The sequence below is a fragment of the Rutidosis leptorrhynchoides genome, chromosome 6 (assembly GCF_046630445.1).
Source record: "Rutidosis leptorrhynchoides isolate AG116_Rl617_1_P2 chromosome 6, CSIRO_AGI_Rlap_v1, whole genome shotgun sequence".
NCBI classification, from domain to species: Eukaryota; Viridiplantae; Streptophyta; class Magnoliopsida; order Asterales; family Asteraceae; genus Rutidosis; species Rutidosis leptorrhynchoides.
Window position 1 is genome coordinate 230,445,843 of NC_092338.1, and position 72,089 is coordinate 230,517,931.

Below are 72,089 nucleotides of genomic sequence, written 5' to 3' on the forward strand. Positions count from 1 at the left end.
CTCATAAAATTACAAAAATATGAGTAATCATTCATGACTTATTTACATGAAAACAAAATTTCATATCCTTTATATCTAATCCATACACCAACAACCAAAAACACCAACAAACACTTTCATTCTTCAATTTTATTCATCTAATTGATCTCTCTCAAGTTCTATCTTCAAGTTCTAAGTGTTCTTCATAAATTTTAAAAGTTCTAGTTTCATAAAATCAAGAATACTTCCAAGATTGCAAGTTTACTTCCAAGTTTTCTAAATCCATTCCAAGTAATCATCCAAGATCAAGAAACCTTTGTTACTTACAGTAGGTTATCTTTCTAATACAAGGTAATAATCATATTCAAACTTTAATTCAATTTCTATAACTATAACAATCTTATTTCGAGTGGAAATCTTACTTGAAATTGTTTTCTTGTCATGATTCTGCTTCAAGAACTTTCAAGCCATCCAAGGATCCTTTGAAGCTAGATCTATTTTTCTCATTTCCAGTAGGTTTATCCAAGGAACTTGAGGTAGTAATGATGTTCATAACATCATTCGATTCATACATATAAAGCTATCTTATTCGAAGGTTTAAACTTGTAATCACTAGAACATAGTTTAGTTAATTCTAAACTTGTTCGCAAATAAAAGTTAATCCTTCTAACTTGACTTTTAAAATCAAATAAACACGTGTTCTATATCTATATGATATGCTAACTTAATAATTTAAAACCTGGAAAAACGAAAAACACCGTAAAACCGGATTTACGCCGTCGTAGTAACACCGCGGGCTGTTTTGGGTTAGTTAATTAAAAACTATGATAAACTTTGATTTAAAAGTTGTTATTCTGGGAAAATGATTTTTATTATGAACATGAAACTATATCCAAAAATTATGGTTAAACTCAAAGTGGAAGTATGTTTTCTAAAATGGTCATCTAGAAGTCGTTCTTTCGACTGAAATGACTACCTTTACAAAAACGACTTGTAACTTATTTTTCCGACTATAAACCTATACTTTTTCTGTTTAGATTCATAAAATAGAGTTCAATATGAAACCATAGCAATTTGATTCACTCAAAACGGATTTAAAATGAAGAAGTTATGGGTAAAACAAGATTGGATAATTTTTCTCATTTTAGCTACGTGAAAATTGGTAACAAATCTATTCCAACCATAACTTAATCAACTTGTATTGTATATTATGTAATCTTGAGATACCATAGACACGTATACAATGTTTCGACCTATCATGTCGACACATCTATATATATATTTCGAAACAACCATAGACACTCTATATGTGAATGTTGGAGTTAGCTATACAGGGTTGAGGTTGATTCCAAAATATATATAGTTTGAGTTGTGATCAATACTGAGATACGTATACACTGGGTCGTGGATTGATTCAAGATAATATTTATCGATTTATTTCTGTACATCTAATTGTGGATAACTAGTTGTAGGTTACTAACGAGGACAGCTGACTTAATAAACTTAAAACATCAAAATATATTAAAAGTGTTGTAAATATATTTTGAACATACTTTGATATATATGTATATATTGTTATAGGTTCGTGAATTAATCAGTGGCCAAGTCTTACTTCCCGACGAAGTAAAAATCTGTGAAAGTGAGTTATAGTCCCACTTTTAAAATCTAATATTTTTGGGATGAGAATACATACAGGTTTTATAAATGATTTACAAAATAGACACAAGTACGTGAAACTACATTCTATGGTTGAATTATCGAAATCGAATATGCCCCTTTTTATTAAGTCTGGTAATCTAAGAATTAGGGAACAAATACCTTAATTGACGCGAATCATAAAGATAGATCTATTGGGCCTAACAAACCCCATCCAAAGTACCGGATGCTTTAGTACTTTGAAATTTATATCATATCCGAAGGGTGTCCCGGAATGATGGGGATATTCTTATATATGCATCTTGTTAATGTCGATTACCAGGTGTTCACCATATGAATAATTTTTATCTCTATGTATGGGATATGTATTGAAATATGAAATCTTGTGGTCTATTGTTACGATTTGATATATATAGGTTAAACCTATAACTCACCAATATTTTTGTTGACGTTTAAAGGATGTTTATTCTCAGGTGAATACTAAGAGCTTCCGCTGTTGCATACTAAAATAAGGACAAGATTTGGAGTCCATGTTTGTATGATATTGTGTAAAAACTGCATTCAAGAAACTGATTTCGATGTAACATATTTGTATTGTAAACCATTATGTAATGGTCGTGAGTAAACAGGATATTTTAGATTATCATTATTTGATAATCTACGTAAAGCTTTTTAAACTTTTATTTATGAAATAAAGGTTATGGTTTGTTTTAAAAATGAATGCAGTCTTTGAAAAACGTCTCATATAGAGGTCAAAACCTCGCAACGAAATCAATTAATATGGAACATTTTTAATCAATAAGAACGGGACATTTCAGGTGGAGTTCTTATTTCATTTTTTGTACTACTTCTACTTGCATCCTCTCATTTCCAAACACATACTTCATTTCATACTTCCAACCTTCTCTCTTTTTCTTTCAAATTTGTAAGTAACAAGCTTAATGTTCTTCCTTTTCTTGACTTCAAAACCGAAACCCAACACACATGAATCATCATCATCTTTGTTCTTTGATATTGTATTATTACTTGATACTTGTTAGTTGTTGTTGTTACTTTGTTACTAGTAGTTGTTTGTTACTTACTTACTTGGTTTCAAGAATCAAACTTACTAGTTTCATTCTTCTTTTATCTTGTTTTTACAAGAACACTCAAGAACATAAACTTACTAGTTTATGTTCTACACTTATTGTTTCAAAAGATTTAAGGTTCATGTGTTGTAAATCATACTTGTAATTCATGTTAGTAAACTTTAAAGTTTACATTCTTAAAGATCAAACTTTGGTTTGAATCTTTAAAGTATGAACAACCCATGAATTATTTACTTGATTACTTAGTTTATTTCTTCATATTATGCACTTTAATTTTATGTTTGTTGGTTGTTATTGGTCAAGTGTTACTAGTTAACCTTGATCTCATTAATCTTGAACTAAAATTTACTTTAAAATGTTCAAGAACATGTAAGTAAGTTTCTTTAATTATAACTTGGTACACTTATGCTAGATCTATACTTTTGAGTCTTGGATCTTCAAGATCAAACTAAAGAACTATGTTCTACAACTCAAGATCTTAATTTCACGAGTTTACTTTCAAGTTTGTAACTTATTATTAGTTTTAAAGTTCATGTATGTGTTAGATCTAAGACTTTGATGTAACTTTGGTTCATCAAACTTCATACAACTCTTAAGTGAGTTGTGCTACATGTCTTAGACCTACACTTGTGTCATAATAGTCAAAACTTGGTTAATATTACTTTTACATTTCATGTATGTGTTGAATCTAAGACTTTGATGTAACTTTGGTTCATCAAAACACTTGCAACACTTAAGTGAGTTGTCCTTCATGTCTTAGACTTACACTTGGGTTATGATGGTCAAACCTTGGTGAAAATGATTCAAACACATTAAAGAGTTGTACACTTGAAGCTATATGCATCAAGGATGAGAACCGTGATAAGCATCGAGCACCAAGACCACCGGAACCCACTATTTTTCTGTTTTCTGTCTTCTGCCTACTGTTTTCTTGTTTCTATAACAGTCCATTACACCTGGGCTACTGTAACCTTGATTTTCAGATAGATCTTTTCGAGTAGATAATTTTTCATATAGGACTCATCTTAATCCGAGTTACAGTTTAGGATTTATGGTCCTCCGATCGTCAGTATGTCCTTTTAACGTTGTGCAGAAATTTCTGACCTACTCGCACTTAGACCGTCGCCACGGTCAAACGAAGACGAGTTTGCTTATGTATATTTTACCACACTTAAAGGACTCATATACGGAGCCATGGCCACTGGTCTTACCTTAATTCAGTAAGGGTAGAGGCCGTGGTGACTGATCGAAGCCATGGCCACTGGTCTCACCTTACTTTACGCCTTTTGTTTGATGATGAATGATGATGACCCTTAAGACCTTATTTACATACTTTTAAACCTATTCGGACGATTTACTAACTTAGTACTATTTGACTTAGGTTGAGGACCCGTTTGGACAACCTTCATTACTTGCTTACTTTCCGAGTCATACTTTACCGCTACTTTATCATTGTGAGTTATAGCATTCCCTTTTTACTTTAACTTATTTTGGGAACTGAGAATACATGCGGATTTTATGTTTTACATACAAGGCACGAGTACTTAAACTTATATATGTGTGGGTTATATAACGGCAGAAACATTCCCTTTAGCTCGGTAACGTTTAGTCATTGGTTTTTGAACCGGTGAACGCGAATCTTAGATATGGATCCATAGGGTTTGACATCCCCACTCGGGCTAGTAGCGCTAGCATTTAATGAGTGTTTAATACTTCGTAAACATACGCACTTGCCAAGTGTACTTTCAGGGGGTATAAACGTTAATTTAGTTACCAAGTGCCCACGGTTAACATATACTTTATCATACTGTATTGAAACGCTCTTTGTAGCACTGAAATCTCGTGGCCTACCTTACTTACTGTTATACTTAAACTATAGCTCACTAACCTTTGTTTTGACATTTTTATGCATGTTTTTCTCAGGTGCTTAAGGTTATTTGCTTCCGCTGTCGTGCTAGTCTTGCCGTAGACACCCGCTGCTCTAGTGTTATCACCGCATGAACTGTTTATCTTGCATTCAAACTTTAATACATTTGAAACTATGTTTTGTAACGACCTAAGGGTCACATACATTTATTCATGCTTGCTATTCGTAGAAGCATACTGTTGGTGTAAAACATTTGATGTCGATTATGACGTCACCTTTTTATCGTGAATGCAACTTCTTTTATTACAGCATATAGTACTTAACCTTGTAATGATCCTGTTGTTGATGATTCGTACACGATGGTTTTGTACGGGGTATCACATTTGGTATCAGAGCATTGGTTGTAGGGAATTAGGTTGCATTAGTGAGTCTAAGACCGACCCGATTAGGATTCACTAATAGGACTAATCTACAACTTGCTAGTTTACTTGTTTTCGCTGAACTTACTGCATGCTGCTGCTTACTTTTACTGCTATATGCCGTATGCTATTACATGATTTCACTATTGCATGATATTACTTGCTTTCGATTGCATGCTACTTCTGCACGATTCGTTATTATGGCCATGCTACTTATTGTTATACATGATTTAAACTGTTGGCCTAATACGTGCTTGCTTTATGACTTATTGACATGGAAAAATTTATTTTTCCTTGTTCAGATGTTGGATATTCCACCTGCTATCGTTTTGGGCAGTTCAGACTCGTCAGCCACCCCACCTGCTACTGCTGCCAACACACCGATCCCGCTACCCACGAGTGACCCCGGCGCTTCATCTTCCGGGACTAGTAGCCAGGCGCCTGCACCATTGGTTACATCTAGCGGAGCCCAGGACCCTACAGAGATTCCAACTCTGTCTGCTCACGGACCCTCGGAGCCACAGCCTGCATAGGTGGTGTTGTGATTTCCGCGGAGTTCGGGGAAGGGCCATTCCGTAACCACATGCGCATGTCGTGCCGACGCGCTCCTAATGGACGTTTAGTGCCAATTCCGCCAGGCAGATACAGACAGATGATGGCCGCCCATGGACTGCCAGTTCAGCCACCCGTACAGCCACCACATGATTCGGACGACCCGTCATCCATTGATGCTTCATCCGACAACACCTCCTCAGAGGACTCCAGTGATGGTGAGGACCCTGCTGATGTACCTTTTCAGCCACCCACCACCCCGCCGAAGAAACGGTATCACTTCGACAGTACCATTGATCATATACATAGCATTGTATATGTATATTTTATTGGCTAAAGGCCAAAGGCTGAACTGCGCGAATTATAAGGCAAAGCTATGCAATATTCGCTGAAAATAAGCACAGCGGTCATGTTTTCGCATTGATATAAAGACTGCGGTTTAATCCGCTGAGTTTCCGCGGATAGTTAAGGTACTCGCGGATCGCGGATATCTCGAAACCTATAAATAGAGAGCTTGGCCTCTCATTTAGAGGTTGTTGATTCTCTGCCATTTGCCTAAGCCTTTGTAGATTTCACTTGTGACTTTGCCCAAGGACTTCTTACATTGAGTTAAGGTGAATCATGTTAATTGATAACGAAGACTGGGTCGGGGTGGTTGATCACTTGATAGTTAAAGTGAAAAATGATCATCGGGGCCCAAAATAATCATCGAACATCCCATCTTCCATTATAATCTTATTGCACTCAATCCGTAATTAAGCAACATCATTAATTAAGGATTGATCAATTGGCGCCATCCGTGGGACACGTTTTACGAATTAAACTAAAAATTTTTGTTTTACGCTGTTAAACAATTAATTAGGCGGTTTAATTTCAATCGTGTTTTTGTTGCGATGATTTGCAGGTGCGTGTTTTCAAATTGGCAGTAAATAATGAATAACATTGGCGATAATAGTGATAACATGGCCACTATGTGAATGAATGTCCAAAAAAGAGGAAAGAAGCGAAAATCTGCCAAAATGTATCATAATTGGCAATCAGCGCCAATTAGCTTTCCAACAATGCAGAGCGACGATTTTTCTGAAATGCCGATAATAGTATCGTGTAAAATTGCGGATGCTAATATCACAGTGATGAAAGTTCATGTTGATAATGGTAGTAGCGTTGATATTATTTACGAACAATGTTTCGCTCAGTTGCCAGAGGATATTAAAGCAAATCTGCAAACGACTGCGGTTTCGCTAACCGGTTTTGCAGGAGAATTTTCGCTACCAATCGGTGTCTTGTCGCTGAACATCGAGCTAGCCGATGTAAATAATAATGCTTTAGCGTGACAAGCACGGCTAGATTTCTATGTTATGCGAGCTTCTTCTCGCTATAACATGTTGCTAGGAAGGACCGCTATAAGAAAATTTGGAATTGTACCATCCACAATTCATGGCATGATTAAATTTCCAACATATAAAGGAATCGCCGCAATATGTTCAGCGAGCATAGTGCCTATTTGCGCGGCTGTCAATGTAAAAACCGCAGGTCAGAAACCTGAGGATACTGCGGATAAGGAGGATAGCATGGAAATAGTTAATCCTGCATATCCAGAACAGAAAATCAAAGTAGGTCGCAATCTTAGTGCGGATACTCGAAAGCAAATTGTGCAATTACTTGATGAATATATGGATGTTTTTGCCTGGTGCGAAAACGATATGACCGGTGTTCCGCGTCACATTGTGGAACACAAGCTAAATGTAAATCCAGCTATAAAACCAGTAGTGCAAAAGCGAAGGGGTATGGCCCCAGATCGCGTCAAATGGTTGTGCGAAGAAGTCACAAAATTAGTCCGAGCTGGAATTTTGCGCGAAGTACAATATCAGTCATGGATCGCGAATCCAGTATTGGTGAAAAAACCAGATAATTCCTGGCGAATGTGTATTGACTACAAAGATCTGAATAAAGCGTGCACCAAAGATAATTATCCGCTGCCAGAAATTGATTTAAAGGTGGAATCTTTGCATGCATTTCCATATAAATGTTTTCTGGATGCGGCAAAAGGTTATCATCAAATCCCTATGGCGCAAGAGGACGCAGATAAAACCGCGTTTGACACAGGCAAAGGCATATATTGTTATATAATGATGCCTTTTGGACTAATCAATGCGGGTGCGACATATCAGCGCTTGATTGACACCGCGTTTGATAAGCAAATAGGGCGTAATCTTGAGGCCTATGTCGATGATTTAGTCATCAAAAGTACAACGCAAGAGCGAATCGTAGAAGATATGCGCGAAACATTTAATAAACTGCGTGAGATAAACATGAAGCTCAATCCGCTGAAATGCAGTTTTGGCAAAACTGAAGGAAAGTTTTTAGGATATCTTATTACGGAACAAGGTATTCAAGCTAATCCAAAAAAGATCGCGGCTATCGAAAATATGACCGCGCCAAAGACGGTTAAGGAAGTGCAATGTTTAACAGGAAAATTGGCCGCCCTAACGCGTTTTTTGTCTAAAGCTGCTGAGCGACAATTGCCATTTTTCAAAACTTTAAAAGGTTGCTTGAAGCAGAAGAATTTTGTTTGGACCGCTGAAGCAGATTCTGCGTTTTAAGAGATGAAAAACCTGTTGAAAACTTTGCCTACACTAACAGCGCCAATTCATGGCAAAATTCTCTATCTACATATTTCAGTAGCAAATGAAGCGTTTGGCTCAGTCTTGATAGCGGAAAGAAACAAAATACAAAAGCCAGTGTATTTTGTTAGCAAAGCTCTTACGGGAAGCGAAATAAACTATGCGCCGATTGAAAAGTTTGTATATGCGCTCATTTTAACAACACGAAGGCTACGTAGATATTTTCAGGGGCATCCAGTGCATGTGCTAACCAATCTGCCAATCAGGCAAGTCTTAACAAAACCGGAGATTTCCGGTAGACTCGCATTATGGGCAGTGGAGTTGGGTGCCTATCAAATATCCTACTTTCCGCGAAGTGCAGAAAAAGGTCAAGTTATGGCAGATTATCTCGCAGAGCTGTCTGGAGAGTTGGAAGTAATTAATGATCGAACCGCGCTGAAACCAGCAGTTAATGAAACTTGGGAGTTATATACTGATGGTGCTTCTTGTGCGGAAGGTGCAGGTGCGGGTTTAGTTTTGGTAAGTTCTAACGGCGAAGAGCACACTTACGCACTGCGGTTTAATTTTGATGTGACAAACAATGAGGCAGAATATGAAGTATTGCTTGCAGGCTTAAATATCGCGCAAAAAATGAATATTGTTAAGTTGCATGCATTTACAGATTCGCAACTAGTAGCGAATCAGTTTAGCGGATCTTTTGAAGCGCATGATCCTTCTATGCAGAAGTACTTGCAACTGCTAAAAGAAACTACTGCGCGGTTCGAATACTTTGAACTCGCGTAAGTGCCTAGAAGTCAAAACAAAAAGGCAGATACTTTGAGCAAATTAGCCGCTCTAACATTTTTTCATTTTCAAAAAGAAGTATGGGTTGAGGAATTGCCAAGTAAGTCAATTGATAGTGATTTAATGGTAGCATCTGTTACAGAGGAGCAGCCAAATTGGATGGAACCAATCCTGCAATATATTTGCAATGATATTTTGCCAGAGGATAGTCGCGAAGCTTGTTTAGTGCGAGAGTGAACGCCGATGTATCTCATACAAGATGATGTCTTATATCGCAAATCGTACTGCGGACCGATGATGCGGTGTGTTGGACCAATTGAGGCGGAAATGCTTGTTGAAGAAGTGCATAATGGTACTTGTGCGCTACATTCAGGATACAAGACTATTGCTGCGAAAATTATGCGGATGGGATACTTTTGGATGTCCCTATACCGCGATGTGGCAAAAATTGTTAAATGCTGTAAAAGTTGCCAAAGGCATGCTCCGCAGAATCGAATGCCGCGACATGATATGATCCCTGTTAATTCGCCATGGCCGTTTAGTAAATGGGCCATTGACATTGTGGGGCCATTTCCTGCAGGACCTGGCAATGTTAAATTCTTAATCGTTGCAATTGATTATTTTACTAAATGGGTTGAAGCGAAAGCGGTTCGCACAATCACTGGTGTGCAGGTGTGAAATTTTGTGTGGGAATACATTGTGTGCAGATTTGGTATTCCGCGAGAATTGGTTAGCGATAATGGCGCACAAATAGCAAAAGATCCATTTAAGACGTGGTGCACTGACTTAAACATAATACAAAATTTCACGTCAGTAGCGCACCCGCAAGCTAATGGTTTATGCGAGGTAACAAATCGCGATATTGTAAGCGGAATAAAAAAGAGGTTGTGCGAAAGGCGAACTGGTTGGGTAGATGAATTACCCAATGTCTTATGGGCACATCGTACAACTTTCAGAAAGAGTACAGGTGAAACACCATTTAGCCTGGTTTATGGCTCTGAGGCAGTAATCCCCGCTGAAATTTTAGTACCAACGCATCGAATCGCTAACTTTGATGAAGAAGCAAATGATGCTGCGTTGTGCGAAAATCTCAATTTTATAGAAGAGCGGAGATTAATAGCTGCTATCAGAGAAGCAAATAATAAACAGCAAATTGATAAGTATTATAATAAAAGAGTGCGAGCTTTATCATTCGCTATAAGTGAATGGGTGTTGCGTAATAATGAGGCAAGCAGAGCAGAAAAGCTAGGCAAATTGGGTCCTAATTGGGAAGGCCCTTATTAAATTGTGGCAATTAATGCGGCAGACTCATATAAGCTCGCGGACGTGGAAGGGCGAACTTTGCCTAATGCATGGCATGCTGTCCTTTTAAAGCGATATTATGCATAGTTTTGAGGAATTTAACAATTGTATATGTAAAAAATCGCGAAAATTATATTCAATACACATGGCTGAAATACTTATTAAGTGTCCTTGTTTTTAATTTTTTGCAAGTCTTGATCACGCTTGTTAAAATTTTAAGAATACTCACTTGTAAAAGTATGCAAAAGTTCTAATGCGAATAAATATGATATGTTTTGCAGTTACTTTCATATTTTTATATTCCGCATTGTTTATATAGCAAAGTGATGAAATTGCCCACTTTTGCACGCGAATTATTGCGAAAGGAATATTATCTCCTAAATATTTGATCTTGCCAATATTTAGATGCTTCGTAATGCCGATTACATACCTAAGGATCGTTTCGGCAGACTTAGAAGATTCATAACGTATAAGCATATACGCATACAGATTGTTTCGCAAAAGTACGCATTTATTATGTGCACAATAATATATGTTGGAAATTGCAAAGGACAAGTTTGTGTTATGAATATTGACAATGAAAGCGCTATAAAAATAGAAGTACTTGCAAAAATATGAAAAAGCGAAATTTTATTAATAAAATCGCAGAAGCAGCTGCGTGCTGATTATACAAAGTGAGTATTAATCATGGGTTAAGTCAAGCTTGATGATGTCATCTGCAGTGGCATCTTCTTGCTCACTTATCGCGGTTATCTTGGGGAGGGGAATTTCGGCTATGCCCTGTTGAGCGACCGCATATGCTGACTTCGCATCTTCCAGTGAGCAAAGGCGATCTGCTTGTAGTGACCCGAACTTTTCCATGTTTATATATATATTAATTGAGATTGATATTTACATGATTAAATTTTTCCAACATGTTAAGCAATCAAACTTGTTAAGACTTGACTAATTGAAATAGGTTTCATATAGACAATTGACCAACCAAGTTGACCGGTGATTCACGAACGTTAAAACTTGTAAAAACTATATGATGACATATATATGGATATATATATAGTTATCATGATATTATGATAAGTAAACATATCATTAAGTATATTAACAATGAACTACATATGTAAAAACAAGACTATTAACTTAATGATTTTTAAACGAGACATATATGTAACGATTATCGTTGTAAAGACATTTAATGTATATATATATCATATTAAGAGATATTCATACATGATAATATCATGATAATATAATAATTTAAAATCTCATTTGATATTATAAACATTGGGTTAACAACATTTAACAAGATCGTTAACCTAAAGGTTTCAAAACAACACTTACATGTAACGACTAACGATGACTTAACGACTCAGTTAAAATGTATATACATGTAGTGTTTTAATATGTATTTATACACTTTTGAAAGACTTCAATACACTTATCAAAATACTTCTACTTAACAAAAATGCTTACAATTACATCCTCGTTCAGTTTCATCAACAATTCTACTCGTATGCACCCGTATTCGTACTCGTACAATACACAGCTTTTAGATGTATGTACTATTGGTCTATACACTCCAATGATCAGCTCTTAGCAGCCCATGTGAGTCACCTAACACATGTGGGAACCATCATTTGGCAACTAGCATGAAATATCTCATAAAATTACAAAAATATGAGTAATCATTCATGACTTATTTACATGAAAACAAAATTACATATCGTTTATATCTAATCCATACACCAATGACCAAAAACACCTACAAACACTTTCATTCTTCAATTTTCTTCATCTAATTGATCTCTCTCAAGTTCTATCTTCAAGTTCTAAGTGTTCTTCATATATTCTACAAGTTCTAGTTACATAAACTCAAGAATACTTTCAAGTTTGCTAGCTCACTTCCAATCTTGTAAGGTGATCATCCAACCTCAAGAAATCTTTGTTTCTTACAGTAGGTTATCATTCTAATACAAGGTAATAATCATATTCAAACTTTGGTTCAATTTCTATAAATATAACAATCTTATTTCAAGTGATGATCTTACTTGAACTTGTTTTCGTGTCATGATTTTGCTTCAAGAACTTCGAGCCATCCAAGGATCCATTGAAGCTAGATCCATTTTTCTACTTTCCAGTAGGTTTATCCAAGGAACTTAAGGTAGTAATGATGTTCATAACATCATTCGATTCATACATATAAAGCTATCTTATTCAAAGATTTAAACTTGTAATCACTAGAACATAGTTTAGTTAATTCTAAACTTGTTCGCAAACAAAAGTTAATCCTTCTAACTTGACTTTTAAAATCAACTAAACACATGTTCTATATCTATATGATATGCTAACTTAATGATTTAAAACCTGGAAACACGAAAAACACCGTAAAACCGGATTTACGCCGTCGTAGTAACACCGCGGGCTGTTTTGGGTTAGTTAATTAAAAATTATGATAAACTTTGATTTAAAAGTTGTTATTCTGAGAAAATGATTTTTATTATGAACATGAAACTATATCCAAAAATTATGGTTAAACTCAAAGTGGAAGTATGTTTTCTAAAATGGTCATCTAGACGTCGTTCTTTCGACTGAAATGACTACCTTTACAAAAATGACTTGTAACTTATTTTTCCGACTATAAACCTATACTTTTCTGTTTAGAATCATAAATTAGAGTTCAATATGAAACCATAGCAATTTGATTCACTCAAAATGGATTTAAAATGAAGAAGTTATGGGTAAAACAAGATTGGATAATTTTTCTCATTTTAGCTACGTGAAAATTGGTAACAAATCTATTTCAATCACAACTTAATCAACTTGTATTGTATATTATGTAATCTTGAGATACCATAGACACGTATACAATGTTTCGACCTATCATGTCGACACATCTATATATATTTCGGAACAACCATAGACACTCTATATGTGAATGTTGGAGTTAGCTATACAGGGTTGAGGTTGATTCCAAAATATATATAGTTTGAGTTGTGATCAATACTGAGATACGTATACACTGGGTCATGGATTGATTCAAGATAATATTTATCGATTTATTTCTGTACATCTAACTGTGGACAACTAGTTGTAGGTTACTAACGAGGACAGCTGACTTAATAAACTTAAAACATCAAAATATATTAAAAGTGTTGTAAATATATTTTGTACATACTTTGATATATATGTATATATTGTTATAGGTTCGTGAATCAACCAGTGGCCAAGTCTTACTTCCCGACGAAGTAAAAATCTGTGAAAGTGAGTTATAGTCCCACTTTTAAAATCTAATATTTTTGGGATGAGAATACATGCAGGTTTTATAAATGATTTACAAAATAGACACAAGTATGTGAAACTACATTCTATGGTTGAATTATCGAAATCGAATATGCCCCTTTTTATTAAGTCTGGTAATCTAAGAATTAGGGAACAGACACCCTAATTGACGAGAATCCTAAAGATAGATCTATCGGGCCCAACAAGCCCCATCCAAAGTACCGGATGCTTTAGTACTTCGAAATTTATATCATATCCGAAGGGTGTCCCGGAATGATGGGGATATTCTTATATATGCATCTTGTTAATGTCGGTTACCAGGTGTTCACCATATGAATGATTTTTATCTCTATGTATGGGATGTGTATTGAAATATGAAATCTTGTGGTCTATTATTATTATGATTTGATATATATAGGTTAAACCTATAACTCACCAACATTTTTGTTGACGTTTTAAGCATGTTTATTCTCAGGTGATTATTAAGAGCTTCCGCTGTCGCATACTTAAATAAGGACGAGATTTGGAGTCCATGCTTGTATGATATTGTGTAAAAACTGCATTCAAGAAACTTATTTTGTTGTAACATATTTGTATTGTAAACCATTATGTAATGGTCGTGTGTAAACAGGATATTTTAGATTATCATTATTTGATAATGTACGTAAAGCTTTTTAATACCTTTATCTATGAAATAAAGGTTATGGTTTGTTTTAAAAATGAATGCAGTCTTTGAAAAACGTCTCATATAGAGGTCAAAACCTCGCAACGAAATCAATTAATATGGAACGTTTTTAATCAATAAGAACGGGACATTTCACTGCTAATGCAGCTGGTAGTGGGTCTGGCAGTGGGCAGTGAATATAAATCTCATCCATAAATTCAACCCTCTCACGTAGCCTTAATGCGGAGGCAAATATTGAAAAAATTACAGAAACAGGCTTGGAATTAAGGATCTTTCTAGCCAGTTCAGGGAGATGTTGGCGGACCTTGGTGAACTCAAGTTCCGCAGAGGCTTTAGCAGTAAGAGCATTGTCTCGCTCTGTCGTTAGCTTCGTCACATTCTCTGACAGTGTTTTAATAGTGTCCTGCAGTTGCTTTTCTTTCTCATTCGCATCAGTAACCTGTTGTTTCAAGTCATCAACGGTGGTTTTTGCTGCGGTTAACTCATAGGAGAGATCAATACAACGTTTTTCGCTGTTTTCATCTTTGATCTTTTCCGCATTATACTTTAGTTGTTCAGCTTCCAGAACATTGAAAAATTGTTCTTGACGGCATATAACATCATATGCTGAATTAAAGCACATGTAGAAATTTTGAACAAAACTATTATGCGCGTCCAGCGCAGAGAGTTTAGAGAACTCGCGATGAAGCTCGCCGGGGATTGCTAACTTCATCTGTTGGCGCTGATCCAGAGCAGTGGCAGCTGAAGCGTAAGTATATCCTTCTAAACCATCAATTCGCACTCCATAAGAGTCAGGTGGAGTGCGGAACAATTTGGTGATTTGATCAAGAGTGTTCGAACTTGCAAAGATAGGATCACCAGAAGAATCGCCTGCAAAATAACGTCGTTTGTTAGTCGGCGAAATAAAAATAATATATATTTTACATGTTCAATGGCAATTCGCAATATACCAGTTTGCTGTTCCCCTTTGTGTTCCGGTATAAATGGATCGTCGTGAGGAATGGTTTCCTGTTGTTTATATTTTTTGCTTTGCGAAGATGGCGGTGTTTGTACCGGTCGTTTGGTAGTACTCGGCTTTGAATAAGGAGATTTAGAGGTTAAATCAACGATTGGAATGGGCTGCTTTTCTTTCAATGATGATGATTTAACCTCCGGGCTCGTTAATAGTTTAGTAATCAGAGTTTTTGGATCAGCTTTCCTATCTAACTCGTTAATCTTCATTGAAAATTAAAAGAGTGCTGTAAAAAATGATTAAAATGATAACGATTGATTGATGAATTGGGTAATTCTTTGATATTTTGGAAAAATGAGTAGTGAATTTGTGATTTCAGATCACAATATATATAGGCGACGGAGTTAATTGTGATAATAATCTATTAAGATAATTCAAACGGTAACATTGACTGTTATAACGGTAACTAGGTTAATGAGAAATTCCTCAAGGTGAATATTGACTGCGATAACTGCGAATTTTTAGAGTTTATCATGATACATTTGTTTCGCAATATGTATCATAATAAACTGGGGGGACTTGATCATATACATAGCATTGTATATGTATATTTTATTGGCTAAAGGCCAAAGGCTGAGCTGCGCGAATTATAAGGCAAAGCTATGCAATATTCGCTGAAAATAAGCACAGCGGTCATGTTTTCGCATTGATATAAAGACTGCGGTTTAATCCGCTGAATTTTCGTGGATAGTTAAGGTACTCGCGGATCGCGGATATCTCGAAACCTATAAATAGAGAGCTTGGCCTCTCATTTAGAGGTTGTTGATTCTCTGCCATTTGCCTAAGCCTTTGTAGATTTCACTTGTGACTTTGCCCAAGGACTTCTTACATTGAGTTAAGGTGAATCATGTTAATCGATAACGAAGACCGGGTCGGGGTGGTTGATCACTTGATAGTTAAAGTGAAAAACGATCATCGGGGCCCAAAATAATCATCGAACATCCCATCTTCCATTATAATCTTATTGCACTCAATCCGTAATTAAGCAACATCATTAATTAAGGATTGATCAACCATCATTTCGGGGATCAACGGAGGACGAGCCTTCACTGACGCGTTTGGTCGACGTCGTAGGGTTACTGCTCGTATGCGGCTTGTGCCGTACCCTGCCGACCCACAAGTGCGTAAGACACCCCGTTACGTACTGACTATTTCTGGAGCCGGAACGTCTGCACCTTGTTTCGTGCGGTCTGCACCACCGGCACCACCAGCACCACCGGCACCGCCTGCCCTACCATCTCCCACAGTCGAGGAATTGGCAAGGGAGGTGGAGACCCTCCGAGCTCAAGTTGCTGAGCTAGAGGACCAGATGGCCCATGTTATGGACATCCTTCACCCACCTTCACCGTAGGGCTTTTGTATTTAGATTTCATTATATAATCTAGTAGTAGTTTTATGTTTCACTTATGTATTGTACGAACTTATTTAGATGTATGAAACTTATTATTATTAATGAATGGAACTTTGCGTTATTTAAATTCTTGCACGACGTTCTATTTACATTACTGTACGATGATTCTGTGGTATTTGTACCTAGATGCTTTATTTAATAACATGTGATGTTTTGATTCCATGTTGGTTACTATATACGGTATTATTACTATTGAATGCTGGATTTTGACTTGAGTCAAAATTTTTGTTTAGAACACCATGGCTAACAGTCGATCCACACCTACTGCTGCTCAAATTGAAGAGATGATCCAAGAACGTGTAGCCGCAGCCATTACGGAAATGCAACCCCATGCTCCACCGCCACCGCCACCACCACCGGTTATTCAACCCGTTCGAAATGGGTGTACTTACAAGGAATTCCAGAGCTGTAAACCACACAACTTAAGTGCAACCGAGGGACCGGTTGGTCTCACCAGATGGTTCAAGAAACTTGAATCAGTATTCCGAGTTAGCAACTGTTCGGAGGACAACAAAACCAAATTTGCTTCTTGCACGCTGTCTGACGGTGCGCTCACGTGGTGGAACACAATGGCACAGGCACAAGGCATTGATGAGGCGTATGCTACGCCATGGGAAGAATTTAAATGTGCCATGATTGAAGAGTATTGTCCGAGAACCGAAATCCAAAAGATGGAAATGGAATTCATGCAGGTAAAGGCCGTTGGGAACGACCTTGATGGTTACAACAGGAGGTTTCTTGAGTTAGCTCTTATGTGTTCGACAATGGTCACCCCGAAATTCAAGCCTATGGAGAGGTACTTCTGGGGACTTCCTAAGAGCATTAAGGGAAACGTCACCTTGTCCAAGCCACCGAATGTTCCCGAGGCGATGCGCATGGCGCACACTTTAATGAATCAAATAACCATCGATGAACCGGAGAAAACTAAGACTGAAGCGGGTACTAGTGAGAAGCGCAAATGGGATAACCACAAAAACAACAATAGGGGAAGGAACTATGATCAAAACCCGGCGAAACGACATGAGGGTTTCAGAGGAAACAACAACGGTGGAAACCCCAATCCGAACACAAACTCAAACCCGAACTACAAGGGAACCCTACCTCAATGCAAGAGGTGTTACAAACACCACACTGGGTATTGCAATGTTTTCTGCGAGAAGTGCCAACGGTCTGGGCATGTTGGAAAAGACTGCAAGGTCACCACTTTGAATGGGAAGCCGAACCCCACAGGGCCAAGGATGTAGTGACCCGAACTTTTCCATGTTTATATATATTAATTGAGATTGATATTTACATGATTAAATGTTTCCAACATGTTAAGCAATCAAACTTGTTAAGACTTGATTAATTGAAATATGTTTCATATAGACAATTGACCACCCAAGTTGACCGGCGATTCACGAACGTTAAAACTTGTAAAAACGACTTGACGATATATATATGGATATACATATGGTTAACATGAGATTATGATAAGTAAGTATCTCCATAAGTATATTAACAATGAGTTATATACATATAAACAAGACTACTAACTTAAGGATTTCGAAACGAGACATATATGTAACGATTATCGTTGTAACGACATTTAAATGTATATATATCATATTAAGATATATTAATATATCATAATATCATGATAATATAATAATTTAACATCTCATTAGATATAATAAACAATGGGTTAACAACATTAATTGAGATCGTTAACTTAAAGGTTTCAAAACAACACTTACATGTAACGATTAACGATGACTTAACGACTCCGTTAAAATGTATATACATGTAGTATATTTAGATGTATTAAAATACTTCTGGAAGACTTCAAGACATATATCAAAACACTCATACTTAATGAAAATGGTTACAGTTACTTTCCCATTCTTTTCTTTCATCAAGAATTCTAGTCGTATTCTTACCCGTATTATACACAGCTTCAAAACGTACTTACTATGGGTATATACCAATAGGAACTAGCATGGGATTCCACTCTTGATTATGTCATGTATGACTAATCAATTTTAACTTCTACCATGAGCTAGTCAACTAACTAGAACTCCTTTTAACCCCACTCACCACTCACCAATTAACACTCATCATTCACTCCATTTCACTTCCAAATCTCTTTCTAATTCTCTCTCAACACACCCACACTATTATGAACGTATTTTTCCAGTAGTTAATCATCATCTTCATCAAAAATCACTTCAAGAATCAAGCTATAATCATCATAGGAAGAACACTTCAAGAATACTTCAAAAATCCCTTCAAGTTTACTAATTTACTTCCAAGCTTTCTAATCCATTCCAAGTAATCATCTAAGATCAAGAAACCTTTGTTATATACAGTAGGTTATCTTTCTTATTCAAGGTAATATTCATATTCAAACTTTGATTCAATTTCTATAACTATAAACTATCTTAATTCGAGCAAAAATCTTACTTGAACTTGTTTTTGTGTCATGATCCTACTTCAAGAACTTTCAAGCCATCCAAGATCCTTTGAAGCTAGATCATTTCTTGTCACTTCCAGTAGGTTTACCTACTAAACTTGAGGTAGTAATGATGTTCATAACATCATTCGATTCATATATATAAAACTATCTTATTCGAAGGTTTAAACTCGTAATCACTAGAACATAGTTTAGTTAATTCTAAACTTGTTCGCAAACAAAAGTTAATCCTTCTAACTTGACTTTTAAAATTAACTAAACACATGTTCTATATCTATATGATATTCTAACTTAATGATTTAAAACCTGGAAACACGAAAAACACCGTAAAACCGGATTTACGCCGTCGTAGTAACACCGCGGGCTGTTTTGGGTTAGTTAATTAAAAACTATGATAAACTTTGATTTAAAAGTTGTTATTCTGAGAAAATGATTTTTATTATGAACATGAAACTATATCCAAAAATTATGGTTAAACTCAAAGTGGAAGTATGTTTTCTAAAATGGTCATCTAGACGTCGTTCTTTCGACTGAAATGACTACCTTTACAAAAACGACTTGTAACTTATTTTTCCGACTATAAACCTATACTTTTTCTGTTTAGATTCATAAAATACAGTTCAATATGAAACCATAGCAATTTGATTCATTCAAAACGGATTTAAAATGAAGAAGTTATGGGTAAAACAAGATTGGATAATTTTTCTCATTTTAGCTACGTGAAAATTGGTAACAAATCTATTCCAACCATAACTTAATCAACTTGTATTGTATATTATGTAATCTTGAGATACTATAGACACGTATACAATGTTTCGACCTATCATGTCGACACATCTATATATATTTCGGAACAACCATAGACACTCTATATGTGAATGTTGGAGTTAGCTATACAGGGTTGAGGTTGATTCCAAAATATATATAGTTTGAGTTGTGATCAATACTGAGATACGTATACACTGGGTCGTGGATTGATTCAAGATAATATTTATTAATTTATTTCTGTACATCTAACTGTGGACAACTAGTTGTAGGTTACTAACGAGGACAGCTGACTTAATAAACTTAAAACATCAAAATATATTAAAAGTGTTGTAAATATATTTTGAACATACTTTAATATATATGTATATATTGTTATAGGTTCGTGAATCAACAGTGGCCAAGTCTTACTTCTCGATGAAGTAAAAATCTGTGAAAGTGAGTTATAGTCCCACTTTTAAAATCTAATATTTTTGGGATGAGAATACATGCAGGTTTTATAAATGATTTACAAAATAGACACAAGTACGTGAAACTACATTCTATGGTTGAATTATCGAAATCGAATATGCCCCTTTTTATTAAGTCTGGTAATCTAAGAATTAGGGAACAGACACCCTAATTGACGCGAATCCTAAAGATAGATCTATTGGGCCTAACAAACCCCATCCAAAGTACCGGATGTTTTAGTACTTCGAAATTTATATCATATCCGAAGGGTGTCCCGGAATGATGGGGATATTCTTATATATGCATCTTGTTAATGTCGGTTACCAGGTGTTCACCATATGAATGATTTTTATCTCTATGTATGGGATGTGTATTGAAATATGAAATCTTGTGGTCTATTGTTACGATTTGATATATATAGGTTAAACCTATAACTCACCAACATTTTTGTTGACGTTTAAAGCATGTTTATTCTCAGGTGAATATTAAGAGCTTCCGCTGTTGCATACTAAAATAAGGACAAGATTTAGAGTCCATGTTTGTATGATATTGTGTAAAAACTGCATTCAAGAAACTGATTTCGATGTAACATATTTGTATTGTAAACCATTATGTAATGGTCGTGTGTAAACAGGATATTTTAGATTATCATTATTTGATAATCTACGTAAAGCTTTTTAAACCTTTATTTATGAAATAAAGGTTATGGTTTGTTTTAAAAATGAATGCAGTCTTTGAAAAATGTCTCATATAGAGGTCAAAACCTCGCAACGAAATCAATTAATATGGAACGTTTTTAATCAATAAGAACGAGACATTTCAGTTGGTATCAGAGCGTTGGTCTTAGAGAACCAGAATTTTGCATTAGTGTGTCTTATGTAGTTTGTTAGGATGCATTAGTGAGTCTGGACTTCGACCGTGTTTACTTGAAAAATGATTGCTTAACAAATTTTGTTGGAAACTATATATTTTTAACATGTGAATATTATGTGATATATTAATCTCTTAACGCGTTTGATATTATGTGATAGATGTCTACCTCTAGAACAAGTCCCATTGACTCACCTAATAATAATGAAGAGTCAAATGTAAATTGGAATGATTCGTGGACTGATTCACAAGTTCCTGAAGAGGAACCGGAAGAAGAGTCGGAACCGGAAGAAGAATCGGAACCGGAAGAAGAATCGGAACCGGATGAAGAAATAGAACCGGTGGGGGAAATAATAAAACGGTTAAGTAAAAGAAAATCCTCAACCAACCGACCAAGGTTAATTATGGTCAATGGTGTTTCCGCTAAGGAAGCAAAATATTGGGAGGATTACCAATTCTCCGATGAATCGGATTCCGACGAGAATTCCGATGATGTTATAGAAATTACCCCAACTGAATTTAAAAAGGCAAAAGAAAATAATAAGGGAAAGGGCATAAAAATAGAGAAATCTAATTCCAACCCCGATGAACTTTATATGTATCGTCAACCCCCGAAGTCCTTAAGTTGTAACAATGACCCGGGAACCTCTAAACCACCAGGTTTTTCTAAACCAATGTGGAAAATAACGGTTCGTATTAGAGGAACATCATATATCCCTAGAAACTTGGCAAAACGAACCAAAACCGAAGAAGAAGAAACGAGCGAGTCGGAATAAGATAGTTGTATTCGTGTGGTGTAATATATGTAATATAATGTTCTTATGCTTTATGATATATGTAAAAATTGCTTGTATTAATAAGTATTTTTTTATGAATCTAACTCTTGTCTATTTTACAGTTTAAAAACACAAAATGGATAGACAACCCAATATTTTAAGAGACCTACCCGGAGACATGATTGATGAAATCTTGTCTAGAGTCGGCCAGAATTCCTCGGCACAACTATTTAAGGCGAGATCAGTTTGTAAGACATTCGAAGAACGTTCCAAGAATGTCTTGGTTTATAAGAGACTTTCGTTTGAAAGATGGGGGATATCACATTGGGAAACCCATAAGTTACGATGTGTTTACTTTGACGCATATATTGCGGGGAACCCAAATGCTATTTTACGCAACGGGTTAAGAAATTATTTTGACTCAGTATATCCAAATATAGGACTTCGTGATTTAGAAAAAGCGGCTAACATGCAACATAAAGAAGCATGTTATGCTTACGGGTTAGTAATGTTCGCTTCTCACCAAAGTGAGAACAAGAACATCGGGCTACAACTATTAAACAAAACGTTCCCTCAAGTGACGGAGTCGGTAATTGGGGTAAGAAATGAGGTTTTTAGGTTATTACGAGACTGTTGGTCATTACGTAACCCTCGTCCCTTTGACGACGTTACAACACGCTGTCTTATCAACGGCCATAACGGTTATGTTGCACAAGACCAAGGATGGGAAGTAGTCCTAGTAAAACCAGAATGCATGACTTGTTTCTGGACGTATGAATTACGTGTCTTTATTGCCTTTGCTGAACGACTTATGTACTAGCTAGAATTATCTTCACAACTATCTTGTATCAAAGTTATTGTGTGCTATATTTCATGCTTTATGTAAAATAAGTGGTATTGTAAGTTTGTAAAATATTGTGTAAAAGTTTGAACGCGAAATATTATTACAATCTGTTTTTCATATAGAATTGTAGTAGTTGAATTGTATATTAGCTACTAAGTATGAACTTAACGGGTAGGTACTACCCGAATTTAAACTTATAAAACGCTAATATGAAGAAAAAGCTTTTATAAATGAGTTCATATTATGCTACGAAATACTATTAACTACTCTTAATATTCTGTATGATTAACTTGTTCCATTTAACTATTTTGAAGTAAATGGCACCGACTACTCGACACACCGTGAATATGAATGAAGAGGAATTCCGTACTTTTCTAGCTTCAAACATAGCTGCAGTACAGGCTGCGCTATATACCAACAATAACCTTGGATCTGGCAGTACAGGAAATCGTGTAGGATGCACCTACAAAGAATTCACTGCCTGCAAACCTTTGGAATTTGATGGAACCGAAGGACCGATCGGATTGAAACGGTGGACCGAGAAGGTCGAATCGGTGTTTGCCATAAGTAAGTGTACTGAAGAGGACAAAGTAAAGTACGCTACGCATACCTTCACAGGTTCTGCGTTAACATGGTGGAATACCTATCTGGAGCAAGTGGGACAAGACGATGCGTACGCACTACCGTGGTCAGCATTCAAGCACTTGATGAACGAGAAGTACCGTCCCAGAACCGAGGTCAATAAGCTCAAGACAGAACTTAGAGGGTTACGAACCCAAGGATTTGATATTACCACGTACGAAAGACGATTCACAGAATTGTGCCTATTGTGTCCGGGAGCATTCGAAGATGAGGAAGAGAAGATCGACGCGTTTGTGAAAGGATTACCGGAAAGAATCCAAGAAGATATAAGTTCACACGAGCCCACCTCCATACAACAGGCATGTAGAATGGCTCACAAACTAGTGAACCAGATTGAAGAAAGAATTAAAGAACAGACTGCTGAAGAGGCCAATGTGAAGCAAGTCAAAAGAAAGTGGGAGGAAAATGGTGATAAGAATCACCAATACAACAACAACAGCAATTACAACAATAATCGCAACAATTATCCCAACAATCGCAACATCAATCGCAACTACAACAAACGGCCCAACAACAACAACAACAACAACAACAGCAACTACAACAATCATCCCAACAACAATAATAACCGCAACAACAACAACAATCAGAAGCAGCTATGCCAAAGGTGTGAAAAGAATCACTCGGGGTTCTGCACCAAATTTTGCAACAAGTGTAAAAGAAATGGTCATAGCACGGCGAAGTGTGAGGTCTACGGACTAGGGGTTAATAGAACGAAAGGAACAAATGGTGTCGGAACGAGTAATGGCGGAGCAAGTAGTGTCGGAGCAAGTTATGCCAATGTAGTTTGTTATAAATGTGGAAAACCGGGCCACATTATTAGAAATTGCCCGAACCAGGAGAACACGAATGGACAAGGCCGTGGAAGAGTTTTCAATATTAATGCGGCAGAGGCACAGGAAGACCCGGAGCTTGTTACGGGTACGTTTCTTATTGACAATAAATCTGCTTACGTTTTATTTGATTCGGGTGCGGATAGAAGTTATATGAGTAGAGATTTTTGTGCTAAATTAAGTTGTCCATTGACGCCTTTGGATAGTAAATTTTTACTCGAATTAGCAAATGGTAAATTAATTTCAGCAGATAATATATGTCGAAATCGAGAAATTAAACTGGTTAGCGAAACATTTAAGATTGATTTGATACCAGTAGAGTTAGGGAGTTTTGATGTGATAATCGGTATGGACTGGTTGAAAGAAGTGAAAGCGGAGATCGTTTGTTACAAAAATGCAATTCGCATTATACGAGAAAAAGGAAAACCCTTAATGGTGTACGGAGAAAAGGGCAACACGAAGCTACATCTTATTAGTAATTTGAAGGCACAAAAACTAATAAGAAAAGGTTGCTATGCTGTTCTAGCACATGTCGAGAAAGTACAAACTGAAGAAAAGAGCATCAATGATGTTCCCGTCGCAAAAGAATTTCCCGATGTATTTCCGAAAGAATTACCGGGATTACCCCCACATCGATCCGTTGAATTTCAAATAGATCTTGTACCAGGAGCTGCACCAATAGCTCGTGCTCCTTACAGACTCGCACCCAACGAGATGAAAGAACTACAAAGCCAATTACAAGAACTTTTAGAGCGTGGTTTCATTCGACCAAGCACATCACCGTGGGGAGCTCCTGTTTTGTTTGTCAAGAAGAAAGATGGTACATTCAGGTTGTGTATCGACTACCGAGAGTTGAACAAACTTACCATCAAGAACCGCTACCCACTACCGAGAATCGACGACTTATTTGATCAACTACAAGGCTCGTCTGTTTATTCAAAGATTGACTTACGTTCCGGGTATCATCAAATGCGGGTGAAAGAAGATGATATTCCAAAGACTGCTTTCAGAACACGTTACGGTCATTACGAGTTTATGGTCATGCCGTTTGGTTTAACTAATGCACCAGCTGTGTTCATGGACCTTATGAACCGAGTGTGTGGACCATACCTTGACAAGTTTGTCATTGTTTTCATTGATGACATACTTATTTACTCAAAGAATGACCAAGAACACGGTGAACATTTGAGAAAGGTGTTAGAAGTATTGAGGAAGGAAGAATTGTACGCTAAGTTTTCAAAGTGTGCATTTTGGTTGGAAGAAGTTCAATTCCTCGGTCACATAGTGAACAAAGAAGGTATTAAGGTGGATCCGGCAAAGATAGAAACTGTTGAAAAGTGGGAAACCCCGAAAACTCCGAAACACATACGCCAGTTTTTAGGACTAGCTGGTTACTACAGAAGGTTCATCCAAGAATTTTCCAGAATAGCAAAACCCTTGACTGCATTAACGCATAAAGGGAAGAAATTTGAATGGAATGATGAACAAGAGAAAGCGTTTCAGTTATTGAAGAAAAAGCTAACTACGGCACCTATATTGTCATTGCCTGAAGGGAATGATGATTTTGTGATTTATTGTGATGCATCAAAGCAAGGTCTCGGTTGTGTATTAATGTAACGAACGAAGGTGATTGCTTATGCGTCTAGACAATTGAAGATTCACGAACAAAATTATACGACGCATGATTTGGAATTAGGCGCGGTTGTTTTTGCATTAAAGACTTGGAGGCACTACTTATATGGGGTCAAAAGTATTATATATACCGACCACAAAAGTCTTCAACACATATTTAATCAGAAACAACTGAATATGAGGCAGCGTAGGTGGATTGAATTATTGAATGATTACGACTTTGAGATTCGTTACCACCCGGGGAAGGCAAATGTTGTAGCCGATGCCTTGAGCAGGAAGGACAGAGAACCCATTCGAGTAAAATCTATGAATATAATGATTCATAATAACATTACTACTCAAATAAAGGAGGCGCAACAAGGAGTTTTAAAAGAGGGAAATTTAAAGGATGAAATACCCAAAGGATCGGAGAAGCATCTTAATATTCGGGAAGACGGAACCCGGTATAGGGCTGAAAGGATTTGGGTACCAAAATTTGGAGATATGAGAGAAATGGTACTTAGAGAAGCTCATAAAACCAGATACTCAATACATCCTGGAACGGGGAAGATGTACAAGGATCTCAAGAAACATTTTTGGTGGCCGGGTATGAAAGTCGATGTTGCTAAATACGTAGGAGAATGTTTGACGTGTTCTAAGGTCAAAGCTGAGCATCAGAAACCATCAGGTCTACTTCAACAACCCGAAATCCCGGAATGGAAATGGGAAAACATTACCATGGATTTCATCACTAAATTGCCAAGGACTGCAAGTGGTTTTGATACTATTTGGGTAATAGTTGATCGTCTCACCAAATCAGCACACTTCCTGCCAATAAGAGAAGATGACAAGATGGAGAAGTTAGCACGACTGTATTTGAAGGAAGTCGTCTCCAGACATGGAATACCAATCTCTATTATCTCTGATAGGGATGGTAGATTTATTTCAAGATTCTGGCAGACATTACAGCAAGCATTAGGAACTCGTCTAGACATGAGTACTGCCTATCATCCACAAACTGATGGGCAGAGCGAAAGGACGATACAAACGCTTGAAGACATGCTACGAGCATGTGTTATTGATTTCGGAAACAGTTGGGATCGACATCTACCGTTAGCAGAATTTTCCTACAACAACAGCTACCATTCAAGCATTGAAATGGCTCCGTTTGAAGCACTTTATGGTAGAAAGTGCAGGTCTCCGATTTGTTGGAGTGAAGTGGGGGATAGACAGATTACGGGTCCGGAGATTATACAAGAAACTACCGAGAAGATCATCCAAATTCAACAACGGTTAAAAACCGCCCAAAGTCGACAAAAGAGCTACGCTGACATTAAAAGAAAAGATATAGAATTTGAAATTGGAGAGATGGTCATGCTTAAAGTTGCACCTTGGAAAGGCGTTGTTCGATTTGGTAAACGAGGAAAATTAAATCCAAGGTATATTGGACCATTCAAGATTATTGATCGTGTCGGACCAGTAGCTTACCGACTTGAGTTACCTCAACAACTCGCGGCTGTACATAACACTTTCCACGTCTCGAATTTGAAGAAATGTTTTGCTAAAGAAGATCTCACTATTCCGTTAGATGAAATCCAAATCAATGAAAAACTCCAATTCATCGAAGAACCCGTCGAAATAATGGATCGTGAGGTTAAAAGACTTAAGCAAAACAAGATATCAATTGTTAAGGTTCGATGGAATGCTCGTAGAGGACCCGAGTTCACCTGGGAGCGTGAAGATCAGATGAAGAAGAAATACCCGCATCTATTTCCAGAAGATTCGTCAACACCTTCAACAGCTTAAAATTTCGGGACGAAATTTATTTAACGGGTAGGTACTGTAGTGACCCGAACTTTTCCATGTTTATATATATTAATTGAGATTGATATTTACATGATTAAATGTTTCCAACATGTTAAGCAATCAAACTTGTTAAGACTTGATTAATTGAAATATGTTTCATATAGACAATTGACCACCCAAGTTGACCGGCGATTCACGAACGTTAAAACTTGTAAAAACGACTTGATGATATATATATGGATATACATATGGTTAACATGAGATTATGATAAGTAAGTATCTCCATAAGTATATTAACAATGAGTTATATACATATAAACAAGACTACTAACTTAAGGATTTCGAAACGAGACATATATGTAACGATTATCGTTGTAACGACATTTAAATGTATATATATCATATTAAGATATATTAATATATCATAATATCATGATAATATAATAATTTAACATCTCATTAGATATAATAAACAATGGGTTAACAACATTAATTGAGATCGTTAACTTAAAGGTTTCAAAACAACACTTACATGTAACGACTAACGATGACTTAACGACTCCGTTAAAATGTATATACATCTAGTATATTTAGATGTATTAAAATACTTCTGGAAGACTTCAAGACATATATCAAAACACTCATACTTAACGAAAATGGTTACAGTTACTTTCCCATTCTTTTCTTTCATCAAGAATTCTAGTCGTATTCTTACCCGTATTATACACAGCTTCAAAACGTACTTACTATGGGAATATACCAATAGGAACTAGCATGGGATTCCACTCTTGATTATGTCATGTATGACTAATCAATTTTAACTTCTACCATGAGCTAGTCAACTAACTAGAACTCCTTTTAACCCCACTCACCACTCACCAATTAACACTCATCATTCACTCCATTTCACTTCCAAATCTCTTTCTAATTCTCTCTCAACACACCCACACTATTATGAACGTATTTTTCCAGTAGTTAATCATCATCTTCATCAAAAATCACTTCAAGAATCAAGCTATAATCATCATAGGAAGAACACTTCAAGAATACTTCAAAAATCCCTTCAAGTTTACTAATTTACTTCCAAGCTTTCTAATCCATTCCAAGTAATCATCTAAGATCAAGAAACCTTTGTTATATACAGTAGGTTATCTTTCTTATTCAAGGTAATATTCATATTCAAACTTTGATTCAATTTCTATAACTATAAACTATCTTAATTCGAGCAAAAATCTTACTTGAACTTGTTTTTGTGTCATGATCCTACTTCAAGAACTTTCAAGCCATCCAAGATCCTTTGAAGCTAGATCATTTCTTGTCACTTCCAGTAGGTTTACCTACTAAACTTGAGGTAGTAATGATGTTCATAACATCATTCGATTCATATATATAAAACTATCTTATTCGAAGGTTTAAACTCGTAATCACTAGAACATAGTTTAGTTAATTCTAAACTTGTTCGCAAACAAAAGTTAATCCTTCTAACTTGACTTTTAAAATTAACTAAACACATGTTCTATATCTATATGATATGCTAACTTAATGATTTAAAACCTGAAAACACGAAAAACACCGTAAAACCGGATTTACGCCGTCGTAGTAACACCGCGGGCTGTTTTGGGTTAGTTAATTAAAAACTATGATAAACTTTGATTTAAAAGTTGTTATTCTGAGAAAATGATTTTTATTATGAACATGAAACTATATCCAAAAATTATGGTTAAACTCAAAGTGGAAGTATGTTTTCTAAAATGGTCATCTAGACGTCGTTCTTTCGACTGAAATGACTACCTTTACAAAAATGACTTGTAACTTATTTTTCCGACTATAAACCTATACTTTTTCTGTTTAGATTCATAAAATACAGTTCAATATGAAACCATAGCAATTTGATTCATTCAAAACGGATTTAAAATGAAGAAGTTATGGGTAAAACAAGATTGGATAATTTTTCTCATTTTAGCTACGTGAAAATTGGTAACAAATCTATTCCAACCATAACTTAATCAACTTGTATTGTATATTATGTAATCTTGAGATACCATAGACACGTATACAATGTTTCGACCTATCATGTCGACACATCTATATATATTTCGGAACAACCATAGACACTCTATATGTGAATGTTGGAGTTAGCTATACAGGGTTGAGGTTGATTCCAAAATATATATAGTTTGAGTTGTGATCAATACTGAGATACGTATACACTGGGTCGTGGATTGATTCAAGATAATATTTATTGATTTATTTCTGTACATCTAACTGTGGACAACTAGTTGTAGGTTACTAACGAGGACAGCTGACTTAATAAACTTAAAACATCAAAATATATTAAAAGTGTTGTAAATATATTTTGAACATACTTTAATATATATGTATATATTGTTATAGGTTCGTGAATCAACAGTGGCCAAGTCTTACTTCTCGACGAAGTAAAAATCTGTGAAAGTGAGTTATAGTCCCACTTTTAAAATCTAATATTTTTGGGATGAGAATACATGCAGGTTTTATAAATGATTTACAAAATAGACACAAGTACGTGAAACTACATTCTATGGTTGAATTATCGAAATCGAATATGCCCCTTTTTATTAAGTCTGGTAATCTAAGAATTAGGGAACAGACACCCTAATTGACGCGAATCCTAAAGATAGATCTATTGGGCCTAACAAACCCCATCCAAAGTACCGGATGTTTTAGTACTTCGAAATTTATATCATATCCGAAGGGTGTCCCGGAATGATGGGGATATTCTTATATATGCATCTTGTTAATGTCGGTTACCAGGTGTTCACCATATGAATGATTTTTATCTCTATGTATGGGATGTGTATTGAAATATGAAATCTTGTGGTCTATTGTTACGATTTGATATATATAGGTTAAACCTATAACTCACCAACATTTTTGTTGACGTTTAAAGCATGTTTATTCTCAGGTGAATATTAAGAGCTTCCGCTGTTGCATACTAAAATAAGGACAAGATTTAGAGTCCATGTTTGTATGATATTGTGTAAAAACTGCATTCAAGAAACTGATTTCGATGTAACATATTTGTATTGTAAACCATTATGTAATGGTCGTGTGTAAACAGGATATTTTAGATTATCATTATTTGATAATCTACGTAAAGCTTTTTAAACCTTTATTTATGAAATAAAGGTTATGGTTTGTTTTAAAAATGAATGCAGTCTTTGAAAAATGTCTCATATAGAGGTCAAAACCTCGCAACGAAATCAATTAATATGGAACGTTTTTAATCAATAAGAACGGGACATTTCAAAGGAAGTGTTACGAATGCGGGCAGACAGGCCATTTCAGAAATGCGTGTCCAAATAAGCGAAAAGATGGCGGACCACCGCGCGCTAGAGCTTTCAATGTTAATGCAAGGGACGCACGCGAAAACCCCGACTTGGTGACAGGTATATTCAAAATCAACAATCTTTTAGCTTCTGTCTTGTTTGATACTGGTGCGGATAGAAGTTATGTATGTAGACATTTTTGCGATAAGATTAAATTGGTCGTTAGTCCCGTTAAAAGAGAGTATGCTCGTCGAGGTCGCCAACGGTAAACTTGAAAAGGTTGACCATATTAGTCGTGGAGCTATTATCAACATAGCTGGTGCAGATTTCGAAATTGATTTGATACCCATCAAATTGGGAAGTTTTGACGTGATCGTCGGTATGGATTGGTTGAGTAAGATAAGGGCCGATATTATGTGTGGAGATAAAGCACTTCGTATACCACAAGGAGACGGTGAACCACTGATCATCTGCAGAGAGAGATGTACCTCGAAGCTGAACATCATTAGTTGCGTGAAAGCGTAAAAGATTATGAAGAAGGGACGTCTTGCTGTCCTAGCGCATGTGAAAACGGTAGAAACTGAGGTGAACGATGTTCAAATTGTGAACGAATTTTCCGATGTCTTCCCTGAAGAATTGCCTGGATTACCGCCGCCGAGATCCGTAGAGTTTCAGATCAACTTAGTGCTAGGAGCTGCACCTGTAGCTCGCACACCTTATAGACTCGCACCTTCCGAGATGCAAGAATTACAGAGCCAACTACAAGAACTACTTGACCGAGGGTTTATCCAACCAAGTTTCTCGCCTTGGGGCGCACCTGTTCTGTTTGTGAAGAAGAAGGATGGATCCTTCCGTATGTGTATCGACTACCATGAACTCAACAAATTGACTATCAAGAATCGGTATCCTCTTCCACGAATTGATGATCTTTTTGATCAACTACAAGGATCGAGCGTTTACTCAAAGATCGATTTACGATCCGGTTATCACCAGTTGAGGGTGAAGGAAAGTGACGGGATGAAAACCGCATTCAGGACTCGTTATGGTCATTATGAGTTTCTCGTGATGCCATTCGGTTTAACAAATGCACCTGCCGTGTTCATGGACCTCATGAATCGTGTCTGCAAGCCGTACTTGGATAAGTTTGTTATCGTCTTCTTAGATGATATCCTCATCTACTCTAAGAGCGAAGAAGAGCATGAGCAACACCTCCGACTAGTACTTGAACTCTTGAGACAAGAGCAACTTTACGCCAAATTCTCCAAGTGTTAATTTTGGTTGAAGGAAGTACAATTTCTGGGTCATGTTGTGAGTGACCAGGGTATCAAAGTTGATCCCACCAAGATTGAAGCTATCAGCAAGTGGGAGACCCCCACTACTCCGACTCATATTCGCCAATTCCTAGGTCTCGCCGGTTACTACCGAAGGTTCATTGAAGGATTTTCTCTGATTGCGCGTCCTTTGACCGCGCTAACTCACAAGGGCAAGAAGTTCATTTGGGAACCCGTACACGAATCAGCATTTCAAACTTTGAAGAAGAAGTTAACCACCGCACCTATCCTATCACTTCCTGAGGGCAGTGACGACTTTGTTGTTTATTGCGATGCTTCGAAGAGTGGCTTTGGTTGTGTACTGATGCAAAGATCAAAGGTTATCGCTTATGCCTCCCGACAATTGAAGATTCACGAGCGGAACTATACTACTCACGATCTTGAACTTGGAGCCATTGTCTTTGCGCTCAAATTGTGGAGACACTATTTGTATGGAACTAAGAGTACTATCTTCACCGACCACAAAAGCCTCCAACACATCTTCGATCAGAAGCAACTAAATATGAGACAGCGTCGATGGATCGAGATGCTCAACGACTACGATTGTGAACTTCGTTATCATCCTGGCAAGGCCAATGTTGTAGCTGATGCTTTAAGCCAAAAGGAGAGGACATCACCTCTTCGTGTTAGGGCTCTGAACATCACCATCCATTCGAACCTCAACAGCCAGATCAGAGTAGCCCAAGATGAGGCTCTCAAGGAGGAGAATATATCTCATGAACATTTGAACATACTTGTCTCTCGATTCGAGGTTAGGGAGTCTGGACTCTGATGTTATGCCGGAAGAATTTGGGTACCTCTTTATGGAGATCTACGGAACCTTATACTTGATGAAGCACACAAATCGAGATATTCGATTCATCCTGGAGCGGGCAAGAGGTACCATGATCTTAAAGAACAGTATTGGTGGCCGAATCTTAAGAAGGACATTGCAACTTATGTTGGGAAGTGTTTAACTTGTTCGAAAGTTAAGACCAAACATCAGAGACCTTCTGGGTTACTTCAACAGCCGGAAATCCTGTAATGGAAGTGGGAAAGGATCACAATGGATTTCATTACTAAGCTACCGAAGACGGTGGGCGGATACGATACTATTTGGGTTATTGTTGACCGCCTTACTAAATCAGCACATTTCTTAGCGATGAAAGAAATAGATACGATGGAGAGACTTGCTCAACTTTACATTAAAGAGGTTTTATCTCGTCATGGTGTACCTTTATCGATCATCTCCGATCGTGACACCCGTTTTGCTTCTAGATTTTGGCGTTCTTTGCAAGAAACCATGGGAACTCGTCTTGACATGAGTACTGCTTATCACCCTCAGACTGACGGTCAAAGTGAACGAACGATTCAGACCTTGGAGGACATGCTGCGTGCATGTTTCATTGATTTCGGAAAGGCCTGGGAAAGGCATTTGCCGTTAGCCGAATTCTCGTATAACAACAGTTATCACTCGAGCATTAATGCTGCACCTTTTGAAGCATTGTATGGCCGCAAGTGCCGATCTCCTATTTGTTGGGCCGAAGTAGGCGAAAAGCAAATCACCGGACCCGAGATAGTCCATGAAACAACGGAGAAGATTGCTCAGATTCAAGCTAGACTTAAGACTGCCCGTGATCGTCAAAAGAGTTATGCCGATCTTAAACGTAAGGACTTTGAATTCAACGTTGGTGATCGTGTAATGTTGAAGGTTGCACCTTGGAAAGGTGTGATTCGTTTTGGAAAACGTGGAAAGTTGAACCCACGATACATTGGTCCTTTTGAAATCTTGGAACGTGTTGGACCCGTTGCTTACCGTTTGGATCTACCAGCACAATTGAGCTCAGTTCATCCTACCTTCCACGTGTCAAACTTGAAGAAGTGTCTTGCTACACCTGAACTTATCATACCACTTGAGGAGCTTACGATTGACTACAAACTCCACTTTGTGGAGGAACCTGTTGAAATTATGGATCGTGAGATCAAAACTTTGAAACGCAACAAGATTCCGATCGTCCGAGTACGATGGAATGCCAAATGAGGACCTGAGTTTACTTGGGAGCGAGAGGATCAAATGATGCGGAAGTATCCTCACCTTTTCCCGACCCCTCCATCTACCTCAGCTTAAAATTTTGGGATGAAATTTTCTTTAACAGGTGGGTAATGTAACGACCTTGGATTTTCCAACGATTATTTATTAATAATTGTTATTAATACTTGTGATAAAACTAATGTATGTTATTACATTTACATGTTGCCATGATTGCCCGTACTTGACTTTAATTGCCCGAAACGTCTTTGTGACACACGAAATTTTCACGAATAATATTTTTAGATATTATTTGCATTCATGATTAGTTTTATTAATCATTTTAATTAACTAAGGTTATTGGTTAATTACTTGGGCTTTAATTGGATTATTATTTATTTGGACTTGGGCTTATTCATTTAACTTGTTACTTACATGCATACTTGGGCTTATAAGCCCACCCTACTCCCTAAATGGATTACTTAGCCCATTCTTTCATGTAAGTAGCATCATTAAGTTACAACTAGTTAGTTTAGAGTATTTGGAATATTGTTACATGATACTTACAGCTTCTCCCCATGCATGCACCCATTTTAACCAACTTTTGTACCATAATCATACAAGTATCTAGTGGTTTCTTGCCTCCCCCTTTGATGAGCTGCAGGTCGTGGCCTTAGTAGGCCTTGGTGGAGTTTTTATTTCATTTTTTGTACTACTTCTACTTGCATCCTCTCATTTCCAAACACATAATTCATTTCATACTTCCAACCTTCTCTCTTTTTCTCTCAAATTTGTAAGTAACAAGCTTAATGTTCTTCATTTTCTTAACTTCAAAACTGAAACCCAACACACATGAATCATCATCATCTTTGTTCTTTGATATTGTATTATTACTTGATACTTGTTAGTTGTTGTTGTTACTTTGTTACTAGTAGTTGTTTGTTACTTACTTACTTGGTTTCAAGAATCAAACTTACTAGTTTCATTCTTCTTTTATCTTGTTTTTACAAGAACACTCAAGAACATAAACTTACTAGTTTATGTTCTACACTTATTGTTTCAAAATATTTAAGGTTCATGTGTTGTAAATCATACTTGTAATTCATGTTAGTAAACTTTAAAGTTTACTTTCTTAAAGATCAAACTTTGGTTTGAATCTTTAAAGTATGAACAACCCATGAATTATTTACTTGTTTACTTAGTTTATTTCTTCATATTATGCACTTTAATTTTATGTTTGTTGGTTGTTATTGGTCAAGTGTAACTAGTTAACCTTGATCTCATTAATCTTGAACTAAAATTTACTTTAAAAGTTCAAGAACATGTAAGTAAGTTTCTTTAATTATAACTTGGTACACTTATGCTAGATCTAGACTTTTGAGTCTTGGATCTTCAAGATCAAACTAAAGAACTATGTTCTACAACTCAAGATCTTGATTTCATGAGTTTACTTTCAAGTTTGTAACTTATTATTAGTTTTAAAGTTCATGTATGTGTTAGATCTAAGACTTTGATGTAACTTTGGTTCATCAAACTTCATACAACTCTTAAGTGAGTTGTGCTACATGTCTTAGACCTACACTTGTGTCATAATAGTCAAAACTTCGTTAATATTACTTTTACATTTCATGTATGTAATGAATCTAAGACTTTGATGTAACTTTGGTTCATCAAAACACTTGCAACACTTAAGTGAGTTGTGCTTCATGTCTTAGACTTATACTTGGGTTATGATGGTCAAACCTTGGTGAAAATGATGCAAACACATCAACGAGTTGTACACTTGAAGCTATATGCATCAAGGATGAGAACCGTGATAAGCATCGAGCACCAAGACCACCGGAACCCACTATTTTTCTGTTTTCTGTCTTCCGCCTACTGTTTTATGGTTTCTGTAACAGACCAATACACCTGGGATACTGTAACCTTCATTTTCAGATAGATCTTTTCTAGTAGATAATTTTTCATATAGGACTCGTCTTAATCTGAGTTACGGTTTAGGATTTATGGCCCTCCGATCGTCACTATGTCCTTTTAACGTTGTGCAGAAATTTCTGACCTACTCGCACTTAGACCGTCGCCATGGTCAAACGAAGACGAGTTTGCTTCTGTAAATTTACCACACTTAAAGGACTCATATACGGAGCCATGGACACTGGTCTCACCTTAATTCAGTAAGGGTAGAGGCCGTGGTGACTGATCGAATTCAGCCTTTGTTTTATACTACTTTCATGAACGAAATTTACTTTACGCCTTTTGTTTGATGATGAATGATGATGACCCTTAAGACCTTATTTACATACTTTTAAACCTATTCGGACAATTTACCGACTTAGTACTATTTGACTTAGGTTGAGGACCCGTTTGGACAACCTTCATTACTTGCTTACTTTCCGAGTCATACTTTACCGCTACTTTATCATTGTGAGTTATAGCATTCCCTTTTTACTTTAACTTATTTTGGGAACTGAGAATACATGCAGATTTTATGTTTTACATACTAGGCACGAGTACTTAAACTTATATATGTGTGGGTTATATAACGGCAGAAACATTCCCTTTAGCTCGGTAACGTTTAGTCATTGGTTTTTGAACCGGTGAACGCGAATCTTAGATATGGATCCATAGGGTTTGACATCCCCACTCGGGCTAGTAGCGCTAGCATTTAACGAGTGTTTAATACTTCGTAAACATACGCACTTACCAAGTGTACTTTCAGGGGGTATAAACGTTAAGTTAGTTACCAAGTGCCCACGGTTAACATATACTTTATCATACTATTTTGAAACGCTCTTTGTAGCACTGAAATCTCGTGGTCTACCTTACTTACTGTTATACTTAAACTATAGCTCACCAACCTTTGTGTTGACATTTTTAAGCATGTTTTTCTCAGGTGCTTAAGGTTATTTGCTTCCGCTGTCGTGCTAGTCTTGCCGTAGACACCCGCTGCTCTAGTGTTATCACCGCATGAACTGTTTATCTTGCATTCAAACTTTAATACATTTGAAACTATGTTTTGTAACGACCTAAGGGTCACATACATTTATTCATGCTTGCTATTCGTAGAAGCATACTGTTGGTGTAAAACATTTGATGTCAATTATGACGTCACCTTTTTATCGTGAATGCAACTTCTTTTATTACAGCATATAGTACTTAACATTGTAATGATCCTGTTGTTGATGATTCGTACACGATGGTTTTGTACGGGGCATCACATATTAACTCATTAAATCTGTATTACATCTGAAGAAAATATACATATATTTTCATAAAGAATGTAATAAAAATTCTCTTGTACAAAAATATTATTTATGAAACTTTTAACGGGTAGGTAATACCATAGAGATATATAAATTCACAATTAATATGTTACATTCTTTGATTCTGATTCAGCAATCATCAACTATACTCACTATTTTCACAACAATATACATTCTTTCATAGAAATTAAAACAACCATTTTCATTCAAATTTGATTACATATTCTGATTTTGACAAATTAAAATCCAAGTCAAGATTTAACAGAAGACATCACTTTTAGATTTCTACATCTTTCAAAGACATACTTTGAATTCAAAACTGTGCTAGAATATCACTTTTATTCATAAAACCCAGATAGATATTTGTATCATTCAAAATTCTCGATGATTTCATCATACATATATTAATGAAGACAATCTGCATTTAAACCCTTCAAAATTCTTGAAAAACCCCTTATTAAGAAACAATCGAGATGATGATCTGTCATAACCTGACCTTAACCATAAGGACGAATACAATAACATATGATTTCATTGCGTTGTATTGACTTCTATATGCGACATTTTTCAAAAACTGCATTCGTTTTTACAATACAAACCATAAGCAAATTTAAACTTTATCTTTATATTATTCCGACACGATAAGCAAAGTTTGTTAAGTTGAATCTCAAAAATTTTAAACTGTGTTCATACATTCATTTAACCTCGACCAAATTCCGATGATTCACGAACCATTATATAAATGGATATGATTATATATGTATATATATATATGTATATATATATTATAACTTGAAAATGTTAACAAAGTATTAAATGTATAATACTTTACATGAACGTATTTGTTTCAATATGTTTATCGATGGAATTAGAAGATAATATCAAATGATTGATTTATCAGATACATGGTGATATAATTACGGGTCTCTGTTGAGAGGTCCACTTTGATTTAGGAAACCTTTCCTTTTTAACGGTATTCGGAATAATTGGTAAAGTGATTTACAAGTGAGAACAAAATGCCAATTATCGAGTGTTAGACAAAAGTTAGTGGAGCTTCTTGTTTGATTTCTAATACATGCTTTACAATAATTTTTCGTGACTTTTAATATGTTAATTGTTCAACTTTTATAATAGTTAAAACATGGAATGTAGATAATTTAATTATTGAATGTTGGCATGATAAACAAATGGATATGTGGCATTAAAATGTTTTCACACGTTTGATCATTCTTTAGACTTAACCTTACGATTCACGAATAAACTGTAGGTTAAAAACTAGAAATCCATATGACTTACGTATTATATAATTTTACTTTATTAAATGAAAACATTTTATGATATAACATTTTCTATTATAAAAACCTTTTAATGACTTTGAACATAATTAGTTTTGAAAAACGAAATGTTATATCATTAAATAAAGATTTTGAATATATATATATATATATATATATATATATATATATATATATATATATATATATATATATATATATATATATATATATATATATATATATATATATATATATATATATATATATATATATATATATATATCATGATTTAAAGACGTACAAAAGTTATACATTTTCAAACGTTAAAATACTTTATAACATAACGAAATAGATTACTAGAAAATATTAACTTAAATATAAACGTTTTGATAATAGTTATCTTCTTGTAATAAAGATTTAATATTATTAAATATATTTTAAATAGATAACGAGAAGTGGATTTATAGAAGCAAATGACCAAAACACTCAAATGAATAAGTTACACTTTGAGTGGGATAATTTTTCATTGATTTGAGTCTTTTTATCTATAAAAGTACAATATACAAAATATAAAGTACAAGTTTTCTTAGCGTACGAAAATACTTTTGAGAAACCGGAACCAGGACATTAGTCGAGTGACAACATACGAGTCATCGGGACAAAAGTTATGAGTTAACTATGCACGTGAATATAATATAATATATATAATTATATAAATTAAATATATTTTATATATAATAATATAAAAACCGTCGGCCGCCCACGAGAAAATTGATTGTGAGCTGGAAAGCGGAATGCCGCAATCGCGGCCCAAACACTCTCAAAAGAGCCGCAATCACGGAGCTCATGGATCCAGTCAGGGTTTATAAAGCTCGATCGTTTTTCTGTTTTCTCATTCACTCAATCTCTCTATATCACATATTACTCCGTATGCTATTTATTTATTTAAATTATTATTATTATTATTATTATTATTATTATTATTATTATTATTATTATTATTATTATTATTATTATTATTATTATTATTATTATTATCATTATTATTATTATACATAAAATACTACGACGAAGTCATGAGCGAGTTATTTCAAACGGGTTTTTCTAGAGGGATAGAGCTAAAAAAATTATGGGTTATAGCTATGGAGGTTATGGTTATTGCTCGGGGTTTTTTGATCGTGAATCTAGTGTTTATCATTTTCATTGTGTCTACGTACTGTCCTGCAATATTGAATCACAATATTGATACGTGAGCACTCATATCTTATCTTTTATATATTAATAGTGTATCCCTGACTAGTGCTCGAGTATATATGTTTATGCATACTTGTCAACTTTCGATGTAATGAAAGACTGTCTTTTAAAAACGAATGCAATGTTTGTAAAATGTATCATATAGAGGTCAAATATCTCGCAATGTAACCATATGTTATTGTATACGTCTTTATGAATTTGGACGGGTCGTCTCATGGTGTTTTAGTAAATCTTTGAAGATGGTGGCATAAATCCATAGTAAAACAATGGCATCTTGACGGCTCTAGAGTTCTGAGGTGATTTGAGGATCTTTGGAGGAACCAGCAGCGGTTGTAGTTGATTTACAGGTGAGATGGTCGATTAGGTCATGAGCTCTGCAATGAATTTTAAAAATTCGGCCCATGAGTTATATTGGCTGGTTTCAATTTCAAGTTTGATTGGAATAGAGTGAATGATGTGATTGATGGCTTGAGCAGCCGGTAGTTTGGATTGATCTGCCATAGTAGGTGATGTAGATAAGAACAAAGTGATTCAAGGAAGAAAACGGAGATGAGCTGATTTAAAGATGGAGAGGATCGATATACCATCGGAAAGATCTATCCCAGATCTTAAAGAGGTCATACTTTTATCCTAGTATAGTAGCTACGGCCCAGCCTTCTCCACCTTCTGCCCTGGGTAGAAGTCGAGCCTCCCTAGAATGTGACTTCTACGGAGGTAATAAGGGTCTGGTATATATTACTGTTATTCGCCATGTAAGTAATGAAATACTTCAATGATTTATCCATTAACATGATCGCCTATTTATACAGGTTGTATCTACTATATTAACTAACTATGAGATATCTTAGGAGATAATATGCACATGGATTTATCTGTTAGTATCCACTACATCCGTATTATGGTACAATCCTACTTGACCAATACAATGTACACATGTGCTAATACAATACTATTTGACTAATACAATATATATATTACAATATATATATCAATATATATATATATATATATATATATATATATATATATATATATATATATATATATATATATATATATATATATATATATATATATATATATATATATATATATATATATATATATATTCTAATAGTAATCAAATAATGAAGTTTTTTAATTTTTTTTTTTAAGAAAATGGCTTAACACCTGGCCAAAACGAAAACCAAAGAAAATGGATAGTATCGAATTCAATATTCAATATAAGAAACATTACATACTTGATATGGTACATGATACAAAAACAAAATTCATCAAACTTACTTAAACAATACTCCGTATTTGTTTACATAAAATGGCAAATAAATAACTAGTACGTACAATATATATAACAATGAAATATGATTAGAAAAAAAAAAAAAAACTCAGAATACAACATCAGATCGATGACATCAATCTAGCTTATGTCCAACCCCAAACTGCCGTGAGGAGATATAACATGAGTAGCGATAGAGAGTATAACAAGTAACCCACATACCCGGTCCACAGTGGGTAACTAGTCCTCGTACTCGTGAAAATTCCCATCACTCCACAAATAATCAACACAACTAAAACTTCCGCTGATACATCCCAAGCCAAATCTCTTATATACACCGTTAACAAAAATGTCGTCAAACTACTCATACTACTCATGAACACTCCTGAATATATCTGCATATATATATATATATATATATATATATATATATATATATATATATATATATATATATATATATATATATATATATATATATATATATATATATATATATATATATATATATATATATATATATTGTAACAGAAATCGATCATTAAATCCTAATTAACCAAAAATGTGGATATATATAACATGGGTAACGGATAGAAGAAAATATGCACCTGGGACAGAGTTAAAGATGCAGCACGCTGAGTCTTTTGGCTTGCTGAAGTGATGTTTGATAAGAGACGTGGTATGTTTATGGCACATGGTATTACAACGTATGGGATTAAGAACGAAGGTACATTTGCAGCCGAAGCAAAACTTGAAACGTTCATTATAAGTGGAAGTGCAATGAGAGCGGTTATGGCAGTTCCAAGTACGACCAAACCCAAAGCCTCTAAGTAATCCCAAATTGAACTTTGAGCATTAATGGTTGGCTTTTTAGGTATCAAAGCATCTTGTTGCTCTTCATCATCTTTACCCTATATCCACACATATATAATGCTCACTTCTTAAAACTAAATAGCCTTATAGCTAGGTGGACAAATACTATTGGTAATCTTTTTAAAGCGTGATTAAAGTTGGAAAAGAGCCCAATAGTTGGCACCAAATAAACGAAAGAGAATTTTTATACAAGTTCTAAAAACAGCAAGTTACCTCTTGTGATTTAGTGAATAAACTAAGGGGATTATGATCGTTAATGGAGAGTGATTTCCTTGCATCCTTTAGCCATTTTGTGGTGATTCTAACAAACTCATCTTCTTGGATATATTCGTCGCCTGATACATCAAGTTGATCCATGATTCTTTCAACAAGATCTTCACTAATTTCACCGTCTGCTTGTACTTGCATTCCTAAGACTAACGTTTTCAATTCAGCACTGGTCACTTTACCATCATGATTTTTGTCAATTTTCACATAAAGACTGCACATTAACAAGTCACATCATAAGGATATGTAGAAATTGGTAAAGAAAAAAAGAACGTGGATTGAGACATGTACTTACTCTTTAATTAGCGTCACATTTGGCTTTCCGTTTGTGGACAACAATTTAAGTAATTTGTTCTTGACAAATTTTTGTGTGATATAGTCAAATCTTCTATTTTGGATCCATGGTTGGAAGATCTACAAATATGATGTTTTAAAACATTATTATCTTAATTATAGTCTATCCATTATTAATTTGAGATGTGTATGCTTTGAATTGTAATAACTTGCTGATTACCTGATACACCATGTAAGAAATGAAGAAAGACAAGGTGATGATGAGGGTGACTAAAACTATCACTCGAGTTACTGAAGTAGAATCGAAGATTTTTGGGAGTTGAAGAATGAGAAATGGGATCATTGAAACAAGCATGATTCTCGCAGTGTAGCTTGTTTCGTTATCAGTTGTGAGACCATATGCTGAAACATGTAACATAAAGAAAACATTTAAAATTGAAACTAGAATCATATTTAACTGTTTAATAACTTGTGCATTTTCTTGCATGTGTGGATATACTATCTACATCGTTGATTAAATATATATGATCTTTGGAAATCATGTACCGGTTAATTTCTGTAAAAAGGATGGTTCTTCTCCAAATAGTTGTGGTAAACCTGAGTCATCATCGTCTGCAAGATCGTAGCTACCAAAAACAATGACAGATGGCCAAATGAGTGTTAGGCTCATTACTGCTGTTCCTGCTAGCACATTCATTCCCATTGCAGCACTAAACGATGCACCTGTGTCATCGCTTGATAATCCATTTTCTGCAAGATTAGTATCAAGTATATATGTTATATGTTATATTATGCTGATTAGATTAGATTATAATAAGGCATACAGGAAGTTGTGATGTGGTCCAGTTGTTGGTGGTCTGCCTCTTTTAGGAGAAGTCAGGAGTTCGACCCCTGTTGGCTACGTATTAAAAAGACAGTTTCATCTCTGCCATGAAGTATTCACCCATGACACCTTTCCCATATCGTTTGGGGGTAAAGGGCGTGGGGGGGGGGGGGGGGGGTGTGTTACTTGGCCGTGCCCTTGGATCGTTTTCAAGGTTTCCTCTAGGGCAGCGATGGGGACGAGGTTATTATGTTGCATCGGCATAGCTGAAACGAGAGATGATCGCAACGGCTGGTTTAGTCCCCCTCGGGTGATACCAATCGCTATCCAAAAAAATAATAATAATAAGGCATATAGGTTGGCGGAGTCATGATATCATTGCAAATGCATGTTCTCATGACAAACTCCGACCAGTGAAAGGTCGAAAACGGCCATGGATAACTTAGCTAGGCCGCACGCATTTATCTAAGTAAAAAAATCGAAATCTCCGAAAAAACCTTCTTCAATTACTCCGTTTACGTTTACTATCCTGTTCATTTTTGTTACTATTTGTTAAAAGTTTTTATGAGATTCGTATGTGTTAATAGGTTTTTTGGAGCCATGTGTCTTTTTTGTTCTTTGTCGAAAATAATTTATTTCAAAAGTTAGCATAGTTATACAAGTGGGTCAAGTTGTTATAAAGTACCAAAAAAAAAAAAAAAAAAAAAAAAATCAACATTTACAACCTTGGTGAGTTGAATAGTTGCACCGTTTGAAAACCAGGTTTGCCTCTGACTTGGTTAAAGAATTTAACTCTCATATCCGTAAATCCTTAATACTTCGATCAAAAGAGTATATATTTAATGTAAACATCAAATTTTTCTTTAAAAAAATAAGTTTTTATTACTACTCTGAAAACACATGAGCCAAATGGCTAAATAAATTTCATGTTTAACTAATACTCGGTTTGTAGAACCATAGAAAATACATGAAAAAGAAGAAAAAACAATCAACCTTGCCGATAATCTAATAAGGGAATTCATTTAATTTATTTACTTCAAGGCACATTTGATTGTTCTTGTTTTTGTAATATATTTAAGGGTTAAAGCTAAAAATAGGCTACAAACTTACACAAATGTACCGATGTCGCCCACAAACCCATTTCCATCTTAGTGTCGCCTACAAACTTATAAAAAATGTGCTAATATAAAAAAAATACTTTTTTTAACCGTCAACCAAATGGTTGATTACGTGGCTTCTAAGTAGTCATGATACGTCGGTGATACATCGAAACAGAAACTGAAAGTATATGAGCGACATCGTAACACAACTGAAAGTATATGGGCGACATCGAGACATATAAAAAGAATAAAAAAAAGTTAAATAATTAACTTTACCGGTTCAGCAGGTAACCGGTAACGAAATGTTAACATCAGCACATTTTTTATAAGTTTGTAGGCGGCAGTATGACAGAAATGAGTTTGTGGGCGACATCGGTACTTTTATGTAAGTTTATAACCAATTTTTGACTTTAACCCTGTATTTAATGAATTGTTTCAAATGGCCAACCCAGAATTATCAAGTGCAACAAAGCCTCCACCCCTTCCCGGCTTCCCATGTTAGCCCACTTACCCATTTTACCCAAAAGAAAAATCAGTATTCAAACAAACAATGATATTAATAATTTAATAATAGTAATTTAATAACTAATGACATTCTTCTGTTTGATCCTTACATTTAATACTCTTCCCTAGATCTCACATGTATATAATATTTTCTTGAGTTTTATCTAGATCTAATAAACATGAAAGTTAGGAACTTTTATGCAGGAAATATAAGAAAAAGAAGCCGAAAATGGGGAAAACATGAAAGCTTACCAAGGATGAGAAAAAGCATAGGCAAGTTTGCTAGAACATGGAACAAACTTGCACCAAAGATACCCGGTCCAATAAGCGCGAAAAATTTATTCGACCCGTTTGAAATATAACTCTGACCAATAGACATCAGATATTGATAAACCACAATCAAGAAAAGTGTTCCCCAAAGACCACTTGTGCATGGCAAGAATCCATATTGTGGTTCACATATTTCTGTTGTTGCACCTTCTATTTTCCCACAAAACACCATCAACATTACCATTAAAATAATAATAAAGCTCCAATTTTTTTCATATATTCTCATCTTTTTTTTTTTTTTTTTTGTTTCGTTTTCTCGTAATATATTGATTTAATGTAAGCTCGAGAACTCAGGACCAATCAATGAAGTGTTTGGAATCTAGAACTAGTTTGGTTGATAAGAAGAATATAAAAGTATGTTGGGTATATAAAGGATGTGTATAAGTAAGATGTTTTTCAATATCTAAGAAGACAAAGGTCGTTAGTAGGAAGATGACGATCGTTGACTTTTCAACGAGATTCATCTGTATATTTTGGTAATTGTTTATGGCCTCAAAATACATGTTTATTAATTAGATGCGGAGTACATGTTAGGCGAGTTTTTTTTTGTTTTAGCGGTGGTTTTAACATCAGTGGTAGGCCACTATATTACAAAGACATAAAATCTGGTTCCATGTATACCTTTTACAAACCATTTTAGATGTCAATTTTTTAATTTTATATTAATATTAAATTTACCTTTTTATCAAAAGTACAAGACTCTATAACACATTTGCTTCGTTAAATTAATTTGTATTAGATTAGATTTATTGATTAAAATGGGTAAAAGAGTTTATACTTGTTTTGACAGAGTCAAAAGTCATAAATGATGCAAAGCCTAGTGTCTCAAACCCAAATAAAGATTGCAGCCGCAGTTGACTACTCATCATTTATTCCCAAACCTTTTTGGAACCGGTACTTAACTAATCCACCCACCTCGTCTAATCACCGTTAAGGTTATGTTAATACGAAAAACAACTCAATTAATTAAGAGGAAAAGGTTAAAACATAAAAGATCGAATTTCACATTGAAGTTTTATTTGTAAACTGTCGATACATATTTTCGGCCAAAAGATGATAAGTGTCAGTACAAAGGAAGAAATTCTTAGCGTGATGGGGTAAATTGCCGATTGATGTTCACCCTCGGGACGGATCCCTGCAGACCCCAATCACGAACTTAATGATGGAAAACCGTGTGTACTTTAAAATTTTATAAACGCAGCGGAACATGAAAATAAACATCTTTTATTAACTTTAAAATAAACATCATTTATGCTATTATAATGAACTTTCAAGTAAAACATTCACACGATTAACGATCATAACAAATTGTCAAGTAATAAATTTACAAAGAGGAGTTTAGATGTACCTTTAGCGAGCGATGCAAGAACGGTAGAAAGTGTAGGATTAATGTGCAAGGTACAACATATAACTATATGGCCAACTTCATTTGAGCCTTCGGGGTCACACACATATACACCGAGACGTCAAATAAAATATATATATGATGTATATATATTACTTAAGTAATAAAATAGTAAATCGAAATTAATTCATTTACTATTCATATGAATAGTAAATGAAACGAAATTAATTAATTTACTATTCACATGAAAGCGACATGATAGAAATTATTAATTATAAGTTACATAACATACCCCTGAAATATTTAAGAAATACGACTTTTTAAAACCAAATCAATCGAAATATTAGATTTTGAGAATCAAAATATAGATAGAAACAAAATAACTTTGTACGCGTTTTGTTTCACGAACTTCACAATTCAATATTTACTTTTACACATATATTATAAATATAAGCATTGATTGGTTTTTGGAAGAGTAAGTCATAAAAAAAAAAAGGAAACACATACTTCGCAAATCAAATGAACCCTTTTTATCTCATCCTTGGCTCTTTAATTCGTGAAATTAATTAGCATGAAGAGATGCTTAAGTGTTCTTGCAAATAAGAGTTATATGGAGGATTATTATTGTTTCATTAAATTAATCAAAGGTTGATTAATTGTTACTTGAATTTGTATAATGACCCTCATTTTTCCATTCTACACTTTTCCTTATTAAATGCCCAACAATATAATTAAACTTAATAATTAAACTTTAATCGATAATTATTAAGCGTTAAGAATTATAAAATATAGTAATAATTAACTTTGTAAACGACAAGTTAATAAAGATAAAAGATAATGAGTTAATAAACTTTCGTGAGCAAATAAATAACTCTAAAACTTGTACACTTAAAATAATTAAACTTGGATAATTAAGGAACCATTTAAGCTAAATTAAAGTACTAGGACTAAAGTGAAAAATCCCAAACCCTAACACTAAAAAGCCCTAGCCGAAATAAAAAAATAATAAAGGAAATGCCCAAAATGCCCAAAATGCCCCTCTAATTTTCGGCCAAGGCATCTCCTAATCACCTCCTCATTAACCTAACTTGTTCTCTAAGTAAGACTTGTTCCCTAAGTAAGACTAATTCCCTAAGTAATTCCTAATTAAACCCTAAATCTAGAATAATCTTAACACTCCTATAAATAGAGACCTAACATAAACCTTTTCATTGTACCAAATCACAACAACAATTTTCTCTCCCAAATCTCTCTCCCTCTATCCCTATTTCGGCTCCCAAAACCGAAATCACCACCACCACCCATCGAAATCATCATCAATCTTCAAGGTGATCTTCAAGTGTTCTTCGCGTTCTTCGTGTTCTTCAAGAATCTTCAAGGTGCTCTTCAAGTTTTTCAAGGATTTGATCTTCAATCTTCATCGTGTTCATCTTTTCTTGGTTAGTCATCTTCGAATCTTCAAAGGTATAACATAAACCCTAATTTATTTACATAAACTTTGATCTTTAATTCATGTTATAAACTTGTTTAATCATAAACACATACATAAACACACCTAGATCCATATATACATGAAAAAGAAAAAATATATATATATATGTATGTATGTATGTCGACTAGAAAAAAAAAGAGGAAAATGAAAGTTTGATCTTTAAAACCTAGGAGATTAGATAAAGATTTGTTAGTGTCTAATTAAGGGAAAAAATAAATATTTATTCATATATATATATATATATATATATATATATATATATATATATATATATATATATATATATATATATATATATATATATATATGTGTGTGTATATATATATATATATATATATATATATATACATGTAAAAAATATATTATATATATACATATATATATATATACGAATTATATATACATATACATATTAAAACCCTAAACCTAACCCTAATTACTTAAACCCTAATTTACTAAAACCCTAATTTATTAAAACCCTAATTTATTAAACCCTAGGACATTAATTAAACCCTAGACATTTATTACAAACCCTAATTATTAAAATACTACTTTAATTGATTAACCCTAATTAATTAATGAAACCCTAATGTTACTTATACTATTATTTAACATATATACCCTATTACTATAACTAACACCTATAACCTACTACTTATATTATAACACATAAAAAACATTTTGAGATATGTATTAGAGATGTATAGATCTTCAAACTTTCTTGACGAATGGTTTCTACGAAACTCTAGGCGGAAGGGTTTGGATTTTCCGATTTAAGGGATCCTATAGCTCAAGCCCCTAAACCTGAAATGGCCATTCGAAGGGAAAGCGGTGATTGGAAGCTTATCTAATACGGCAAGTATCCTAAAATGGAAAACACTCTTAAAGTAGAAACTTTCTAGTTATAGAAACTTACTAAAATAAGGAACCTACTAAAAGTGGAAACTTTCTAAAAATAGAAACTTACTAGGAAAGGAAACTTAGTAAAACGAACTATACTTACCACACTATCATACTTAAATATCTACTTAAACTTGGGCAAAAACACTTACTACTCTTAAGTGTCAATAGGTTGACTTTTCTGCTCGTTCATCCAACTTTCTATTCCAAGGAATAACTCTATCTCTACTTACTAAGGTGAACTCATAGCCCCACTCTTTATTGCTAGCAAACTTACTTACTTTTATTGGGGTGTGACACATGCTGTTTTTACATTTTACACTTTAGACACAAGTACCAACTGCTAAAACTATACTATACCCGGCTATGTCCGACTAAGTCCCGACAGTGATATTTTTAATTGCTCGTTGATTGCATGCTTAATTATTGGCGGTAGGCCTATCAGGAGTAACGTCCCCGATACATTTGACTAAGTCTTTGTATTACTTAATAATGAAATTAAACCGACAAGGACAGACACAACTTGTCATTGGGGCAAACTTGAACGTTTAGTCTAAATATCACGCCTTGGCATAACTTTTTGATCTTGCGGAAGATCAACTTTACAAACTAAATCTTGTGGTCTAAAAACAACGATAACTACTTTTGTTAAACCTATGATTTCACTCAACCTTTTTGGTTGACACTTTAGCATGTTTGTCTCAGGTGCTGATTGATTCAAGCTTACTTACTTACTGCTTATGTGATGCTACTTGGACTTAGGAACAAGAGATATCGCATTTACTATTCTTGCATTTGAAACATTTACTATATTGTAATTTCAATTCTTGTAACGACATTTCATTTTCCGCTGCGTACTCTCAATAAAGTTTAATTTTATCATGTAGTATTGTTCTCGTATATTATAATATGTTAGTTTATTTGATATTAGTAACGTTTCTTCCAGGCCCTATCTGGAGGACGTTACAGAGTGGTATCAGAGCAAACCAGACTGTTATAGAGAACCAGGATTGCATCTTTATGTGTGCCTTACTTGCTAGCTAGTGTGCCTTAGCAATCTAGGAAACTATAACCTTTCCTGCCTTAGACTTTAAAGCACTTAGGATTGCCTTATAATCTTAACAACCTTGCCTTGATAATCTTGGCTTAAAATGCTAATCAAAGTCTCTTTCCTAATGATAGGATGTCAAGCGTTAATAAAAATGACAAGACAATTCTTTTCAAACCATCTAAAGTAATGACTCACTTCAAACCTGCTATCGAATAAAATACTGGATATTCTTTAACTGCAAGACCAGTCCAAAGTCCACCTTATGGCTTTGGTGGTCCTCCCTCACCAAACTATAGTCCGGATACTTTACCTAATTCTCCCAAATACTACCCGACTCCAAGAACGGAAAGTAAAGGTAAACTCCCTGCTGATTTTAAAGAAGATGGTCCGTCAAAGAAAAGATCCCGATCTCCTTCCTACGAAGAAGTTGATGCCAAGTACGAGATCATGAATCTGCGAAAAACTACCGATGGCCTAATTCGTCATATTTCAAGGATCGATGTTCAAATGAAGGAAAAAGACCTAGCGATCAGGAAGCTCATGGAGGAAAATGCTGAGCTAAAGAAGGAGATAAAGTTGGTGAAGTATGAAGGTGATAGAAATGCCCGATGTGACGACCCGAAAATTTTTGACCAAATTTAAACTTGATCTTTATTTGATTTCGACACGATAAGTAAAGCTTGTGATGTTAAGTATCAAAAAGTTGAACTGTTGTCATACATCAAATTAACCTGTGACCATTCCCGACAATTAAAATAATAATTATACATTAATCAATTATAATTAATAATGTAAGATCATAAAAAAAATAATTAAGTTACTATTATAATAAACTTATATAAATAGATATATAATATTATCATGAATCTATATAATATATATATAAATGTAAGAACATATATTAATAAAATATAATTTAAACATTTGGAAATTTAAGATGTAAGGTTAATATATTATACGAAAAATACAACTTAAAGTATAAATGTTATATTAATATTATGATCATTATTTTTATTATTAATGTAAATATTAATCTTAATATTTGTATAATATCATAGGTACATATGAAATTTGATATGTATAAGTTGTGTATTATTATTAGTATTATTATTATTATTATTATTATTATTATTATTATTATTATTATTATTATTATTATTATTATTATTATTATTATTATTAGTATTATTATTATTATTAATATTAATATTATTATAAAAAGTGTTATTAAGTTATTAAGTTATTAGCATTATTAATAATATTATTGTTATCATTCTTATTTTGATGATTATTATTAAACTTATTACAAACTATCATTTTTATTATTATCATTAATAATATGATCATTTTTATATTTACAATTATAATCATCATTTGATATTATCATTAGTATTATTGATATTATTATCATTATTAATTCTGTTATTATTATTACTAGTTTCATTATTATTAATAATATTAGTATTAAATATTAATGTTTACATATAATTAACACTATTATGTTCCTTTATATAAATAATATACAAAGATATAAATATGTGCGTTATATACAAGATATATATACATAAGGAAATCAGTATTATTATTTATTATTATTAGTATTATTATTATTAATATTATTAGAAAATTTAATTATTATTAATATAATTATAATTAATTATATATATAAATCGTACGTGTGTATAACAACTCCAAAATCAGATTACCAAGTCAATCAATTACTGTATTAAACTTTGTTTGAATCTCCTGAATTATTAAACATCATAATCGATCGTACCAGGCAGTTAGAAATCGAGTTCCTCTTTATTTTTTTATTATTATTCGTACCTGTTGGTTTATTCTGTGTCGACAAGATCAAACTACAAAACAAATGTAATTGAGTCATTATAGCTGTAGTAATACCTGGTAAGTTCCATATAATCGTTTACTAATACAATTGGTGGGGAAACACAGAAAAATCAAATAAAAATTTAGAGTGCTGCACGCTTATCTCTGTTCTTGTAATTTTTTTTAAAAACTTTAAGTTATTGATTTATTTTAAATTCTATAAATGCAGTTATGTTTGAATTACTCTAGTCGATCTTTCTGTAAAGTTTTAACATCCAATTCCTTTTATCGATTCCTAATTTTGAAGTCAAAGTTCTAGTTTTAAAAGTCAAATAATATGTTCATCGTAAAATAAGAGTTAACTGTGATGTTTCAAGTTCAATTAAGGTTATAGGAAGTTTCTAGGATTGATTTAAAACTTATGTTGTTCAGGAATTATGGCCTAAAATGTAGTGACCCGAACTTTTCCATGTTTATATATATATTAAATGAAATTGTTATTTACATGATTAAGTATTTCCAACATGTTAAGCAATCAAATTTGTTAAGACTTGATTAATTGAAATAGGTTTCATATAGACAATTGACCACCCAAGTTGACCGGCGATTCACGAACGTTAAAACTTGTAAAAACTATATGATGAAATATATATGGATATATATATATATAGTTAACATGATATTATGATAAGTAAACATATCATTAAGTATATTAGCAATGAACTATATATGTAAAAACAAGACTACTAACTTAATGATTTTGAAACGAGACATATATGTAACGATTATCGTTGTAACGACATTTAATGTATATATATCATATTAAGATATATTAATACATCATGATGTCATGATAATGTAATAATTTAACATCTCATTTGATTTAATAAACAATGAGTTAACAACATTTAATAAGATCGTTAACCTAAAGGTTTCAAAACAACACTTACATGTAACGACTAACGATGACTTAACGACTCAGTTAAAATGTATATACATGTAGTGTTTTAATATGTATTCATAAACTTTTGAAAGACTTCAAGAAACTTATCAAAATACTTCTACTTAACAAAAATGCTTACAATTACATCCTCGTTCAGTTTCATCAACAATTCTACTCGTATGCACTCGTATTCGTACTCGTACAATACACAGCTTTTAGATGTATGTACTATTGGTATATACACTCCAATGATCAGCTCTTAGCAGCCCATGTGAGTCACCTAATACATGTGGGAACCATAATTTGGCAACTAGCATGAAATATCTCATAAAATTACAAAAATATGAGTAATCATTCATGACTTATTTACATGAAAACAAAATTACATATCCTATATATCTAATCCATACACCAATGACCAAAAACACCTTCAAACACTTTCATTCTTCAATTTTCTTCATCTAATTGATCTCTCTCAAGTTCTATCTTCAAGTTCTAAGTGTTCTTCATAAATTCTACAAGTTCTAGTTTCATAAAATCAAGAATACTTCCAAGTTTGCTAGCTTACTTCCAATCTTGTAGAGTGATCATCCAACCTCAAGAAATCTTTATTATTTACAGTAATATATCTTTCTAATACAAGGTAATACTCATATTCAAACTTTGATTCAATTTCTATAACTATAACAATCTTATTTCGAGTGGAAATCTTACTTGAACTTGTTTTCGTGTCATGATTCTGCTTCAAGAACTTTCAAGCCATCCAAGGATCCTTTGAAGCTAGATCCATTTTTTTTATTTCCCGTAGCTTTATCCAGAAAACTTGAGGTAGTAATGATGTTCATAACATCATTCGATTCATACATATAAAGCTATCTTATTCGAAGGTTTAAACTTGTAATCACTAGAACATAGTTTAGTTAATTCTAAACTTGTTCGCAAACAAAAGTTAATCCTTCTAACTTGACTTTTAAAATCAACTAAACACATGTTCTATATCTATATGATATGCTAACTTAATGATTTAAAACCTGGAAACACGAAGAACACTGTAAAACCGGACATACGCCGTCGTAGTAACACCGCGGGCTGTTTTGGGTTAGTTAATTAAAAACTATGATAAACTTTGATTTAAAAGTTGTTCTTCTGGGAAAATGATTTTTCTTATGAACATGAAACTATATCGAAAAATCATGGTTAAACTCAAAGTGGAAGTATGTTTTCTGAAATGGTCATCTAGACGTCGTTCATTCGACTTAAATGACTACCTTTACAAAAACGACTTGTAACTTATATTTCCGACTATAAACCTATACTTTTTCTGTTTAGATTCATAAAATAGAGTTCAATATGAAACCATAGCAATTTGATTCACTTAAAACGGATTTAAAAATGAAGAAGTTATGGGTAAAACAAGATTGGATAATTTTTCTTGTTGTAGCAACGTGAAAATTGGTAACAAATCTATATTAATCATATCCTAGCTAACTTATATTGTATTATACATGTATTCTAATATATTATGTAATCTTGGAATACCATAGACACGTATGCAAATATTTTGACATATCATATCGACCCATGTGTATATATTATTTGGAACAACCATAGACGCTCTATATGCAGTAATGTGGGAGTTAGCTATACATGGTTGAGGTTGATTCTAAAAATATATATACTTTGAGTTGTGATCTAGCCTGAGACATGTATACACTGGGTCGTGGATTGATTCAAGATAATATATATCAATGTTTTTTTCTGTACATCTAACGTTGGACAACTAGTTGTAGGTTACTAACGAGGACAGCTGACTTAATAAACTTAAAATATCAAAATGTATTAAAAGTGTTGTAAATATATTTTGAATATACTTTGATATATATGTACATATTTGTTATAGGTTCGTGAATCGACCAGTGGCCAAGTGTTACTTCCCGACGAAGTAAAAATCTGTGAAAGTGAGTTATAGTCCCACTTTTAAAATCTAATATTTTTGAGATGAGAATACATGCAGGTTTTATAAATGATTTACAAAATAGACACAAGTACGTGAAACTACATTCTATGGTTGAATTATCGAAATCAAATATGCCCCTTTTTATTAAGTCTGGTAATCTAAGAATTAGGGAACAGGCACCCTAATTGACGCGAATCCTAAAGATAGATCTATTGGGCCTAACAAACCCCATCCAAAGTACCAGATGCTTTAGTACTTCGAAATTTATATCATATCCGAAGGGTGTCCCGGAATGATGGGGATATTCTTATATATGCATCTTGTTAATGTCGGTTACCAGGTGTTCACCATATGAATGATTTTTATCTCTATGTATGGGATGTATATTGAAATATGAAATCTTGTGGTCTATTGTTACGATTTGATATATATAGGTTAAATCTATAACTCACCAACATTTTTGTTGACGTTTAAAGCATGTTTATTCTCAGGTGAATATTAAGAGCTTCCGTTGTTGCATACTAAAATAAGGACTATATTTGGAGTCCATGTTTGTATGATATTATGTAAAAACTGCATTCAAGAAACATATGTCGATGTAATATATTTCTATTGTAAACCATTATGTAATGGTCGTGTGTAAACAGTATATTTTAGATTATCATTATTTGATAATCTACGTAATGCTTTTGAAACCTTTATTGATAAAATAAAGGTTATGGTTGTTTTAAAAATGAATGCAGTCTTTGAAAAACGTCTCATATAGAGGTCAAAACCTCGCAACGAAATCAATTAATATGGAACGTTTATAATCAATATGAACGGGACATTTCATTTGGTATCCGAGCCTTGGTCTTAGAGAACCAAAAAATTTGCATTAATGTGTCTTATCGAGTTTGTTAGGATGCATTAGTGAGTCTGGACTTCGACTGTGTTTTCTATAAAAATGTTTGCTTAACATTTTTGTTGGAAACTATATATTTTTAACATGTGAATATTATGTGATATATTAATCTCTTAACATGTTTGATATTATGTGATAGATGTCTACCTCTAGAATAAGTCCCACTGACTCACCTAATAATAATGAAGAGTCAAATGTAAATTGGAATGATTCGTGGACTGATTCACAAGGTCCCGAAGAGGAACCGGAAGAAGAGTCGGAACCGGAAGAAGAATCGGAACCGGAAGAAGAAATAGAACCAGTGGGGAAAATAATAAAACGGTTAAGTAGAAGAAAATCCTCAACCAACCGACCAAAGTTAATTATGGTCAATGGTGTTTCCGCCAAGGAAGTAAAGTATTGGGAGGATTACCAATTCTCCGATGAATCGGATCCCGACAAGGATTCCGATGATGTTATAGAAATTACCCTAACACAATATAATAAGGCAAAAGAGAAAAATAAGGGAAAGGGCATAAAAATAGAGAAATTTGATTACAAACCCGATGAACTTTATATGTATAGTCAACACCCGTATTTCTTAAGTTGTGACAATAACCCGGGAACCTCTAAACCACCAGGTTTTTCTAAACCAGTGTGGAAAACGACGGCTCGTATTAGGGGAACATTATATATCCCTAGAAACTTGGCAAAACGAACCAAAACCGAAGAAGAAGAAACGAGCGAGTCGGAATAAGATAGTTGTATTCGTGTGGTGTAATATATGTAATATAGTGTGCTTATGCTTTATGATATATGTAAAAATTGCTTGTATTAATAAGTTTTTTTTTTATGAATCTAACTCTTGTCTATTTTACAGTTTAAAAACACAAAATGGATAGACAACCCAATATTTTATGAGACCTACCCGGAGATATGATTGATGAAATCTTGTCTAGAGTCGGTCAGAATTCCTCGGCATAACTATTTAAGGCGAGATCAGTTTGTAAGACATTCGAAGAACGTTCCAAGAATGCCTTGGTTTATAAAAGGCTTTCGTTCGAAAGATGGGGGATATCACATTGGGAAATCCATAAGTTACGATGTGTTTACTTTGACGCATATATTGCGGGGAACCCAAATGCTATTTTACGCAACGGGTTAAGAAATTATTTTGACTCAATATATCCGAATATAGGACTTCGTGATTTAGAAAAAGCGGCTAACATGCAACATAAAGAAGCATGTTATGCTTACGGGTTAGTAATGTTCGCTTCTCACCAAAGTGAGAACAAGAACATCGGGCTACAACTATTAAACAAAACGTTCCCACAAGTGACGGAGTCGGTAATTAGGGTAAGAAATGAGGTTTTTAGATTGTTACGGGACTGTTGGACATTACGTAACCCTCGTCCCTTTGACGACGTTACAACACACTGTCTTGTCAACGACCATAACGGTTATGTTCCACAAGACCAAGGATGGGAAGTAGTCCTAGTAAAACCAGAATGCATGACTTGTTTCTGGACGTATGAATTACGTGTCTTTATTGCCTTTACTGAACGACTTCTGTACTAGCTAGAATTATCTTCACAACTATCTTGTATCAAAGTTATTGTGTGTTATATTTCATGCTATATGTAAAATAAGCGGTATTGTAAGTTTGTAAAATATTGTGTAAAAGTTTCAACGCGAAATATTATTATAATCAGTTTTTCATATAGAATTGTAGTAGTTAAATTGTATATTAGCTACTAAGTATGAACTTAACAGGTATGTACTACCCGAATTTAAACTTATAAAACGCTAATATGAAGAAAAAGCTTTTATAAATGAGTTCATATTATGCTACGAGATACTATTGACTACTCTTAATATTCTGTATGATTAACTTATTTCATTTGACTATTTGAAGGAAATGGCACCGACAAACCATGCATATGAGCGAACAGAAATTTCGTACCTTTCTTGCTACAAACATAGCTGCAGTACAGGCTGTGCTACATACTAACAATAACTCTGAATCTAGCAATGCAGCTAACGGCGCAAGAAATCGTGTAGGATGCACCTACAAAGAATTCACTGCCTGCAAACCTTTGGAATTTGAAGGAACCGAAGGACCGATCGGATTGAAACGGTGGACCGAGAAGGTCGAATCGGTGTTTGCCATAAGTAAGTGTACTGAAGAGGACAAAGTGAAGTACGCTACACATACCTTTACAGGTACTGCGTTAACATGGTGGAATACCTATCTAGAGCAAGTGGGACAAGATGATTCTTACGCACTACCGTGGTCAGCATTCAAGCACTTGATGAATGAGAAGTACCGTCCCAGAACCGAGGTCAATAAGCTCAAGATAGAACTTAGAGGGTTACGAACCCAAGGATTTGATATTATCACGTACGAAAGACGATTCACAGAATTGTACCTATTGTGTCTGAGAGCATTCGAAGATGAGGAAGAGAAGATCGACGCGTTTGTGAAAGGATTACCGGAAAGAATCCAAGAAGATATAAGTTCACATGAGCCCGCCTCCATACAACAGGCATGTAGAATGGCTCACAAACTAGTGAACCAGATTGAGGAAAGAATTAAAGAACAGGTGGCTGAAGAGGCCAATGTGAAGCAAGTCAAAAGAAAGTGGGAGGAATACGGTGATAAGAATCACCAATACAACAACAACAACAATTACAACAATAATCGCAACAACTATCCCAACAATCGCAACATCAATCGCAACTACAACAAACGGCTCAACAACAACAACAACAACAATAACAACTACAACAATCATCCTAACAACAATAACAACCACAACAACAACAATAATCAGAAGCAGCTATGCCAAAGGTGTGAAAAGTATCACTCGAGGTTCTGCACCAAATTTTGCAACAAGTGTAAAAGAAATGGTCATAGCGCGGCGAAGTGTGAGGTCTACAGACCAGGGGTTAACAGAACGAAAGGAACAAATGGTGTCGGAACGAGTAATGGCGGAGCAAGTAGTGTTAGAGCAAGTTATGCCAATGTAGTTTGTTATAAATGTGGAAAACTGTTCCACATTATTAGAAATTGCCCGAACCAGGAGAACACGAATGGACAAGGCCGTGGAAGAGTTTTCAATATTAATGTGGCAGAGGCACAGGAAGACCCGGAGCTTGTTACGGGTACGTTTCTTATTGACAATAAATCTGCTTACGTTTTATTTGATTCGGGTGCGGATAGAAGCTATATGAGTAGAGATTTTGTGTTAAATTAAGTTGTCCATTGACGCCGTTGGATAGTAAATTTTTACTCGAATTAGCAAATGGTAAATTAATTTCAGCATATTATATATGCTGGAATCAAGAAATTAAACTGGGTAGCGAAATATTTAAGATTGATTTGATATCAGTAGAGTTAGTGAGTTTTGATGTAATAGTTGGCATGGACTGGCTTAAGAAGGTGAAAGCAGAGATCGTATGTTATAAAAATGCAATTCGCATTGTACGAGAAGAAGGAGAATCCTTAATGGTGTACGGAGAAAAAGGCAACATGAAGCTACATCTTATTAGTAATTTGAAGGCACAAAAACTGATAAGAAAAGGTTGCTATGCTGTTCTAGCACACGTCGAGAAAGTACAAACTGAAGAAAAGAGCATCAATGATGTTCCCGTCGCAAAAGAATTTCCCGATGTATTTCTGAAAGAATTACCGGGACTACCTCCACATCGATCTGTTGAATTTTAAATAGATCTTGTACCAGGAGCTGCACCAATAGCTCGTGCTCCTTATAGACTCGAACCCAGCGAGATGAAAGAACTGCAAAGCCAACTGCAAGAACTATTAGAACGTGGTTTCATTCGACCAAACACATCACCATAGGTAGCTCCTGTTTTGTTTGTCAAGAAGAAAGATGGTACATTTAGGTTGTGTATTGACTAAAGAGAGTTGAACAAACTTACCGTCAAAAACCGTTATCCACTGCCGAGAATTGACGACTTATTTGATCAACTACAAGGCTCGTCGGTTTATTCGAAGATTGATTTACATTCTGGATATCATCAAATGCGAGTAAAGGAGGATGATATTCCAAAAACTGCTTTTAGGACGTGTTATGGTCATTACGAGTTTATGGTTATGCCGTTTGGATTGACTAACGCACCAGCTGTGTTCATGGACCTTATGAACCGAGTGTGTGGGCCATATCTTGACAAGTTTGTCATTGTTTTCATCGATGACATACTTATTTACTCAAAGAATGATCAAGAGCACGAAGAACATTTGAGAAAAGTGCTAGAAGTATTGAGGAAAGAAAAATTGTACGCTACGTTTTCAAAGTGTGCATTTTGGTTGGAAGAAGTTCAATTCCTCGGTCACATAGTGAACAAAGAAGGTATCCAGGTGGACCCGGAAAAGATCGAAACCGTTGAAAAGTGGGAAACTCCAAAAACTCCGAAGTATATACGTCAATTTTAGGATTGGCTGGTTACTACAGAAGATTCATCAAAGATTTCTCCAAAATAGCAAAACCCTTGACTGCATTAATGCATAAAGGAAAGAAATTTGAATGGACGGATGAACAAGAGAAGGCGTTTCAATTATTGAAGAAAAAGCTAACTACGGCACCTATATTGTCATTGCCTGAAGGGAATGATGATTTTGTGATTTATTGTGACGCATCAAAGAAAGGTCTCGGTTGTGTATTAATGCAACGGACGAAGGTGATTGCTTATGTGTCTAGACAATTGAAGATTCACGAGCAAAATTATACGATGCATGATTTGGAATTAGGTGCAGTTGTTTTTGCATTAAAGACTTGGAGGCACTACTTATATGGGGTCAAAAGTATTATATATACTGACCACAAAAGTCTTCAACACATATTTAATCAGAAACAACTGAATATGAGGTAGCGTAGGTGGATTGAATTGTTGAATGATTACGACTTTGAGATTCGTTACCACCCGGGGAAGGCAAATGTGGTAGCCGACGCCTTGAGCAGAAAAGACAGAGAACCCATTCGAGTAAAATCTATGAATATAATGATTCACACTAACCTTACTACTCAAATAAAGGAGGCGCAATAAGGAGTTTTAAAAGAGGGAAATTTAAAGGATGAAATACCCAAAGGATCGGAGAAGCATCTTAATATTCGGGAAGACGGAACCCGGTATAGGGCTGAAAGAATTTGAGTACCAAAATTTGGAGATATGAGAGAAATGGTACTTAGAGAAGCTCATAAAACCAGATACTCAATACATCCTGGAACGGGGAAGATGTACAAGGATCTTAAGAAATATTTTTGGTGGCCAGGTATGAAAGCCGATATTGCTAAATATGTAGGAGAATGTTTGACGTGTTCTAAGGTCAAAGCTGAACATCAGAAACCATCAGGTCTACTACAACAACCTGAAATCCCGAAATGGAAATGGGAAAACATTACCATGGATTTTATTACTAAATTGCCAAGGACTGCAAGTGGTTATGATACTATTTGGGTAATAGTTGATCGTCTCACCAAGTCAGCACACTTTCTGCCAATAAGAGAAGATGACAAGATGGAGAAGTTAGCACGACTGTATTTGAAGGAAGTCATCTCCAGACATGGAATACCAATCTCTATTATCTCTGATAGGGATGACATATTTATTTCAAGATTCTGGCAGACATTACAGCAAGCATTAGGAACTCGTCTAGACATGAGTACTGCCTATCATCCACAAACTGATGAACAGAGTGAAAGGAAGATACAAACGCTTGAAGAAATGCTACGAGCATGTGTTATTGATTTCGGAAACAGTTGGGATCGACATCTACCGTTAGCAGAATTTTCCTACAACAACAGCTATCATTCAAGCATTGAGATGGCGCCGTTTGAAGCACTTTATGGTAGAAAGTGCAGGTCTTCGATTTGTTGGAGTGAAGTGGGGGATAGATAGATTACGGGTCCGAAGATAATACAAGAAACTACCGAGAAGATCATTCAAATTCAACAACGGTTTAAAACCGCCCAAAGTCGACAAAAGAGCTACACCGACATTAAAAGAAAAGATATAGAATTTGAAATTGGAGAGATGGTCATGCTTAAGGTTGCACCTTGGAAATGTGTTGTTCAATTTGGTAAATGAGGGAAATTAAATCCAAGGTATATTGGACCATTCCAGATTATTGATCGTGTCGGACCAGTAGCTTACCGACTTGAGTTACCTCAACAACTCGCGGCAGTACATAACACTTTCCACGTCTTGAATTTGAAGAAATGTTTTGCTAAAGAAGATCTCACTATTCCGTTAGATGAAATCCAAATCAACGAAAAACTTCAATTCATCGAAGAACTCATCGAAATAATGGATCGTGAGGTTAAAAGACTTAAGCAAAACAAGATACCAATTGTTAAGGTTCGATGGAATGCTCGTAGAGGGCCCGAGTTCACCTGGGAATGAGAAGATCAGATGAAGAAGAAATACCCACATTTATTTCCAGAAGATACGTCAACACCTCCAACTGCTTAAAATTTCGGGACGAAATTTATTTAACGGGTAGGTACTGTAGTGACCCGAACTTTTCCATGTTTATATATATATTAAATGAAATTGTTATTTACATGATTAAGTGTTTCCAACATGTTAAGCAATCAAACTTGTTAAGACTTGATTAATTGAAATAGGTTTCATATAGACAATTGACCACCCAAGTTGACCGGCGATTCACGAACGTTAAAACTTGTAAAAACTATATAATGACATATATATGGATATATATATATATAGTTAACATGATATTATGATAAGTAAACATATCATTAAGTATATTAGCAATGAACTATATATGTAAAAACAAGACTACTAACTTAATGATTTTGAAACGAGACATATATGTAACGATTATCGTTGTAACGACATTTAATGTATATATATCATATTAAGATATATTAATACATCATGATATCATGATATGTAATAATTTAACATCTCATTTGATTTAACAAACAATGGGTTAACAACATTTAATAAGATCGTTAACCTAAAGGTTTCAAAACAACACTTACATGTAACGACTAACGATGACTTAACGACTCAGTTAAAATGTATATACATGTAGTGTTTTAATATGTATTCATACACTTTTGAAATACTTCAAGACACTTATAAAAATACTTCTACTTAACAAAAATGCTAACAATTACATCCTCGTTCAGTTTCATCAACAATTCTACTCGTATGCACCCGTATTCGTAATCATACAATACACAGCTTTTAGATGTATGTACTATTGGTATATACACTCCAATGATTAGCTCTTAGAAGCCCATGTGAGTCACCTAACACATGTGGGAACCATCATTTGGCAACTAGCATGAAATATCTCATAAAATTGCAAAAATATGAGTAATCATTCATGACTTATTTACATGAAAACAAAATTACATATCCTATATATCTAATCCATACACCAACGACTAAAAACACCTTCAAACACTTTAATTCTTCAATTTTCTTCATCTAATTAATCTCTCTCAAGTTCTATCTTCAAGTTCTAAGTGTTCGTCATAAATTCTACAAGTTCTAGTTTCATAAAATCAAGAATACTTCCAAGTTTGCTAGCTTACTTCCAATCTTGTAGAGTGATCATCTAACCTCAAAAAATCATTATTATTTACAGTAAGATATCTTTATAATACAAGGTAATACTCATATTCAAACTTTGATTCAATTTCTATAACTATAACAATCTTATTTCGAGTAGAAATCTTACTTGAACTTGTTTTCGTGTCATGATTCTGCTTCAAGAACTTTCAAGCCATCCAAGGATCCTTTGAAGCTAGATCCATTTTTCTCATTTCTAGTAGCTTTATCCAGAAAACTTGAGGTAGTAATTATGTTCATAACATCATTCGATTCATACATATAAAGCTATCTTATTCGAAGGTTTAAACTTGTAATCACTAGAACATAGTTTAGTTAATTCTAAACTTGTTCGCAAACAAAAGTTAATCCTTCTAACTTGACTTTTAAAATCAACTAAACACATGTTCTATATCTATATGATATGCTAACTTAATGATTTAAAACCTGGAAACACGAAGAACACTGTAAAATCGGACATACGCCGTCGTAGTAACACCGCGGGCTGTTTTGGGTTAGTTAATTAAAAACTATGATAAACTTTGATTTAAAAGTTGATCTTCTGGGAAAATGATTTTTCTTATGAACATGAAACTATATCCAAAAATCATGGTTAAACTCAAAGTGGAAGTATGTTTTCTAAAATGGTCATCTAGACGTCGTTCTTTCGACTGAAATGACTACCTTTACAAAAATGACTTGTAACTTATATTTACGACTATAAACCTATACTTTTTCTGTTTAGATTCATAAAATAGAGTTCAATATGAAACCATAGCAATTTGATTCACTCAAAACGGATTTAAAATGAAGAAGTTATGGGTAAAACAAGATTGGATAATTTTTCAGGTTGTAGCAACGTGAAAATTGGTAACAAATCTATATTAATCATATCCTAGCTAACTTATATTGTATTATACATGTATTCTAATATATTATGTAATCTTGGGATAACATAGACACGTATGCAAATATTTTGACATATCATATCGACCCATTTGTATATATTATTTGGAACAACCATAGACACTCTATATGCAGTAATGTGGGAGTTAGCTATACAGGGTTGAGGTTGATTCAAAAAATATATATACTTTGAGTTGTGATCTAGCCTGAGACATGTATACACAGGGTCGTGGATTGATTCAAGATAATATATATCAATTTTTTTTCTGTACATCTAACGTTGGACAACTAGTTGTAGGTTACTAACGAGGACAGCTGACTTAATAAACTTAAAACATCAAAATGTATTAAAAGTGTTGTAAATATATTTTGAATATACTTTGATATATATGTACATATTTGTTATAGGTTCTTGAATCGACCAGTGGGCAAGTCTTACTTCCCGAAGAAGTAAAAATCTGTGAAAGTGAGTTATAGTCCCACTTTTAAAATCTAATATTTTTGGGATGAGAATACATGCAGGTTTTATAAATGATTTACAAAATAAACACAAGTACGTGAAACTACATTCTATGGTTGAATTATCGAAATCGAATATGCCCCTTTTTATTAAGTCTGGTAATCTAAGAATTAGGGAACAGACACCCTAATTGACGCGAATCCTAAAGATAGATCTATTGGGCCTAACAAACCCCATCCAAAGTACCAGATGCTTTAGTACTTCGAAATTTATATCATATTCGAAGGGTGTCCCGGAATGATGGGGATATTCTTATACATGCATCTTGTTAATGTTGGTTACCAGGTGTTCACCATATGAATGATTTTTATCTCTATCTATGGGATGTATATTGAAATATGAAATCTTGTGGTCTATTGTTACGATTTCATATATATAGGTTAAACCTATAACTCACCAACATTTTTGTTGACGTTTAAAGCATTTTTATTCTCAGGTGAATATTAAGAGCTTCCGTTGTTGCGTACTAAAATAAGGACAAGATTTGGAGTCCATGTTTGTATGATATTATGTAAAAACTGCATTCAAGAAACATATGTCGATGTAATATATTTCTATTGTAAATCATTATGTAATGGTCGTGTGTAAATAGTATATTTTAGATTATCATTATTTGATAATCTACGTAATGCTTTTGAAACCTTTATTGATAAAATAAAGGTTATGGTTGCTTTAAAAATGAATGCAGTCTTTGAAAAACGTCTCATATGGAACGTTTATAATCAATATGAACGGGACATTTCATAAAACATCTTAAAATTTTGAAACTAATTTTGGGTTTATATACGGGTATTTATATCTGCAGCATTTTTTTTATTTAATGCTATTTGATTAATCCAAATACCACTACATGGTTTTTCTATTGGTCTGCAATTTCTAAACGAAATCATTAATTCATTGTTATGAGTACTGATGTCCCTGGTCGAGTTGATTTTGGGAAGGAGAAGAAATATAACAGAATAAATACGGGTTATAAGAGTTTCAGAGGGGTATTAAAACAGAAAACGGGCACAGCCCAGATGGTTTAGGGGATTGACGGGTATTCGAGTGGTCTTGGGTTCGATCCTTGCTTGGTGCAACTATTTTTTTTTAAAGGGCTTCAAAGGTAGATTTTAATACCAAAATTATTATTATTATCATTTTCATTATTGTTGTTATTATTATTATTATTATGGTAGTTAATATTATTATTGTTATTATTAGATATTATTAATACTACTAGTATTATAGTTATTAAAAGTATTATAATTAATATTGTTAACATAGTTATAAGTATTAATATTATTAAATATTGTTATTGTTAATATTATGTTAATATTAATAATATGACTATTATCATTACCATTTTTAGTTATTATTAAGTAGTACCATTAAGTATTATTAGTTATCATTATTATTATTATGATTATAGTCATAAATAAGAATATTGTTATTATTATCATGGTCATTACTACATTTGTTTTAACAACTAATATATGTATTATCATGAGAACAAAAACACTATGATTAAAATTAGTATTAGTATCACTTTTAGTACTATTATTATTAGTAACATAAGTATTATTATTAATATTATCATTATTAATAAAGTTATTATTATTATTATCACTAGAAAAATATAAAAATCAAAACAATCATTTTTAACAAATAAATATCTTGTACATAAGAACACACTTATCATATACACTATAATTATACGGAGATTCCACAAAACTATATGAAAAATATATTAACATTATATAAATACTACATTTAACAAATTAGGTATTTTAATATAATACTAAATATGTATAGATACTAATATAACTATAATAATTATTTAAGATACATATACAGAATAAATATATATAACACATAATTTAAGATATACTATAAATATATGATTTTAAATGAAATTTAGTATGAATTTTATATAACTACACTTACATAAAAATCATATATATATTAATAATATAAAAAAGGATATAACTAATAAATTTATATATATATATATATTTACTCGATTACCATTATGTATATTAATATATATACGAATGATATAGGTTCGTGAATCTGAGGCCAACCCTGCATTGCTCAGTTGTTCAATGCCGTCATATGTATTTTTACTACAAAATACAGTATTGTGAGTTTCATTTGTCTTTTTACCCTTTACATTTTTGGGCTGAGAATACATGCACAACTTTTATAACTGTTTTACGAAATAGACACAAGTAATCGAAACTACATTCTATGATTGAATTATTAAACCGAATATGCCCCTTTTTAGTCTGGTAATCTAAGAATTAGGGAACAGACACCTTAATTGATGCAAATCCTAAAGATAGATCTATTGGGCCCAACAAACCCATCCAAAGTACCGGATGCTTTAGTACTTTGAATTTATCATGGAATGATGGGGATATTCTATATGCATCTTGTTAAGGTCGGTTACCAGGTGTTCAATCCATATGAATGATTTTTGTCTCTATGCATGGGACGTATATTTATGAGAAATGGAAATGAAAATCTTGTGGTCTATTAAAATGATGGAAATGAATGATTATGATAAACTAATAAACTCACCAACCTTTTGGTTGACACTTTAAAGCATGTGTATTCTTAGGTATTAAAAAAATCTTTTGTTGTGCATTAGCTCATTTTAAAGATATTACTTAGAATCATTCATGGCATATTTCAAAAGACGTTGCATTCGAGTCGTTGAGTTCAACAAGATTATTATTAAGTCATTGATAGTTTGATATATTATGAAATGGTATGCATACCGTCAACTTTCGGTGTAAAGAAAGTTTGTCTTTTAAAAACGAATGCAATGTTTGTAAAATGTATCATATAGAGGTCAAGTACCTCGCGATGTAATCAACTATTGTGAATCATTTGTAATCAATATGGACGTCGTCCAGATGGATTAGGACGAGTTATGAAAGTTGGTATAAGAGCGGTGGTCTTAGCGAACCAGGTCTTGCATTAGTGTGTCTAACTGATAGTTGTTTAGATGCATTAGTGGGTCTGGACTTCGACCGTGTCTGCATGTAAAAAGTTTTGCTTATCATTTCTAGTCGGAATTCATCTGTTTAACATCCTTAGAAAATTACCTGCTTATCATTCTTAGTCTAGACACATCATACTGCAATGATTGCATGAATAGTGTATAGACAAAAATTCATATCTTAGCGTATCTGTTACTGTTACCTTTGCCTGATAGCTTTCGAAATTTTCTCCGTAATCTGCGAAATCTTTATGCTATATATATAGATATTCTATGTAATTAGAATACCATCCGATAGTCGGAAATCATTTCATATCGAAAAATCCTTTATTCGCTCGTACGAAATGGAACTCGTCACTAGTTCAAGTTCCTCAGATTCCGACAGTTATTTCAATATAGATTTCCACTCGACCTCCGAAAGCAGTGTAACCGGAATGGATCAACCAATTAGCCATCATTTTATTCTGGATGAATTAGGGATGGGTTCATAGTCTACTTAATCATTGGAGACAAGAAGAAGGTGATCCTTTTCATCAACCGAATTCACCTCTTGGCGATGAACCTGAAGCACTTACCGGCGAACCAGTCCGAATCACCATTTTCAGCCTCATTTCCAGTGTAGCTCGACACGATTATATTCTATCCACAATTCTAAACCTTATTCAACCACTCGTTCCGACCGACATTCATCCTGGAATAATGGAAGAATACAACGAGCTTCGCGCTCGTGTAACCAATTTGGAAAACATGGTGCAAAACATACCAGCTTCAGCAACATCACCGGCACCAACAGTATCATCAGCAACAGCAACCGTACCATCAACAACACATGCCTCAACATCTCATTCTGTACCTCGATTATAATCATCATACTACGTATCATTCTACATCAATTATCTTTGTTTGACATGACAATTATGTAATCTCTAATGTTTTAAAGATTATATATCCTTGTTCTAACAGTAAATCAAATGAGTCTAATATCATATTGACTCATTAAATTCATGATTACATTTGAAGAAAATATATATGTATATATATTTTCATAAAGATTGTAATTAAAAATTCTTTTGTACAAACTGTTAATGGTGAAAATATTTTAACGGGTAGGTAATACCCTAGAAATATTTGGATTTCACATTAATAAGCTACATTGTACATTCTTTAAATCTGATTCAACAGTCATTTACTATCCTACTTACATCCACAGATATACGAATCCGTTCACTACAGAATAACCATTTTTATTCAATTTCATATTTGGATTTTCACTTATCAGAATCCAATAAGTGGCATAATGAAGAAAACATTGGACAAAATAAAATTTGTTAGAAACAAACAAATTAATTATGAGAAATTTTGTTAAGAATCCACGCTAACTATTCCTAGCTAACTGTTCCTAGCTAACTGTTAATTCCTTATTACATTTTATTTATCGCAATTTATTTATAGCAATTTAATTATCGCAATTTATTTATCATAATTAAAATTTTCGCAATTTTATTTATCGTCATTAAATTTTTGTTATTTACTTTACGCACTTAATTTATCGTCATTTAAATTTCTGTTATTTATATTACGCACTTTAAATATCGGGACACGTATACAAGGTTTTGACATATCATATCGACACATCTATATATATTATTTGGAATAACCATAGACACTCTATATGCTGTAATGATCGAGTTCGCTATACAGGGTTGGGGTTGATTCTATAATAATATATATACTTTGAGTTATGATCGAGTCTGAGACATGTACATGGGTCACGATACGTATTAATTAATTCGAATATTATATATTAAACTATATATGAATTATTGGACTGTTAACTGTGGACTATCGACTGTGAACTAATATCATTGGACAATTAAAATGAATTAAAATATTGATTATAACATATGAAACTAAACATTTCTTCAAGTTTTCCACTTGATTTCATCTTAAACCTCATTTGTATCTTGACGATTACAATCTGCGTTCAAACTTTTGTAATTCTTGAAAACACCTCAATTGAGAGGATGAACCAACCGCACCTCATCTACGGAAGAAAATATTGATGCATATAGTTATGCACCTGAAAACACTCGGAACCTGAGTAAACGTTTACCACGTGTCTGTGCTAGTTTCTTTGGCGTTGTTATTACCGAAAATCACTTTGCAATCTCTCTCCAAATTAGCCAATTTTGTCACAGCTCCAGCAAGTCAACTTCGACTTTTCATTCGAAACAACCTTATTATAACTTTGATATATATGCGTGCTCTTTTATTGTTACCGGGAAACCTTTTATATTCCACCATATTACCATCAGCGTTTAATCATCTAAAAACACAATTCTTCTGAAACCACCTCGAATTGATAACCGATGATTCAGATATCGTAGCATTAAATGCAGAGGAAACAGAAAAATTGTAGATTGTCTAAACGGACAAAAGTTTGATGATAAAGAAAGGAGTGTTAGGAACGCTCGATAGAAAATTTGGCACTGAAAAACAGATTGAGCAAACCATGAAGGAGACCAAGACCAAATACAAGGACCATACCATATATTCAAAGAATCCAGGCAATTCTGGATCTGATGAAACCTTCAACGAATATCTGGCTCCGTACTCATGTTAAATTCTTGCGAAAAATCTTTCTTCATCAACCATCGAACTTAGAAATTCCAAAATATCATCATAAATATCTTCGATATTTATGAAGATATTTTCATAAATATTCTTGTCCGAAATTATTTATCTCTCCGTGCTATCTATATTACATCATAAAGGAAACTACTTTAGTTTCTAAATTTCTTTAAAATTCGAATTTGAATTATGAGTGATTTTGAAGTAGTGTTGGAAATTGATGCATGAGTTAGTATAATATAATGACACTTGATCAACGTGATTATATTACAGTAAGTCATGCTGAGTTTCTAATGGAACGTGACGATTTACAGATCACAACGTCATCATGTGCCATGTTACATAACTCTTTCATTCTGCTTAACTTCCGAATATATCAAGAAAGTATATTCTTGATAGCTCTATTCTAAGTGATTCAGGTAATTTGATAAATCAAATCGTGCGATTACGTTCTTCTTGTTTAAGAACATTAAGTTCATTCGAAATTCCATATTTACGAATTCTGGACTATTACTCGCTTTACTAAAGGTCGAGGAGAGAATAAAAAGGCAAAGAGCTCCAAAATATAAGAGAAAATATAAAGCCCAATAACAACACGTAGCTTACAAACCGTGGATATTAATATGAATAGCAACATAAAGACATAGTAGAATTAAGAATAGTATCACCCCAAGGTATTAGTAAAGTAAACAGATTTTTCTGGTGGAAGATTGAAAAGAAGGATGACAGAAATGATATTTAGGAAAATATCAAGGATTAGAACGGGATTAAGTATTTTCACAATCTTTTGGATACATGAACTAAGAAAGAAAATATAAGAATGGTGAAAATAATGGAACGGAAGAGTTTGATTTATAATGGAAATATCAGATAGAGTAATCGAGGCAGATCACCGTATTTAACTATAGAGATCTTAATTTCCTTACTCGCCGAAGAATCAAATCTTTTAGATTTCGAAGATTTTCTTTAAATTTCTTGAATTTCGAAAATCAACCATGACTACGTCACTGGTTAAGTCAAATCTTCATTTACTCATTTTCACTCTTTTGGGATAGCTTCATTCGTACTCTTCGAATAATCGAATTATTTCATCCTTATTACTCAACGGTAATAAAACTCTAATTATCAGCTTATATGAGTCATGAAAATATACTTATTATTATTCATGACCAACACACTCAAATTTCAGGACGAAATTTCTTTAACGGGTAGGTACTGTGACGACCCGAAAATTTTCGACCAAATTTAAACTTGATCTTTATTTGATTTCTACACGATAAGTAAAGCTTGTGATTTTAAGTATCAAAAAGTTGAACTGTTGTCATACATCAAATTAACATGTGACCATTCCCGACGATTCACGAACCAATGGGTAAATAATTTTGTAAATATATACATATATATATATATAAGTGTATATGTAATAATTTAAAAT

At 34.1% G+C, this 72,089-nt stretch overlaps 1 protein-coding gene across 2 annotated transcripts; it reads right to left on the bottom strand.

Moving 5' to 3' along the window:
* Nucleotides 1–41,396: 41,396 nt before the first annotated feature.
* LOC139855612 (sodium/calcium exchanger NCL2-like) lies at nt 41,397–45,834 on the bottom strand. Of its 2 annotated transcripts, none has more exons than XM_071844853.1 (7): nt 45,531–45,834; nt 43,398–43,601; nt 43,072–43,253; nt 42,853–42,971; nt 42,504–42,771; nt 42,026–42,328; nt 41,397–41,812 (listed from the first exon to the last, which is right to left on the bottom strand). In XM_071844853.1, exons 1-7 carry the CDS (start codon nt 45,832–45,834, stop codon nt 41,564–41,566), a joined length of 1,629 nt encoding a protein of 542 aa, XP_071700954.1. In that variant the 3' UTR covers nt 41,397–41,563. The 2 variants fall into 2 exon arrangements, with proteins under 2 accessions (XP_071700954.1, XP_071700955.1); XM_071844854.1 differs by having other exon boundaries at nt 41,660–41,802.
* Nucleotides 45,835–72,089: the final 26,255 nt, after the last annotated feature.

What these genes read in the sequence shown, in the direction of transcription:
- LOC139855612 (XM_071844853.1), bottom strand. Translation starts at nt 45,834, where the DNA reads ATGAGAATATATGAAAAAAATTGGAGCTTTATTATTATTTTAATGGTA. An exon ending in CTTTTTACAGAAATTAACCG is followed by an intron (nt 43,254 to 43,397) that starts GTACATGATTTC and finishes TACATGTTTCAG; the next exon opens with CATATGGTCTCACAACTGAT. An exon ending in CATCTTTAACTCTGTCCCAG is followed by an intron (nt 41,813 to 42,025) that starts GTGCATATTTTC and finishes ATATATATGCAG; the next exon opens with ATATATTCAGGAGTGTTCAT.